Source organism: Arachis ipaensis, chromosome B8 (genome assembly GCF_059453495.1).
Source record: "Arachis ipaensis isolate K30076 ecotype BB chromosome B8, ASM5945349v1, whole genome shotgun sequence".
In the NCBI taxonomy this organism is placed as follows: domain Eukaryota; kingdom Viridiplantae; phylum Streptophyta; class Magnoliopsida; order Fabales; family Fabaceae; genus Arachis; species Arachis ipaensis.
Genome location: NC_142443.1, coordinates 112,977,138 through 113,049,226, shown reverse-complemented (window position 1 = coordinate 113,049,226; position 72,089 = coordinate 112,977,138). Strand labels below are relative to the sequence as shown.

The following is a 72,089-nucleotide window of genomic DNA, read 5'->3' as shown; positions in this document are numbered from 1 at the left end:
GTCACTGGTTCAATGGTTCACTGGTTCGACCGGGGTTCAACCGGGGTTCAACCGGTTTAATTAAATATTAAATAAAATTATTAAAAAAATCTAAAAATAATTTTAAATATATAAATTCAATAATTTCTAACTTAATAAAATTTAAAATTTCACATAATAAATTATCCATAACTTAATATTAGAGGTTCACAAACAACTTCAAACATCAAAGTTTATAACTAAACAAAAAAAAAGCACATAATGACAAACCCATAATGTTCTATATTCAAAAGAAACAATTACTAGCAAGTTTTCAACTAATCAAAAGTGCAACTCATCAAAAGAGAAAAAGAATTGAGCCTTTAATGTACTTATATGAATTGATGATGGATAAGAAAATCATAGATGCACCTCAAAGCACAAGTCATCACCAAGACCTAAACATAGCATAATGAATAATTTAGCTCAACTAACAAAAAATGCTAATTAACACAATGCTACTTCCCAATTAGCTCAGGCTTTTTTGTGTCACTTCAACAACCAAAATGGGCACTAAAACAAAGCTTGTTTTTATTAACTATGTTGATTACTTTGTCACTTTCTAGTGTTGGAATGGTTCAAGGCAGCAGCAGAAAACTTCTGGCACCAACATTTCCTGATTTTGGCAGCTATGATTTTCCTCCATTTCCACCGGTGACTGACTGGCCTGAGTACAAATTCATCATGAACAAATTCTATTATACCACAAAGCCAGCCAGCTAGGAAAACTTGAAAGGCAAAAGCACATGAATGATGAATCAAAGAAAAATATCCCCCAACCATAAAAATTGTAAACTCTTGAACAAAACCAAATTATTTTGAAAATTAATGCAAAAAAAAAAAAATCTGTTGCGGCAGAATCTGAAAAATTTTGAATGAGCTGCAATGCTGCATAATTTGTTACAGTAAAGCATCAGATCCAAATCAAACACCAAAGGCAAGAAGCAATAAGAACAAAATGGCAAAAAAATAGAAGCAAACAATGGATGAATCATGAATAAAAATTGAAGCAGAAACAAACAGATTCATGAAGCAACAAAACCCTATTTCTAAACAGATTCATGAAGCAGCAAAATTGAAGCAGCAAAAATTGAAGCAGCAAAAATTGAACTCAGATTCATGAAGCAGCAAAATTCATGAAACAGCAACTCAAAATTGAAGCAGAAAAATTGAAGCAGCATAAATTGAAGCAGCAAAAATTGAACTCAGATTCATGAAGCAGCAAAATTGAAGAAACAGCAACTCAAAATTGAAGCAGCAAAATTGAAGTAGCAAAAATTGAACTCAGATTCATGAAGCAGCAAAATTGAAGCAGCAAAAATAATCCCCAGCTGCCTTCAACGCATCATAATAGAAAGCCAAAAATAGATTCAAGATTCATCAAACAGAAACCAAAATCATGTAATCCAGATAAACATGAAGCAGCAACTCAAAATCATGTAATCCAGATAAACATCAAAGAGCATGTTTTCTGTGATAGAGAAGAACAGAAACATGAACAGAAATAGGAACATGAACAGAAATAGGAACATGAACTCAAATAGGAACAGAACCATGAACAGAAACATGCCCGCATACATGAACCGAGGTGGAAGGCAGAGTATTACCGGCGACGACGGTGGAGGTGGAGAGCTCGGCGACGACGGTGGAGGTGGAGAGCTGGACGACGGCAGTGGAGGTGGCGAGCTGGGCGACGGCGATGGAGGAGAGGTGCGACGGTGGAGGTGGCGAGCTGGGCGACAACGATGGAGGAGAGGAGCTCCGCGACGGCGATGGAGGAGAGGAGCTCCGCGACGGCGATGGAGGAGAGGTGCGATGGCGATGAGGGGCTGTGGGAGGGTGAGAGCTGAGAGATACTGAGATACTGAGGGTGGTGGCTTTAGGGTTCGTGCATAGCTGATAGCCCTTTTCTTTTTTTTTTTTTCTCTTCAAAACGATGCCGTTTTGAAGTTTAATATGCAAATCAATAAACCGTGGAAAAACCGGACAGTTCTCCCGATTCACCGGTTAACCACCGGTTCGACCGGTTTTTTCACCGGTTTTTTGCCAGCCGATTTCTGACCTTACCCGGATTAGTTAGGTGACCGGTTCCCGGTTTTTCCGATTGAACCGGCCGGTCCGGTTCAGTTTTCAGAACCATGGTTGTAACTTCAAACTTGTAATGGAAAGTCCTTCCAGTATTTTTGGTTATATATCTTCGATTCTTCTTTTTTCTTCTTAAATAGTTGATGTCTCACAATTCAGTAAGCAGAGGCAGAGCTTTTCTTAGATAATAGGGGCCATGGCCTTCTAAATATTTTATAAAAGTATTAGTAGAATGTAGACAAAAAATAAAATTTATTCAATTGGTTGACATTATATTTTTTTTTTGCTATAATTATTTATGTTCGATTCTTATATTTTACCATTTATTCAACATATATTTATTTCAAACATATGTTTGTGCTATTCTAGACTTTATTGATTTTTTAAATTTATTATTTTCACGTTAGACAAAATATAAAAATAAATTAATAAATATTAGTTTAATTGTATTCGTATAAACTAATAGAGAATTTACATGTCTTTAATAAATTGGATAACTTTTTATCTACTGAATTTAGTATTATTTTATGGCAATGAGCTATAATTCAAATAGTATAATCTTCTTATATTCATTTGGAGATCGCCGATTCGAGTCTCCTTATTTTTTAATAAAAAAATAGTATTATTTTATATTTTATTAGATTTTTAGTTGAATTTTCTCTAAAAAATATATTCAAATATTTAATAAATATTGTAATTTATAATATTTATTATTCTAACTATATATTTTTTTATATTTTACCGCTTATAATATTTTAATTTATTTTACAATTATAACTTTTTTACCTATTTTGTGTCATTCTAGTAATATATAAACTTAAAAATAAATAATATAAATAACATTGTATGATTTTATGTTAAAGGAAAGGCACACTCTTATCAAAAAAAGGAAAGGCACACTCAAACGTACGTCACTAATAACAGCCTCATTAACAAGAAAACTACCTAGTATTTAACTCAAAGATACACTTAACAATTTTCTAGTCTTCTTTGGACTGATTTTGACTTATCTTGTTTGATTTTATTTATAGATATATAATTGATATAAACACCTTTTTTTAAAGAAAAATTAACACAATAAAATGATGTATAATATAATATAAAAAAAAGACAGTATTCAAACTAATCGTACTTAAATTATTAATAGATTGGTTTGGTTTAAATTATTAATAGACTATAACGGTTTGGTCGTTTGAAATTTTTAACATATTATACATAAAAAAAATATTATTTATACACTAAAATTAGTTATTAAAATTAATTATTATGTAATTATATATAAAATTTTAATATATATATTTTATATTTTTATATATATTCTATACTAATAATTAATTTTAATTTTAGAATATACTTAACATGATCGATTATATATGCATGCCATTATATTGTGTGTTCTTAAATAAGCTAGCATTGAGATGTGTTGATCGCGTCTATGTGTTCTCATATATTGTGCTATAACAATAGCATTGCGTGTCTCCAGGCACTTAGAAGGGTGCTACAAAAATGAATGAGATATTTTTAGGTAATAGCTTTTAAATAACTCATTGCAAGAATGAGATTAAAAGACTTAAAAAAAATATATATCAATTTACTGTTGATACAATAGTCTGTAGTGATTTTAGATGAGATGATATGAAATAATGTGTAATAATAAAAAACAAAGATTTTATTTGTGTACATGAAGATTGGTTCACTAATTTGATTTTATTGAGTTAATTTTATTCTACTCGACAACCTATTTTGTTGTTTTTTGATAACCTTTCATTTATTTATTTATTTTTTAAGTCAAGTATAAAGATTGTATACTCTAAAAAAGTCTTTTTCTGTATCCACATTAAAAAAAACATATTTTGTTAATAAAGAGTAAATAGGGTTGCTACTATATTTGGTAATGACGTTGAAAAAGAATTGCAAAAAGATGGAGATGAAGAAATGGATGAAAAAGACATGAACATGTTTAACGTAAATCACGATTTCATTGAATCTCTATTCCAATAATGAATTCTATGACTTTATCGAAATAAAGAAAGAAGCTATCTTCATCTAAAGCAGCAAAGATACCAAGACGATTAAGGAGTTGATTGACGCTTTGAAATATTTGTGTTCTGGGCTTACAACCCGGCGGCCCAACAATGGATAAACCGCCGACCCAATCTATCGGGACCCACGTGACGATACGATCCTTCTCAGAAATCTTGCCTGCATCACCTATAGTACTTAATGTCATCGATATGCATTGCATCTTTCCTATTGTGGGAACTCCAGGGGTCTTATAAGAAGGGAACACTATCCCCCCCAAGGTACGCAACCTAATCCTAACCTTGGATCTTATAGACATCTCCCTAACTTTAGCATCGGAGTGTCATTGTAGGTCCACCCCCTTTTTCGGTATATACTCATCGTCTCGAAGGATTGCCAAGAGCAGTGTGCCCCTTGCCTAGGTCGCGGTCCTGTCGAGTTAGGTAACACTTGAATGTTGACGCCGTCTATAGGGACACAGCAACCAACGAGCTCCAGGGGCGTCTGAACCCATGGGAGAGCAAAATTCGAAAGAAGTCACTGGCAAGCACAGCATCCAGGAAGAAGTCACAGTGGCCAGGATTCAGATCCCAAGCGTAGTCCACACGGTGGTGACACCCAGTCACCAGCCACAGAGTCGCCAAAATTCGGGCCCGAAAGCCGGCTCCAGACCCTTTGGTGGGACAGGGTCAGATATTTTCCGAATCATTCAAGAACTTCGTTACCTGTTACAGAACTTAGAAAGGAAAATGGCACCACAAGACTGTTTTTAACCCTCGTTGGAAGGACATTAGAGGACCAGGCCTCGAGAGAAGCACTCGGTAGATCCCTAGAAACCTCAAGCAGGGAGGCGGCGGGACAGGGCCGCTCCCCAAGCCACTCGTGCTCCTCAAGCCAGGAACACCACGGATGGCCAGAATGGGGGCACGAAAGATTACCAACTGGAAAGAGGATGTGACACAACTACCCTGTAGTCATGGGACCAACCATCTCTGACAATTTTTATAGGTTTGCCTCCCAAGACACTTCGACAAGCCTAAGGTTATGCATTATGATGGAATAAAAGACCTACAGGAGCATCTGAGTATCTGACGGTGTTCAAGGCTCAGATAAACTTGGAAGGGGTGACCGACGCAGTACAATGCTGAGCCTTCCCGATGACACTTGTCGGGCCAGCAATCAAGTGGTTTAACTCCCTGCCTCAAAGATCTATTGAGGACTTCTTTGATATATCGCGGAGGTTCTTGGCCCAATTCACAACAGGGATACCGAATGCCAAGCACCCTATAAACCTCCTAGATGTAACTCAACTTGAAAACAAGTCCACCAGAAAGTACCTGGATTGTTTCAACGACGAGTGCTTAGAAATTGATGGCCTAATGGACTCGGTGGCCAGCCTATGCCTAACTAACGGGCTGACGAACTGGACTAGGGGTAATAAGTCCCTGTACTACGATTATCACCAGGGGTACGGGCTCAGGACTCAATATTGCTTTGTGGTGCGCAAAATTGAACTCGTACAACTTCATCAGCAAGTGCACCGGGTCGTCCAAGTAATACCTCAGGTGAGTGAGGATCGATCCCACGAGGATTGTTGGATTGAGCAAGAAATGATTATCCTGTAGATCTTAGTAAGGTGAATAGGAAGATAATGGTTGTTGTTGAATATGCATAAACAAGAAAATAAAGAAAACAGTGAAGAATTGATGTAGAAACAATAATGAGAAAACAGTTAAGGCTTTAGAGATGCTTTATCTTTCCAGATAAATACTTCTTACAGACTACTTTAACAACAAATGATTCATTCTATCGCAAAGTTGTAAGTGACTAACTCCTGTCCTTTCAGCAAGTTAATCTCCTCTAATCCACATCAAACGCCGTTGCCAGTGGTCATTCAATGTGAACGAGGGTGAAACTCACGCAATTCATTCTCCTTTGATCCTACTCAAAACGCCATAGACAATGTCAGATCTTCCGGATCGAAGAATGAAGCTCAATATTCTTGCCTTAGCCCCACGAAAATCTCATTACCCATAACTAACGAGATTATATGTCACATATCCCAATTAACCCAGATAAATTATCGGTTTATGTGATGTGTTCTCAAGCTTTAGCTCAATACTATCCGGGTTAGGAATCGCAAGAACTCATGTAGAATAAGGGGTCATACTCTCGTTCCACCCCAGATTCATTTAGATGAAGAACGACAATACATCATAGAATGGAATCAAGCATATATTAAAATAGAAAAGTAATATTATTAATCCGCAGAGCTCCTAGCCTTAACCTAGGAGGTTTAGTTGCTCATAATTTACAAAGAAAACTTAGATGTGTCTGATAGATGATGATAAACCCAAGTAATCTCCTCTTTAAATAGGAGATGCGAACCCTAAGAAAAGTCCATTTAAAATTAAAAAGTACAAAGATAAGACTGCATAAGCTAAAGAGTGCTAAAATCCACTTTGGGCCAACTTTGGTTGAGTGCTTCGTCCAAGCCTAGCGTTCAACTTGGAGAATGGGCATTGAACGCCAGTGGGGGGGTGAATGCGCTGCTCTCTTGGTCCCTTGGTGGCGTTGAACACCAGCTTTGGGCGTTCAACGCTGGGTTTGGTCCTTCTTGGGCATTGAACTCTAGATCTGGACGTTCAACGCCAGTTATGGGCAGTGATCTGGGAAAGAAGTATAGACTATTATATATTGATGGAAAGCTCTGAAAGTTAACTTTCCAACGTCGTTAAGAATGCATCAATTAGACCTCTATGACTCAAGATATGCTCGTTGGAATGCACAGAGGTCAAGATTTGACAGCATCTGCTATCCTTTCTTCATCTCTGAACAAGACTTTGCCAATCTTGATAATTTCGTCCAAAAATCCCCTAAGATCATAGGAAAAATATGAAAACTCAAAGTAGTATCCAAATATGAATTTTCGCATTAAAACCTACTAAAACATACTAAAACTTAATAAAATATAACTAAAAACACTATGAAAATGCTAGGAAAAAGCGTATAAGATATCCACTATCACTTTGACTTAAAAGATGCTCTGGAGCAAGCCATCCGTGATGGAAAACTCACAGAGTTCGCAAAAAATAATACGCAAACCTTGAAATCCTACAACAGAAAGATCCCTGGAAGCAGGAGAAGGTCGCAACCCACGCACGGCCAAGCCGCCATCAAGGGAGGAGGTAGATGGAGACCCCACCATCATAGTCAATGTGGTAGTGGGAAGGGTAAGATAAAAGTCAAGAGCATCCCAGAGAAAGGAGCTCAAAGTTCTCACAACAATTGCCTAGGAGCGTCGACCACCATCAACCTTTCCAGATTTCATGTTCTGAGCAGAGGATGGTCGTGCTCAGGACGTAGCCAACGATCCCGCCATGGTAATCACGACAAGGATAGGAACCAGGCTGGTCAAGAGGATACTGGTGGATACAGGCGTTGATTCAAATATCCTGTTTAGAAATGCCTTTGATGCGCTCAGACTTCGGGATTCCAACCTCCACACCCACCAAAACGGGGTGGTAGGCTTGGGAGATTTCTTCATCAAGTCAAACGGGGTGATGAAGCTCCTGATTAGTATAGGCAACGGGGCAAAGAGGCGAACCGTCATGGCCGACTTTATTGTCCTCAAGGACTCCACAATTTACAATGTCATTTTGGGAAGAAAGACACTCAATGACTTCTACGCTGTGGTATTCACGAGATACCTAACCATGAAGTTGAGCTAACGATGGCACCGTTGGAACCATTCTCGGTGATTTGGAAGCGCTCTTAGCCTGCGACCACACCAGCCTTAGTCTTTGAAAAAATCCCACGATGCCACAAGGGTGTCTTGGCAGATCTAGACGCAAGAGTAGAGGAGCGGCCTAGACCAAAACTGGAAAGAGACCTTGAAAAGGTTCAAATCGGGGAGACTGAGGATTAGTACACCTTCGTCAATTACAACCTCCCATACGAGCTAAAAGCCCCCTGGCATCCCTCCTGAGAGAAAACAGGAATTTCTTTGCGTGGACCCTGGCAGACATGCCCAACCTTAACCGGACTTTATGTTTCACCGTCTGGCCATAAAGGTAAATGTAAAACCAGTGGCGCAGAAGTAACGAAAGATGTCGGCAGATAGAGTAGCCGAAGTGAAAAGCCAAATGACTAGCCTCTTGTAGGCCGACTTCATTTGAGAACTTACCTACTCCACTTGGTTATCGAACATGGTTATGGTTCGAAAATCCAACGACAAGTGAAAGATGTGTGTCGAGTACTCAGACCTGAACAAGGCTTGTCCAAGGACTCCTTCCCACTACCCATCATCGATAGCCTCGTTGATTTCTTTTTCGGGTACAACCAGATACTGATACACCCATCAGACGAAGAAAATACAGCTTTTGTCATCCCAGATGGCATTTATTGCTACTCACTCGTGCCCTTTGGCCTAAAGAATGCTGGGGCCACGTACCAGTGGTTAATGACCAATATTTTCCACAATCAAATCAGTAAGACAATAAAAGGCCCTTTGGCCTTTCACGGTTTCTCGGGGCTTCGGCACAAAAGGCTCTCCCTTTTTTTAATTTGATGAAAAAAGGGATGGCTTTCCAATGGAGAGAGGAGTGTGAAGCTGCCTTTTAGCACTTCAAGAAGCTTTTATTAGAGCCGCTGGTGTTGTCAAAACCTTAAGCCGGGGAACCACTATGTCTGTACCTAAAGGTCTCAGATGAGGCGATGGCCGCCGCACTCGTAAGGGAAGTCAGAAGCCAACAACTCCCAGTGTACTTTAGTAAAGTTTTCCAAAACATGGAGAATTGATACTCACGCTTGAAAAAATTAGCTTTAGCCCTACTTGCCTCCTCACGACGGCTTAGGCAATACTTCTAAAGCCATCCAATCGTGGTATGAACCAACCAACCCATCAAGCAGGTGCGACAAAAACCCGACCTAGTGGGCAGAATGATGACATGGTCGATAGAACTATCTCAGTTGACATCACTTACTAGCCAAGGAGCGCCATTAAAGCCTAGGCGATGGTTAGCTTGTTGGCTGAGATGACCAGCTGATGAGCGGATAATTTATACGCTTTTTGGCATTGTTTTTAGTATGTTTTTAGTAGGATCTAGTTACTTTTAGGGATGTTTTCATTAGTTTTTATGTTAAATTCACATTTCTGGACTTTACTATGAGTTTGTGTGTTTTTCTGTGATTTCAGGTATTTTCTGGCTGAAATTGAGGGACTTGAGCAGAAATCAGATTCAGAGGTTGAAAAAGGACTGTTGATGCTGTTGGATTCTGACCTCCCTGCACTCAAAGTGGATTTTCTGGAGCTACAGAACTCGAAATGGCGCACTTCCAATTGCGTTGGAAAGTAGACATCCAGGGCTTTTCAGAAATATATAATAGTCTATACTTGGGCCAATAATTGACGACGTAAACTGGCATTCAACGCCAGCCTTCTGCCCAAATCTGGAGTCCAGCGCCAGAAAAGGATCCAAAACCAGAGTTGAACGCCCAAACTGGCATAGAAACTGGCGTTCAACTCCACAAATGGCCTCTGCACGTGCTACACTTAAGCTCAGCCCAAACACACACCAAGTGGGCCCCGGAAGTGGATTTATGCATCAATTACTTACTCATGTAAACCCTAGTGACTAGTTTATTATAAATAGGACCTTTTACTATTGTATTAGGCATCTTTGAATCTTTGAACGCATTGTTCATAGACCATAGGGGGCTGGCCACACGGCCATGCCTGGACCTTCACTTATGTATTTTCATACGGTAGAGTTTCTACACTCCATAGATTAAGGTGTGGAGCTCTGCTGTTCCTCAAAGATTAATGCAAAGTACTACTATTTTCTATTCAATTCTTCTTATTTCTCTTCTAAGATATCCATTCGCACCCAAGAACGTAATGAAGGTGATGATTATGTGTGACGCTCATCATCCTTCTCCCTTATGAACGCATGCCTGACAAAGACTTCTGTTCTACATGAATTAAGCTAGAATGAGTATCTCTTAGATCTCCTAACCAGAACCTTCGTGGCGTAAGCTAGAATGATGGCGGCATTCAAGAGAATCCGGAAGGTCTAAACCTTGTCTGTGGTATTCTGAGTAGGATTCAATGATTGAATGACTGTGACGAGCTTCAAACTCGCGAGTGCTGGGCGTTAGTGACAGACGCAAAAGGAGGGTGAATCCTATTCCAGCATGATCGGGAACCGACAGATGAATAGCCATGCCGTGACAGGGTGCGTGAGCATATTATTCACTGAGAGGAGGGGATGTAGCCACTGACAACGGTGATGCCCTTGCATAAAGCCAGCCATGGAAATGAGTAAGACTGATTGGATGAAGATAGCAGGAAAGCAGAGGTTCAGAGGAACGAAAAGCATCTCCATTCGCTTATCTGAAATTCCTACCAATGAATTACATAAGTATCTCTATCCCTATTTTATTATATAATATTCGAAAACACCATTATCACTTTATATCTGCCTGACTGAGATTTACAAGGTGACCATAGCTTGCTTCATACCAACAATCTCCGTGGGATTCGACCCTTACTCACGTAAGGTATTACTTGGACGACCCAGTGCACTTGCTGGTTAGTTGTATCGAAGTTGTGACAATTATGAATTAAGATCAAAGCACCAAGCTTTGGAGCCATTACCAGGGATTGTTCGAGCCTGGACATCACAATTTCGTGCACCAAGTTTTTGGCGCCGTTGCCGGGGATTGTTTGAGTTTGGACAACTGACGGTTCATCTTGTTGCTCAGATTGGGTAACTTTCTTTTCGTTTTCTTTTCAAAAATTTTTCAAAAATATTTTCAAAAATCTCTCATCTGTTTTCGAAAAAAATTATAAAAAAAAATGTTTTCAAAAATATATTTTTCTTCAGAATTTTTAAGAATGAATTCTAGTGTTTCATGAAGCATGTGAAGCCTGACTGGCTGTAAAGCCATGTCTAAATTTATTTGGACTGAGGCAGCAATTTGTTATCAAGAGCAAGCTAGTTGGAGTTAATCCACCTGCTACTGTTTCTGATTTACATGCTAAAGCTTGGCTGGCCATGGGCCATGTCTAGTGTTTTGGACTGGAGCTTTCTTTGAAAGCTTGGCTGGCTAGTGAGCCATGTCTAATTCCTGGACTGAAGCTTTAGACTAAGAATGCAAGATTCCTGGAATTCATATTAAAAATTTTGGATTCCTTATTTTCTTTTTCAAAAGAATTTTTCGAAAAATATAAAAAAAAAATCCAAAAAAAATAGAAAATCATAAAAATCAAAAATATTTTCTGTTTCTTGTTTGAGTCTTGAGTCACATTATAAGTTTGGTGTCACTTGCATATGCATCTTGCATTTTTTTTTCGAAAATATCATGCATTCATAGTGTTCTTCATGATCTTCAAGTTGTTCTTGGTAAGTCTTCTTGTTTGATCTTGATGATTTTTTGTTTTGTGTCTTTTCATGTTTTTCATGTGCATTCTTGAATTCTTAGTGTCTAAGCATTAAAGAATTCTAAGTTTGGTGTCTTGCATGTTTTCTTTGCATTAAAGATTTTTCAAAATTGTGTCTTGATGTTCATCATGACATTCAAAGTGTTCTTGGTGTTCATCTTGACATTCATAGCATTCTTGCATGCATTCATTGTTTTGATCTAAAAATTTCATGCATTGCATATTTTTCATGTTTTTCATAAAAATTTCAAAAATCAAAAAAATATCTTTCCCTTTTTCTCTCATCAAATTCGAAAATTTGGATTGACTTTTTCAAAAATTTTTAAAATCAAGTTGTTGCCAATGAGTCAAATCAAATTTTCAATTTGAAAATCTTATCTTTTTCAAAATCTTTTTCAAAAATCAAATCTTTTTCAAAATTATTAGTTATTTTCGAAAATTTCAAAAATATTTTTCAAAAATCTTTTTCTTATTTTTATACCAAATTTTCGAAAATAACATAATCAATTAATGTTTTGATTCAAAAATTTGAAGTTTGTTACTTGCTTGTTAAGAAAGATTCAAACTTTAAGTTCTAGAATCATATCTTGTGATTTCTTATGAATCAAGTCATTAATTGTGATTTTAAAAATCAAATCTTTTTCAAAAACTAATCTCTATCATATCTTTTCAAAATTATCTTCTTATCTTATCTTTTTCAAAAATATCTTTTCAAAATATCTTTTCTAACTTCCTAACTTCTTATCTTTTCAAAATTTGTTTCAACTAACTAACTATCTTTTTGTTTGTTTCTTAACTTTTTCAAACCCACCTAACTAACTCTCTCTCTCTCATTTTTCGAAAATGTCTCCTCCTTTTTCAAAAATTTCTTTTTAATTAACTAATTATTTTTATTTTTATTTTTATTTCAAAAAATTTTCGAAAAATACTAACAAATTTTCAAAAACCAATTTTCAAAAAATCACTAACCCTTTTTCAAAATAATTTTCGAAAATTATTCCTCCCCCATCTCATTCTATTTATTCATTCATATCCTAACATTTCATCTCACATCTCTTCCATTCGTACAGTTGCATTTCTTCTTTTACATCACGTGCTTTGTCTCCCCCTCTTTCCTTCCACTCACAAAGGGATCCCTATACTGTGGTATAAAGGATCTCTATTATTATTATTATTTTTCTGTCCATTCTTCCTTGTCATATGAGCAGGAGCAAGGATAAGAACATTCTTGTGGAAGCAGATCCAGAACCCGAAAGGACTCTGAAGAGAAAATTAAGAGAAGCTAAAATACAACAATCCAGAGATAACCTTTCAGAAATTTTCGAACAGGCAGAGGAGATGGCAGCCGAAAATAATAATAATGTAAGGAAGATGCTTGGTGACTTTACTGCACCTAATTCCAATTTACATGGAAGAAGCATCTCCATTCCTGCCATTGGAGCAAACAACTTTGAGCTGAAACCTCAATTAGTTTCTCTGATGCAGCAGAACTGCAAGTTTCATGGACTTCCATCTGAAGATCCTTTTCAGTTCTTAACTGAATTCTTGCAGATATGTGATACTGTTAAGACTAATGGAGTAGATCCTGAAGTCTACAAGCTCATGCTTTTCCCTTTTGCTGTAAGAGACAGAGCTAGATTATGGTTGGATTCTCAACCCAAAGACAGCCTGAACTCTTGGGATAAGCTGGTCACGGCTTTCTTAGCCAAGTACTTTCCTCCTCAAAAGCTGAGCAAGCTTAGAGCTGATGTTCAAACCTTCAGACAGAAAGAAGGTGAATCCCTCTATGAAGCTTGGGAAAGATACAAACAGTTGACCAAAAAGTGCCCTTCTGACATGCTTTCAGAATGGACCATCCTGGATATATTCTATGATGGTTTATCTGAGTTATCAAAGATGTCATTGGATACCTCTGCAGGTGGATCCATTCACCTAAAGAAAACGCCTGCAGAAGCTCAAGAACTCATTGACATGGTTGCTAATAACCAGTTCATGTACACTTCTGAAAGGAATCCTGTAAGCAATGGGACGCCTATGAAGAAGGGAGTTCTTGAAGTTGATACTCTGAATGCCATATTGGCTCAGAATAAAATATTGACTCAGTAAGTCAATATGATTTCTCAGAGTCTGCATGGAATGCAAGCTGCATCCAACAGTACTCAAGAGGCATCTTCTGAAGAAGAAGCCTATGATCCTGAGAACCCTGCAATAGCAGGGGTGAACTACTTAGGTGAACCTTATGGAAACACCTATAACTCAACATGGAGAAATCATCCAAATTTCTCATGGAAGGATCAAAAGCCCCAACAAGGCTTTAATAATGGTGGAAGAAACAGGTTTAGCAATAGCAAACCTTTTCCATCATCAACTCAGCAACAGACAGAGAACTCTGAACAAAATGCTTCTAATTTAGCAAATCTAGTCTCTGATCTATCTAAGGCCACTGTAAGTTTCATGAATGAAACAAGGTCTTCCATTAGAAATCTGGAAGCACAAGTGGGCCAGCTGAGTAAAAGGATCACTGAAATCCCTCCTAGTACTCTCCCAAGCAATACAGAAGAGAACCCAAAAGGAGAGTGCAAGGCCATTGACATAAGCGCCATGGCCGAACCTCTGACGAGAGGAGAGGACGTGAATCCCAAGGAGGAAGACCTCCTGGGACGTCCAGTGATCAATAAGGAGCGTCCCTCTGGGGAACCAAAGGACTCTGAGGCTCATCTAGAGACCATAGAGATTCCATTGAACCTCCTTATGCCCTTCATGAGCTCTGAGGAGTATTCCTCTTCTGAAGAGAATGAGGATGTCACTGAAGAGCAAACTGCCAAGTTTCTTGGTGCAATCATGAAGCTGAATGCCAAATTATTTGGCATTGATGCTTGGGAAGTTGAACCTCCCTTGTTCATCAATGAACTAAGTGATCTGGATCAACTGACATTGCCTCAGAAGAGACAGGATCCTGGAAAGTTCATAATACCCTGCACCATAGGCACCATGATCTTTAAAGCTCTGTGTGACCTTGGTTCAGGGATAAACCTCATGCCCCTCTCTGTAATAGAGAAACTGGGAATCTATGGGGTGCAAGCTGCTAAAATCTCACTAGAGATGGCAGACAACTCAAGAAGACAGGCTTATGGACAAGTAGAGGACGTTTTAGTAAAGGTTGAGGGCCTTTACATCCCTGCTGATTTCATAGTCCTGGATACTGAAAAGGAAGAGGATGAATCCATCATCCTAGGAAGACCTTTCCTGGCCACAGCAAGAGCTGTGATTGATGTTGACAGAGGTGAAATAGTCCTTCAATGGAATGAGAACTCCCTTGTATTCAAAACTCAAGGATCTCCCTCTGCAACCATGGAGAGGAAGCTTGAAAAGCTTCTCTCAAAGCAGAGTCAACCAGAGCCCCCACAGTCAAACTCTAAGTTTGGTGTTGGGAGGCCACAACCAAACTCTAAGTTTGGTGTTGGAAAGTCTCAACAAAGCTCTGCACATCTGTGAGGCTCCATGAGAGCCCACTGTCAAGCTATTGACATTAAAGAAGCGCTTGTTGGGAGGCAACCCAATGTGTATCTAATTCTTATTTTTATTGTTTTTCATGTTTTCTTAGGTTCATGATCATGTGGAGTCACAAAATAAATATAAAAATTGAAAACGGAATAAAAAAACAGCAGAAGAAAAATCACACCCTGGAGGAGCATCTGTCTGGCGTTCAGCGCCAGAACAGAGCATGGTTCTGGCGCTGAACGCCCAAAATGGGCAGCTTCTGGGCGCTGAACGCCAGAACAGGCATGGTTCTGGCGTTCAACGCCAGAAATGGCACACAGATGGGCGTTGAACGCCCAAAATGGCCACCAACCTGGCGCTGAACGCCCAGAGTTGGGTACAAAGGCATTTTTACATGCCTAATGGGTGCAGGGATGTAATTCCTTGAACACCTCAGGATCTGTGGACCCCACAGGATCCCCACCTACCTCCACTCACTTCTTCTCACCACTCTCTTTCACACAACCCCACAAACACTCTTCCCTAAAAACCCCTCACCAATCACCTCAATCTCTCTTCCCCACTAAACCTTCACCACTCACATCCATCTCCTCTTCCCCATAAACCTACCTCATAAACTTCACCTACCTTCAAAATTCAAAACCAATTTCCCACCCAAACCCACCCATATGGCCGAAACAATACCCCACCTCCCTTCCCTATATAAAGACCTCCATTCTTCATCAAATTCACACATCACACCCCTCTACACTCCTCTTGGCCGAAACCACATCTCCCTCTCCCTCTCCATATTTCTTCTTCTTCTTCTTCTATTCTTTTGTTTATTGCTCGAGGGCGAGCAATATTCTAAGTTTGGTGTGGTAAAAGCATAGCTTTTTTGTTTTTCCATTACCATTGATGGCATCTAAGACCGGAGAATCCTCTAGAAGAGGGAAAGGGAAGACAAAATCTTCCACATCCGAGTCATGGGAGATGGAAAGATTCATCTCCAAAGCCCATCAAGACCACTTCTATGATGTTGTGGCCAAGAAGAAGGTGATCCCTGAGGTCCCTTTTAAACTCAAAAGAAATGAGTATCCGGAGATCCGACATGAAATTCAAAGAAGAGGTTGGGAAGTTCTAACAAATCCCATCCAACAAGTCGGCATCCTAATGGTTCAAGAGTTCTATGCCAATGCATGGATCACCAAGAACCATGATCAAAGTAAGAACCCGGATCCAAAGAACTATGTTACAATGGTTCGGGGGAAATACTTAGATTTTAGTCCGGAGAATGTGAGGTTGGCGTTCAACTTGCCATACATGGAAGAGAACGCACGCCCCTACACAAGGAGAGTCAACTTTGATCAAAGGTTGGACCAAGTCCTTATGGACATATGTGTAGAAGGAGCTCAATGGAAGATTGACTCCAAAGGCAAGCCGGTTCAACTAAGAAGATTGGACCTCAAGCCTATAGCTAGAGGATGGTTGGAGTTTATTCAATGCTCAATCATTCCCACTAGCAACCGGTCTGAAGTTACTATAGACCTGGCCATCATGATCCACAGCATCATGATTGGAGAAGAGGTGGAAGTTCATGAGATTATACCTCAAGAACTCTACAAGGTGGCTGACAAGTCCTCCACCATGGCAAGGTTAGCCTTTCCTCACCTCATTTGCCACCTATGCAATTCAACTGGGATTGACATAGAGGGAGATATCCTCATTAAAGAGGAAAAGCCCATCACTAAGAAAAAGATGGAGCAAGCAAGAGAGCCCAGTCATGGAGCTCAAGAGGCGCAAGAAGCTCATCACCATGAGATTCCGGAAATGCCTCAAATGCACTTTCCTCCACAAAACTATTGGGAGCACATCAACACCTCCCTAGAAGAATTGAGTTCCAATATGGGACAACTAAGGGTGGAACATCAAGAGCACTCCATCATGCTTCATGAAATAAGAGAAGATCAAAAAGCAATGAGGGAGGAGCAACAAAGACAAGGAAGAGACATAGAAGAGCTCAAGGACATCATTGGTTCCTCAAGAAGGAAATGCCACCATCACTAAGGTGGATTCATTCCTTGTTCTTCTTTCTCTGTTTTTCGTTTTCTATATTATGTGCTTATCAATGTTTGTGCCTTCACTACATGATCATTAGTAGTTAGTAACTATGTCTAAAAGTTATGAATGTCCTATGAATCCATCACCTCTCTTAAATAAAAACTGTTTTAATTCAAAAGAACAAGAAGTACATGAGTTTCGAATTTATCCTTGAACTTAGTTTAATTATATTGATGTGGTGACAATGCTTCTTGTTTTCTGAATGTATGCTTGAACAGTGCATATGTCTTTTGAAGTTGTTGTTTAAGAATGTTAAATATGTTGGCTCTTGAAAGAATGATGACTAGGAAACATGTTATTCGATAATCTGAAAAATCATAAAAATGATTCTTGAAGCAAGAAAAAGCAGCAAAGAACAAAGCTTGCAGAAAAAAAAAAGGGGCGAAAAAAATAGAAAAAAAAATAGAAAGAAAAAGAAAAAGCAAGCAGAAAAAGCCAATAACCCTTAAAACCAAAAGGCAAGGGCAAATAAAAAGGATCCCAAGGCTGTTGAGCATCAGTGGATAGGAGGACCTAAAGGAATAAAATCCTGGTCTAAGCGGCTAACCCAAGCTGTCCCTAACCATGTGCTTGTGGCGTGTAGGTGTCAAGTGAAAACTTGAGACTGAGCGGTTAAAGTCAAGGTCCAAAGCAAAAAAAGAGTGTGCTTAAAAACCCTGGACACCTCTAATTGGGGACTCTAGCAAAGCTGAGTCACAATCTGAAAAGGTTCACCCAATTATGTGTCTGTGGCATTTATGTATCCGGTGGTAATACTGGAAAACAAAGTGCTTAGGGCCACGGCCAAGACTCATAAAATAGCTGTGTTCAAGAATCATCATACTGAACTAGGAGAATCAATAACATTATCTGAACTCTGAGTTCCTATAGATGCCAATCATTCTGAACCTCAATGGATAAAGTGAGATGCCAAAACTATTCAAGAGGCAAAAAGCTATAAGTCCCGCTCATATGATTGAAACTATGTTTCATTGATAGTTTGGAATTTATAGTATATTCTCTTCTTTTTATCCTATTTGATTTTCAGTTGCTTGGGGACAAGCAACAATTTAAGTTTGGTGTTGTGATGAGCGGATAATTTATACGCTTTTTGGCATTGTTTTTAGTATATTTTTAGTAGGATCTAGTTACTTTTAGGGATGTTTTCATTAGTTTTTATGTTAAATTCACATTTCTGGACTTTACTATGAGTTTGTGTGTTTTTCTGTGATTTCAGGTATTTTCTGGCTGAAATTGAGGGACTTGAGCAGAAATCAGATTCAGAGGTTGAAAAAGGACTGCTGATGCTGTTGGATTCTGACCTCCCTGCACTCATAGTGGATTTTATGGAGCTACAGAACTCGAAATGGCGCGCTTCCAATTGCGTTGGAAAGTAGACATCCAGGGCTTTCCAGCAATATATAATAGTCCATACTTTGGCCAAGAATTGACGACGTAAACTGGCGTTCAACGCCAGCCTTCTGCCCAAATCTGGAGTCCAGCGCCAGAAAAGGATCCAAAACCAGAGTTGAACGCCCAAACTGGCATAGAAACTGGCGTTCAACTCCACAAATGGCCTCTGCACGTGCTACACTTAAGCTCAGCCCAAACACACACCAAGTGGGCCCCGGAAGTGGATTTATGCATCAATTACTTACTCATGTAAACCCTAGTGACTAGTTTATTATAAATAGGACCTTTTACTATTGTATTAGGCATCTTTGAATCTTTGAACGCATTGTTCATAGACCATAGGGGGCTGGCCACACGGCCATGCCTAGACCTTCACTTATGTATTTTCATACGGTAGAGTTTCTACACTCCATAGATTAAGGTGTGGAGCTCTACTGTTCCTCAAAGATTAATGCAAAGTACTACTATTTTCTATTCAATTCTTCTTATTTCTCTTCTAAGATATCCATTCGCACCCAAGAACGTAATGAAGGTGATGATTATGTGTGACGCTCATCATCCTTCTCCCTTATGAACGCGTGCCTGACAAACACTTCTGTTCTACATGAATTAAGCTATAATGAGTATCTCTTAGATCTCCTAACCAGAATCTTCGTGGCGTAAGCTAGAATGATGGCGGCATTCAAGAGAATCCGGAAGGTCTAAACCTTGTCTGTGGTATTCTGAGTAGGATTCAATGATTGAATGACTGTGACGAGCTTCAAACTCGCGAGTGATGGGCGTTAGTGACAGACGCAAAAGGAGGGTGAATCATATTCCAGCATGATCGGGAACCGACAGATGAATAGCCGTGCCGTGACAGGGTGCGTGAACATATTATTCACTGAGAGGAGGGGATGTAGCCACTGACAACAGTGATGCCCTTGCATAAAGCCAGCCATGGAAAGGAGTAAGACTGATTGGATGAAGATAGCAGGAAAGCAGAGGTTCAGAGGAACGAAAAGCATCTCCATTCGCTTATCTGAAATTCCTACCAATGAATTACATAAGTATCTCTATCCCTATTTTATTATATAATATTCGAAAACACCATTATCACTTTATATCTGCCTAACTGAGATTTACAAGGTGACCATAGCTTGCTTCATACCAACAATCTCCGTGGGATTCGACCCTTACTCACGTAAGGTATTACTTGGACGACCCAGTGCACTTGCTGGTTAGTTGTATCGAAGTTGTGACAATTATGAATTAAGATCAAAGCACCAAGCTTTGGAGCCATTACCAGGGATTGTTCGAGCCTGGACATCACAATTTCGTGCACCACCAGCCCTGATACCGACCCACCTTCTCGACAGTGGGAGCTCCATGTAGACGGAGCCTTCAATAATATCTCGAGCAGGGCAAGAGTAATCCTGGAAAACCCAGACGGACTCTTGTACGAATGGTGCACGAAAATGTGATCTCAGGCAACGGCGCCAGAAACTCTGTACGCATGTCTTAATAAATCATTTTTCATTCACAACTTCGATACAACTAACCAGCAAGTGCACTGGGTCGTCCAAGTAATAAACCTTACGTGAGTAAGGGTCGATCCCACGGAGATTGTTGGTATGAAGCAAGCTATGGTCACCTTGTAAATCTCAGTCAGGCGGATATAAAATAGTTATGGAGTTTTCGAACATAAATAATAAAACAAAGATAGAGATACTTATGTAGATCATTGGTGAGAATTTCAGATAAGTGCATAGAGATGCTTTCGTTCCTCTGAACCTCTGCTTTCCTGCTGCCTTCATCCAATCAATCCTACTCCTTTCCATGGCTGGCTTTTTGTAAAGATGTCACTGTTGTCAATGGCTACTTTTAATCCTCTCGGGAAAATGGTCCAAATGCTCTGTCACAGCACGGCTAATCGTCTGGAGGCATCACCCTTGTCGATGGCTGCATCCTATTCCTCTCTGTGAAAATGGTCCGATGCGCTGTCACTGCATGGCTAATCATCTTGGAGGTTCTCGATCATACTGGAATAGAATTTACTATCCTTTTGCGTCTGTCACTACGCCCAGCACTCGCGAGTTTGAAGTTCGTCACAGTCATTCAATCTCAGAGTCCTACTCGGAATACCACAGACAAGGTTTAGACTTTTCGGACTCTCATGAATGCCGCCATCAATCTAGCTTACACCACGAAGATTCTGATTAGGAGATCCAAGAGATAATCATTCAATCGAAGGTAGAACGGAAGTGGTTGTCAGGCACGCGTTCATAGGGAATGATGATAATTGTCACGTTCATCACATTCAGGTTGAAGGGCGAATGAATATCTTAGAAGCGGAATAAGTTGAATTGAATAGAAAAATAGTAGTACTTTGCATTAATTCATGAGGAACAGCAGAGCTCCACACCTTAGTCTATGGAGTGTAGAAACTCTACCGTTGAAAATACATAAGTGAAAGGTCCAGGCATGGCCGAGAGGCCAGCCCCCATGATCTAAGAACTAGGCGTCCCAAGGTAATCCTAAGATACAATCTCGGATTCAAAGATGTCTAATACAATAGTAAAAAGTCCTATTTATAATAAACTAGCTACTAGGGTTTACAGAAGTAAGTAATTGATGCATAAATCCACTTCCGGGGCCCACTTGGTGTGTGCTTGGGCTGAGCTTGAGTGTTGCATGTGTAGAGGTCCTTCTTGGAGTTGAACGCCAGCTTTTGTGCTAGTTTGGGCGTTGAACTCCACTTTGCAACTTGTTTCTGGCGCTGAACGCTAGAATTGGGCAGAGAGCTGGCGTTGAACGCCAGTTTGCGTCATCTAAACTCGGGCAAAGTATGAACTATTATATATTGCTGGAAAGCCCTGGATGTCTACTTTCCAACTCAATTGGAAGCGCGCCATTTTGAGTTCTGTAGCTCCAGAAAATCTATTTTGAGTGCATGGAGGTCAGAATCCAACAGCATCAGCAGTCCTTCTTCAACCTCTGAATCTGATTTTTGCTCAAGTCCCTCAATTTCAGCCAGAAAATACCTGAAATCACAGAAAAACACACAAACTCATAGTAAAGTCCAGAAATGTGAATTTAACATAAAAACTAATGAAAACATCCCTAAAAGTAACTAGATTCTACTAAAAACATACTAAAAACAATGCCAAAAAGCGTATAAATTATCCGCTCATCACAACACCAAACTTAAATTGTTGCTTGTCCCCAAGCAACTGAAAATCAAATAGGATAAAAAGAAGAGAATATACTATAAATTCTAAACTATCAATGAAACATAGCTCCAATTAGATGAGCGGGACTTGTAGCTTTTTTGCCTCTTGAATAGTTTTGGCATCTCACTTTATCCATTGAAGTTCAGAATGATTGGCTTCTATAGGAACTCAGAGTTCAGATAGTGTTATTGATTCTCCTAGTTCAGTATGATGATTCTTGAACATAGCTTCTTTATGAGTCTTGGCCGTGGCCCTAAGCACTTTGTTTTCCAGTATTACCACCGGATACATAAATGCCACAGACACATAATTGGGTGAACCTTTTCAGATTGTGACTCAGCTTTGCTAGAGTCCCCAATTAGAGGTGTCCAGGGTTCTTAAGCACACTCTTTTTTTTTGCTTTGGACCGTGACTTTAACCGCTCAGTCTCAAGTTTTCACTTGACACCTTCACGCCACAAGCACATGGTTAGGGACAGCTTGATTTAGCCGCTTAGGCCAGGATTTTATTCCTTTAGGCCCTCCTATCCACTGATGCTCAAAGCCTTGGGATCCTTTTTATTTACCCTTGCCTTTTGGTTTTAAGGGTTATTGGCTTTTTGCTCTTGCCTCTTGGTTTTAAGAGCTTTTGGCTTTTTCTGCTTGCTTTTTCTTTTTCTTTCTATTTTTTTCGCCTATTTTTTTTTCTGCAAGCTTTGTTCTTTGCTGCTTTTTCTTGCTTCAAGAATCATTTTTATGATTTTTCAGATTATCAAATAACATGTCTCCTAGTCATCATTCTTTCAAGAGCCAACATATTTAACATTCTTAAAAAGCAACTTCAAAAGACAGATGCACTGTTCAAGCATTCATTCAGAAAACAAGAAGCATTGTCACCACATCAATATAATTAAGCTAAGTTCAAGGATAAATTCAAAACTCATGTACTTCTTGTTCTTTTGAATTAAAACATTTTTCATTTAAGAGAGGTGATGGATTCATCGGACATTCATAACTTTAAGACATAGTTACTAACTACTAATGATCATGTAATGAAGACACAAACATAGATAAGCACATAACATAGAAAACAAAAAACAGAAGAAATAAGAACAAGGAATGAATCCACCTTAGTGATGGTGGCGTTTCCTTCTTGAGGAACCAATGATGTCCTTGAGCTCTTCTATGTCTCTTCCTTGTCTTTGTTGCTCCTCCCTCATTGCTTTTTGATCTTCTCTAATTTCATGAAGGATGATGGAGTGCTCTTGATGTTCCACCCTTAATTGTCCCATGTTGGAACTTAATTCTCCTAGGGAGGTGTTGATTTGCTCCTAATAGTTTTGTGGAGGAAAATGCATTTGAGGCATCTCCGGGGTCTCATGGTGATGAGCTTCATACGCCTCTTGAGCTCCATGAATGGGCTCTCTTGCTTGCTCCATCTTTTTCTTAGTGATGGGCTTCTCTTCCTCAATGTGAATGTCTCCTTCTATGAAAGCTCCAGCTGAGTAACATAGATGGCAAATAAGATGAGGAAAAGCTAGCCTTGCCCCAGGAGAGGGCTTTTCGGCTATTTTGTAGAGTTCAAGGGAGATGACTTCATGAACTTCTACTTCTTCTCCAATCATGATGCTATGGATCATGATGGCCCGATCCACAGTAACTTCAGATCGGTTGCTAGTGGGGATGATGGAGCGTTGGATGAACTCCAACCATCCTCTAGCCACAGGCTTGAGGTCCAATCTTCTTAGTTGAACCGGCTTGCCTTTGGAGTCAATCTTCCATTGAGCTCCTTCCACACATATGTCCATAAGGACTTGGTCCAACCTTTGATTAAAGTTGACCCTTCTAGTGTAGGGGCGTTCATCTCCTTGCATCATGGGCAAGTTAAACGCCAACCTCACATTTTCCAGACTAAAATCTAAGTAATTTCCTCGAACCATTGTAATATAATTCTTTGGATTTGGGTTCTTACTTTGATCATGGTTCTTAGTGATCCATACATTGGCATAGAACTCTTGAACCATTAAGATGCCGACTTGTTGGATGGGGTTTGTTAGAACTTCCCAACCTCTTCTTTGGATTTCATGTCGGATCTCCGGATACTTATTTCTCTTGAGCTTGAAAGGGACCTCGGGGATCACCTTCTTCTTGGCCACAACATCATAGAAGTGGTCTTGATGGGCTTTGGAGATGAACCTTTCCATCTCCCATGACTCGGAGGTGGAAGCTTTTGTCTTCCCTTTCCCTTTTCTAGATGATTCTCCGGTCTTAGGTGCCATCAATGGAAATGGAAACACAAAAAGCTTATGCTTTTACCACACCAAACTTAGAATATTGCTCGCCCTCGAGCAAGAAAAGAAAGAATTAGATGAAGAAGAAGAAGAAAATATGGAGAAGAGGGGGGAGGTGTGTTTCGGCCAAGAAGGGAAAGAGAGGGTTGTGTTGTGTGAAAATGAAGAAGAATGGAAGGCTTTATATAGGGAAGGGAGGGGGGTTAAGGTTCGGCCATATGGGTGGGTTTGGGTGGAAAATTGATTTTAAATTTTGAAGGTAGGTGGAGTTTATTGGGTAGGTTTATGGGGAAGAGAGGGTGGATGTGAGTGGTGAAGGGTTAATAGGGAAGAGGGATGGAGGTGATAGGTGAAGGGTTTTGGGGAAGAGTGTTTATTGGGAATAGAGGATGATTGAGAAGAGAGAAGAGAGTGAGTGGAGGTAGGTGGGGATCCTGTGGGGTCCACAGATCCTGAGATGATCCTGTGGGGTCCACAGATCCTGAGGTGTTCAAGGATTTACAACCTTGCACCAAATTAGGCATGTAAAATGCCCTTGCACACAACTCTGGGCGTTCAGCGCTAGGTTGGTGCCCATTTTGGACATTCAACGCCCATTTGTTGCCCATTTCTGGCGTTGAACGCCAGAACCATGCTTGTTTTGGGCGTTCAGCGCCAGCTCTTCTCCAGGGTTCAATTCTGGCGTTCAGCACCCAGATGCTGCCCATTTTGGGCGTTCAGTGCCCAGATACTGCCCATTTTGGGCGTTCAGCGCCAGAACCATGCTCTGTTCTGGCGTTGAACGCCAGACAGGTGCTTCCTCCAGGGTGTGATTTTTCTTCCGCTGTTTTTGATTCTGTTTCTAAATTTTTCGTTTATTTTGTGACTCCACATGATCATGAACCTAAGAAAACATGAAAAACAAAAATAAAATTAGATAAATAAACATTGGGTTGCCTTCCAACAAGCACTTCTTTAATGTCAATAGCTTGACAGTGGGCTCTCATGGAGCCTCACAGATGTGCAGAGCTTTGTTAAGACCTCCCAACACCAAACTTAGAGTTTGGATATGGGGGTTTGACACCAAACTTAGAGTTTGGTTGTGGCCTCCCAACATCAAACTTAGAGTTTGACTGTGGGGGCTTTGGTTGACTCTGCTTTGAGAGAAGCTTTTTCTGCTTCCTCTCCATGGATGCAGAGAGAGATCCTTGAGTTGTAAACACAAGGTTGTCCTTATTTAATTGAAGGATCAATTCTCCTCTGTCCACATCAATCACAGCTCTTGCTGTGGCTAGGAAAGGCCTTCCTAGGATGATGGATTCATCCTTTTCCTTTCCAGTGTCTAGGACTATGAAATCAGCAGGGATGTAAAGGCCTTCAACCTTTACTAACACGTCCTCTACTTGTCCATAAGCCTATTTTCTTGAATTGTCTGCCATCTCTAATGAGATTTTAGCAGCTTGCACCCCATAAATTCCCAGTTTCTCTATTACAGAGAGGGGCATGAGGTTTATCCCTGAACCAAGGTCACACAGATCCTTTTCAAAGAGCATGGTGCCTATGGTACAAGGTATTATGAACTTTCCAGGATCTTGTTTCTTCTGAGGCAATGTCAGTTGATCCAGATCACTTAGTTCATTGGTGAACAAGGGAGGTTCATCTTCCCAAGTCTCAATACCAAATAATTTGGCATTCAGCTTCATGATTGCACCAAGAAACTTGGCAGCTTGCTCTTTAGTGACATCCTCATTCTCTTCAGAAGAGGAATACTTATCAGAGCTCATGAAGGGCATAAGGAGGTTCAATGGAATCTCTATGGTCTCTAGATGAGCCTCAGATTCCTTTGGTTCCTCAGAGGGAAACTCCTTATTGATCACTGGACGTCCCAGGAGGTCTTCCTCACTGGGATTCACGTCCTCCTCTCCCTCTTTGGGTTCGGCCATTTTGGTAATATCAATGGCCTTGCACTCTCTCTTTGGATTTTCTTCTGTATTGCTTGGGAGAGTACTGGGAGGGATTTCAATGATCTTCTTACTCAAATGGCCCACTTGTGCCTCCAAATTTCTAATGGAGGACCTTGTTTCATTCATGAAACTCACAGTGGCCTTAGATAGATCAGAGACTAAGTTTGCTAAGCTAGATGGATTCTGCTCAGAATTCTCTGTCTGTTGCTGAGTGGATGATGGAAAAGGTTTACTATTGTTAAACCTATTTCTTCCACCATTATTAAAGCCTTGTTGAGGCTTTTAATCCTTCCATGAGAAATTTGGATGATTTCTCTATGATGAGTTATAGGTGTTTCCATAAGGTTCACCTAAGTAATTCACCTCTGCTATTGCAGGGTTCTCAGGATCATAAGCTTCTTCTTTAGAAGATGCCTCTTGAGTACTGTTGGATGCAGCTTGCATTCCATTCAGACTCTGAGAAATCATATTGACTTGCTGAGTCAATATTTTGTTCTGAGCCAATATGGCATTCAGAGTATCAATTTCAAGAACTCCCTTCTTCATAGGCGTCCCATTATTCACAGGATTCCTCTCAGAAGTGTACATGAACTGGTTATTAGCAACCATGTCAATGAGTTCTTAAGCTTCTGCAGGCGTTTTCTTTAGGTGAATGGATCCACCTGCAGAAGTATCCAATGACATCTTTGATAGCTCAGATAAACCATCATAGAATATATCCAGGATGGTCCATTCTGAAAGCATGTCAGAAGGACACTTTTTGGTCAGCTGCTTGTATCTTTCCCAAGCTTTATAGAGGGATTCACCTTCTTTCTGTCTGAATGTTTGAACATCCACTCTAAGCTTGCTCAGCTTTTGAGGAGGAAAGAACTTGGCTAAGAAAGCCGTGACTAGCTTATCCCAAGAGTTCAGGCTATCTTTAGGTTGAGAGTCCAACCACACTCTAGCTCTGTCTCTTACAGCAAAAGGGAAAAGCATGGGCCTGTAGACTTCAGGATCTACTCCATTAGTCTTAACAGTATCACAGATCTGCAAGAATTCAGTTAAGAACTGAAAAGGATCTTCAGATGGAAGTCCATGAAACTTGCAGTTCTGTTGCATCAGAGAAACTACCTGAGGTTTCAGCTCAAAATTGTTTGCTCCAATGGTAGGGATGGAGATGCTTCTTCCATGTAAATTGGAATTTGGTGCAGTAAAGTCACCAAGCATTCTCCTTGCATTATTGTTGTTGGGTTCGGCTGCCATCTCCTTTACTTGTTCGAAATTTTCAATAAGGTTGTCTCTGGATTGTTGTAATTTAGCTTCTCTTAGTTTCCTCTTCAGAGTCCTTTCAGGTTCTGGATCAGCTTCAACAAGAATGCCTTTTTCTTTGTTCCTACTCATAAGAAAGAGAAGAGAACAAGAAAAGAAGAGGAATCCTCTATGTCACAGTAAAGAGGTTCCTTATTGTTAGTAGAAAAAGAAAAGGGATATGGGTGAAGAAGAATGAAAAATCCAAACACAAGGGTAAGGATAAGAGCAGTGAATTGAGATGAGGAGATGTTAGTAGATAAATAAATAAATAGAATAAGATGGGAGAGGGAGAATTTTCGAAAATAATTTTTGAAAAAGAGTTAGTGGTTTTTGAAAATAGTTTTTGAAAAAGGTTAGTAATTTTCGAAAATTAAAATCCAAAATTAAAAAGAAGTTTTGAAAAAGAGAGGGAGATATTTTCAAAAATTAGAGAGAGAGAGTTAGTTAGGTAGTTTTGAAAAAGGTAAGAAACAAACAAAAAGTTAGTTAGTTAGTTGAAACAAATTTTGAAAATCAATTTTGAAAAGATAAGAAGATAAGAAGTTAGAAAAGATATTTTGAAATTAAATTTTTGAAAAAGGTAAGATAAGAAGATATTTTTTTGAAAAGATATGATTGAAATTAGTTTTGAAAATGATTTAATTTTTTTAAAATCACAATTAATGACTTGATTCACAAGAAATCACAAGATATGATTCTAGAACTTAAAGTTTGAATCTTTCTTAGCAAGTAAGTAACAAACTTGAAATTTTTGAATCAAAACATTAATTGGTGATGTTATTTTCGAAAATTATGTGATAAAGATAAGAAAAAGATTTTTGAAAAATATTTTTATAATTTTCGAAAATAACTAAGAAAAATGAAAAAGATTTGATTTTTGAAAAAGATGAGATTTTTAAATTGAAAATTTGATTTGACTCATAAAAACAACTAGATTTTTAAAAATTTTTGAAAAAGTCAAATCTAATTTTCGAAATTTTAAGAGAGAAAAAGGGAAAGATATTTTTTTTTTATTTTTGAATTTTTAATGATGAGAGAGAGAAACATGAAAATGATGCAATGCATGAGAATTTTAGATCAAAACATGTGATGCATGCAAGAATGCTATGAATGTCAAGATGAACACCAAGAACACTATGAAGATCATGATGAACATCAAGAACATATTTTTGAAAAATTTTTAATGCAAAGAAAACATGCAAGACACCAAACTTAGAAATCTTTAATGCTTAGGCACTAAGAATTCAAGAATGCATATGAAAAACACCATACAACACAAAACAAGAAAACATCAAGATCAAACAAGAAGACTTACCAAGAACAACTTGAAGATCATGAAGAACACTATGAATGCATGAATTTTTGAAAAATGCAAGATGAATATGCAATTATCACCAAACTTATAACATGACTCAAGACTCAAACAAGAACACAAAAATATTTTTGGTTTTTATGATTTTATAATTTTTTGTATTTTTTCGAAAATTATTATGAAAAATAAAAATAAGGATTCCAAAATTTTTAATATGAATTCCAGGAATCTTATGCTTTTTAGTCTAAAGCTCCAATCAAAGGGTTAGGCATGGCTTAATAGCCAGCCAAGCTTTAGTATGTAACTCAGACATGACACGCCTGACATTCCCTACAGGCATGGCTTTACAGCCAGCCAGGCTTCAACATGCTTCATGAAACACTAGAATTCATTCTTAAAAATTCTGAAGAAAAATATATTTTTGAAAATATTTTTTTTTAAAAAAATTTTTTCGAAAACAAAGGAGAAATTTTTGAAAGATTTTTGAAAAATTTTTTTGAAAAGAAAACAAAAAGAAAATTACCTAATCTGAGCAACAAGATGAACCGTCAGTTGTCCAAACTCAAATAATCCCCGGCAACGGCGCCAAAAACTTGGTGCACGAAATTGTGATCTCAGGAAACGGCACCAGAAACTCTATACGCATGTCTTAATAAATCATTTTTCATTCACAACTTCGATACAACTAACCAGCAAGTGCACTGGGTCGTCCAAGTAATAAACCTTACGTGAGTAAGGGTCGATCCCACGGAGATTGTTGGTATGAGGCAAGCTATGGTCACCTTGTAAATCTCAGTCAGGCGGATATAAAATAGTTATGGAGTTTTCAAACATAAATAATAAAACAAGGATAAAGATACTTATGTAGATCATTGGTGAGAATTTCAGATAAGTGCATAGAGATGCTTTCGTTCCTCTGAACCTCTGCTTTCTTGCTGCCTTCATCCAATCAATCCTACTCCTTTTCATGGCTGGCTTTTTGTAAGGATGTCACCGTTGTCAATGGCTACTTTTAATCCTCTCGGGAAAATGGTCCAAATGCTCTGTCACAGCACGGCTAATCGTCTAGAGGCATCACCCTTGTCGATGGCTGCATCCTATTCCTCTCTGTGAAAATGGTCCGATGCGCTGTCACTGCATGGCTAATCATCTTGGAGGTTCTCGATCATACTGGAATAGAATTTACTATCCTTTTGCGTCTGTCACTACGCCCAGCACTCGCGAGTTTGAAGTTCGTCACAGTCATTCAATCCCAGAGTCCTACTCGGAATACCACAGACAAGGTTTAGACTTTCCGGACTCTCATGAATGCCGCCATCAATCTAGCTTACACCACGAAGATTCTGATTAGGAGATCCAAGAGATAATCATTCAATCGAAGGTAGAACGGAAGTGGTTGTCAGGCACGCGTTCATAGGGAATGATGATGATTGTCACGTTCATCACATTCAGGTTGAAGGGCGAATGAATATCTTAGAAGCAGAATAAGTTGAATTGAATAGAAAAATAGTAGTACTTTGCATTAATTCATGAGGAACAGCAGAGCTCCACACCTTAATCTATGGAGTGTAGAAACTCTACCGTTGAAAATACATAAGTGAAAGGTCCAGGCATGGCCGAGAGGCCAGCCCTCATGATCTAAGAACTAGGCGTCCCAAGGTAATCCTAAGATACAATCCCGGATTCAAAGATGTCTAATACAATAGTAAAAAGTCCTATTTATAATAAACTAGCTACTAGGGTTTACAGAAGTAAGTAATTGATGCATAAATCCACTTCCGGGGCCCACTTGGTGTGTGCTTGGGCTGAGCTTGAGTGTTGCACGTGTAGAGGTCCTTCTTGGAGTTGAACGCCAGCTTTTGTGCTAGTTTGGGCGTTGAACTCCACTTTGCAACTTGTTTCTGGCGCTGAACGCCAGAATTGGGTAGAGATCTGGCTTTGAACGCCAGTTTGCGTCATCTAAACTCGGGCAAAGTATGGACTATTATATATTGCTGGAAAGCCCTGGATGTCTACTTTCTAACGCAATTAGAAGCGTGCCATTTTGAGTTCTGTAGCTCCAGAAAATCCATTTTGAGGGCATGGAGGTCAGAATCCAACAGCATCACCCTCCTTCTTCAACCTCTGAATCTGATTTTTGCTCAAGTCCCTCAATTTCAGCCAGAAAATACCTGAAATCACAGAAAAATACACAAACTCATAGTAAAGTCCAGAAATGTGAATTTAACATAAAAACTAATGAAAACATCCCTAAAAGTAACTAGATTCTACTGAAAACATACTAAAAACAATGCCAAAAAGCGTATAAATTATCCGCTCATCAACGAACAATCTATAAAGTATGAGTTTTCAATTTCAAACAACCAAGTCGAGTACGAGGCCATCTTAGCTGGCCTCACGCTAGCTAGGGAACTCGGAGTCGAAAGGCTGCTAGTCAAGAGCGATTTTTAGATGGTCACTTCACAGATTAATAGCACTTACCAAGCTCGGGATCCGCTCCTATAGAAGTATCTGGAGAAGGCCAAACATCTGTGTACCGGCTTTGAAAGCGTGATAGTCCAGCATGTCCCTTAGGAAAGAAACACTAGAGTGGATCTTTTATCGAATCTATCTAGCACCAATACCTCAGAAAGAAATCACTCCCTCATCCACGAGGCGGTCGGAGAATCATCGGTAACCTTGCTGGTGGACGCAGTGGAAGGCCCCGATTGGACCACACCCATCCGATGGTACTTGGAAGGGGGAAAACTACCTGACGACATGTCGGAAGGAAAGTGGGTAAAAAGAGAGGTCGTCAAGTACATGATAATCATAGGGACTATGTACTAGAGAGGAGTTTCCCAATCCCACTTGAAATGCCTACACCCTGATCAGACAGATTATGTGCTAAGGAAAATTCATGAAGGATGTTACAGCCATCACATGGGGGGAGCGATTGTTCAAAAGGTTATAAGAGTTGGATACTATTGGCCTACAATAACCCTAGAGGCCATGAAACTCGTAAGATCGTGTGTGAAGTGCCAAGAGAACGGCGATTTTCACAAGGTCTCAGCGGAGGAGTTATTGCCTAACACATCCTCCTGACCTTTTGCAACCTACGGGATTGACCTCATGGGCCCCTTTCTGACCTCACCAGACCAGCTTAGATATCTCATAGTCGCCATCGACTACTTCACCAAGTGGATCGAGGCAAAAGCCTTGGCCACGATAATGGCATCCTGGTGCGAAAAGTTCTTTTGGAGGCAGGTGATCAACTACTTCGGGATACCAAAAGTCGTTATCTTCGACAACGGTACCCAATTCTCCGACAAAAAGTTTCGAGGTCTCCTCAAGGGACTAGAGATCCAGCACCGATTCTTCTCTATCGAACACCCTCATACCAATGGCCAGGTAAAAATCACCAACAAGGTCATCCTAAAAGGTATGAAAAAGAGGTTGGAACAAAAGAAGGGAGACTGGGCAGAAGAGCTTGGTTCCATCCTCTGGTCTTACCGCACCTCTAAGCAGTCGACAACCAGGGGACCCCCTTTCGACTGACTTATGGCACAGAACCTGTGATCCCGGTTGAAATTAGAGAACCAAGCCCCAGAATCTTCCTCGGAGCCATTGACCGAGAAGCAGAGCTAGACCTACTGGACGAGGTCTGAGCCTTAGCCCACCTAAGAGAAACAGCCCTCAAGCAACGGCTAGCCCTCAGGTATGATCGGGGCGTCAACAAAAGGGCTTTCGAAGTGGGAGTTTTGGTCCTATGGCGAAACGACATAGGAATCCGGAATCCCGGAGAAGGCAAGTTAGCAGAACAGTGGAAAGGACCTTATCGAATCCATGAGATGTACAGATCGGGAGCCTATCAATTGGAATGACTCGACGGCTTGACCATTCCTAAAACTTGGAACGTCGTCAATCTCAAGAGATTTTACTCATAAGAATATGAATTGTGAAGGGTTGATTCTCTATTATTTATGCCGTTTCAATTAATTGTTTCGCAATGGGTACTCTTTCCTCACTCCTCGGCCCGAAAGAGACCCAAGAGAAGGTTTTGACGAGGCCCAATCAATAAAATACTTTAAATAAATTCCCCTTTTATTTCACAAATATTTAAACCTGCAACGATAGACCCTAATATTTTATAAGCGCTTTTCAATAAGTTATAAAAACGGCACCACGGGCTTGATCAACCTGGAGGTCCCGAAAATCACCCAAATGGATATCCAAATTACAGCAGTAACAAAGAGTACCAAAAATGGTCTCAACACAAGTTGGCCCTTCTGGCATAATTATAAAAGACAGAAAGTTCCATACATAGCAGAAATAAACAAGAGATACAAAAGTTGCTACGCTCCTTACTCATTGCTGAGGTCTACGATCTGACAGTCACAAATCGTCTTGAAAGCACCGATCTATAAGACGCTGAAATCAAGGGCCAAGAGAGAGACCTGAGCCTTCAGCGACTCCTTTGTAGCAAAGACAGCCTCCTTCGCATTCTGGATAACCTCTTTGTTTCTCTTTCTCAGGGTATCCGCCAAACCTTCGACATCCTTCATATTCTTCTTGGCCTCCCTCGCTCTACTTTCCGCTTTCACGACCTCCGAACTTAGCAAAGCCTCCTGATACTTGAGGCGCTGAACCTCGCTAGCAGCTTGCTGACCTAGCTTTTCCGCCTTCACACTGGCCTCCTCGCCGACTCCTTCTCCTGATGAACCTTTGCCAAGTCGGGCTTAATGCAGTTTACTGTCCAAAACAGGAGATTGCCCAAGAACAGCCTCCGTCTTGCGCACCCCGCGGCCGAGCAAAGCAGGGAGAGATAGACCCACTTTGGTTGTGCCGCCAGATCGCAATCAGTGAAGAACTCCTCGGTACCCGGCAGCAACTGCTCGTTGATGAAACCGAGAGCATCAAAAGATTTCTCCATCATGGATGGAGCCATGATCTCTTTTCCCTTCTCTCCAGGAGCGCCCTTCCTCTTCTTCCGAGACGAGGGGGCACGATCTCATGCATGTCATCCTCAAGCCGAGCCTCTGCCGCCTCATAGGAACCTCCGGCATTGGCCCCCGAGGCTACAGCCGAGTCGTCGGCCTCCTGATGAGGTTGTTCTTCATCCTCTTCCTCGGTGAGGAAAACCGCCATTAATTCTCCATGGTAGTGAGGCCGCTGGCCATGTCAACTGCAAAAAAAAAAAATCGTAAGACTTACAAGTGCACAGTAAGAAAACAAAAGCACAAGAAGATGAAAGTGTTAAGGCACCTACCCACATACTGACGACCGGCAACTTGGTCACTCATCATGTAAGACCCGGTTAATTAACGGCTAATTAACCCATAAATGAAAATTTATTCTAGAAAGCCAAAAATGTTATTTTTATGGCTTAATATGATAGAGGAGATTGAGACGAGAATTTCGGTACCAATTTTATAGAAATCGGACCAAGATTGGACCGAACGGGCCAAACCGGTCCAACCGGACCCAAAATGGGCCCTTGGCCCAACTAAACTAAACCAAAACCCTAGTTTTCAGTACTCTCTCTCCTCACTTATCACTCAAACACGCTGAAATGGAGTAGGAGAGGGGAAGAACACTCTCTCAAACTTCTATCTCTCACTTGATCTTCAAACCACCATAACTTTTGATCTAGAGCTCCGATTGCCGCACCGTTTGTGGCCACGCGTTCACCGCGGAGTGCTCTACAAAACCTATACAATCAATCTTGAGGTAAGCCACGTTTTGCTCTTCGAAATTCCAGCCCTTGTTTTCGAGTTTCATGGATGAAATATTGAGATTTTTGGGCTCTTTGATGTTATAGGACCCAACTCTCTTGAAGGAGAAGGTTAATCTTGTCTCCTTGGACCTTGGGTGTGGTAAGATTCTCAACTCTAGTGTAATTTGTTGTTCTATGATGTTGGGTATTGAGATGTTGTGTATGGGTATGATGATTGTGGCTTAGGTTGTGTATATGTGAATATTGGAGCTTGATTGGTGATTTTGAAAAGCTTGGGAGAGGGTTTTGTGTGATAAAATCTGTTCTTGGAGGTGTTGAGACCTTGAGAGCTTGTGAACAAGTGGTTTGGAAGTGCTCCGGTTGAGCTTGAGAAATCGGCTAAGGTATGGTCTCGGTTTCCCGTATCTAATATGTAATGTGGTAGAAAATACTTAGGCTAGAGGCCCTAAGATAGGCATTGAATGGTTGATGTTGTTAAATGGTTGAGATATATAATGTGATCATATATGTGATTATGAATATTGATGCCTTGATTATGTGATATATGAGAAAATGCATGTTGTGATATATGCTTGATGAATGATTAAGGTTGAATTGGTGGGTGGTACCATGTTGATGGTAAGTATGATGTTGATTATGTATAATGATGGTTGATTGGAAATGGTATTATTGGAAATTGGGATGAGAGAGGATGTATGACATGATATTGTGTTTGTCCTTTAGCCATTTGATTGAGAAGTGTTAAAAGGGTTGGATGGTGATTTTGGGAAATTTGGTAAAGTGTCAATGTGTGAGTTGAGGATGGCTTGAGGTTGATTTTGGTGCATTTTAATTGATTTCAAAGAAAAGGGATGAAATTGGCATGTTTTGATTGATTTTGAAAAGAGTTGAAAGTGGCTTGTTTTGAAAATGGCACTTTGTGGTTTTGTATGAAAACATGGTTCTTGGGCATACTTTGATGGGACATAACTTGGACCACGGATCTTTGTTTTGTGCCAAATTTGTTTAAAAATGAAATTGGATCCGGGATGTCCATGCCGTTCGAAGAACGGGTGAAAAACGATTTAAAATGAGGAAGTTATGACCGTCGGAAGATTGGGGGTTGAATCTGTAAATTCTGCAGCTTTTAACTTAGAAAATTTTTAGCAGAATGACCCTCCGCGCGTAGGCGCAATTGGCGCGTACGCGCCGTTCTTCAAGAAAGCACCATCCACGCGTGCGCGTGGTGTGCGCGAATGCGTCGATGCGCTGCACCAAATGCCCAGCTATTTTCCCGAGAGTTGTGCCAGTTTTGTGCCTGGGGCGCAAGAGCACCCACGCGTGCGCGTGGCTGACGCTCGCGCGTCGTTTGGTTATTTTTTTAATCCGCGCGTTCGCGCGTATGACGCTTGCGTGTCAATGAGTTTTATGGCCATCCACGCGTGCGCGTGGAGTGCGCATACGCGTGGCCCTGTTTTCATCCCAAAGTTGATTTTTGAGTTTTAAAAGCCAAATTTCATACTTCTAAGCCTCCGATCTCACCACTTATGTCTTAAATCATTATAACATGCCTAGCAATGGGGCAAGAGGCTAGTAAATGTGGTAACTTGCGAGTGAAGCAAGGGAAAAATGAATGATCAATGAGGATCAAAGATGATTATGTGAGATGCGGAGGATGGCGGTGGAAGTGCTTGTTATGCCATAGGCCGAAGGGCCGTAATTGTTAATGAATTGGCTGGTTATGGATTTAACCGCGAGCCGGGTGGCTAGATTATTGCCGTGTTACGGTGGAGCCATGATTATGGCTAAGTATAAATGCATATATGCTGTTGAATGAATTGTGAATGTTTGCACTTCCACCATCGGAGATGAGGTTTCCCTAGGAGGAAGCAGTGGCTAGCCACCACGTGCTCCAGGTTGAGACTCGAAGCTCTTTTGACCCTATGTCGTAAGTGTGGCCGGGCACTGTGAAAGGCCCGGATGAGCTCACCCCCGTAATTATTCACCAGTGAGGGTGATAGATATGGATCATGATTATGATCAAGTTTATGATGAGTATAACTCGAGTTGGGGATGCGCGACAGAGGGACAGTCCAATGGTTAGCTACCAGGACTTGTCGGGTTGGCTCTATAACCGACAAATGATATCATCAGCCACTAGGGACAGGCATTCATCATATGCATACTATATGAATTGTTTGAGATTGCCTATTTGACTGCATATTACTTGCTAATTGTCTAAATGCCTTATCTGTTCCTATTTGTAAATCTCTTGTCTGATATAACTGTGTTTGCTATATTATACTCCTGCTGGTGGTTGGGAGGTCTGAAGGAATTGGAAAGGGAAGTATTAGTTAGACTAAAGGATCTTTAGTCAGTTGCCACTTACGGTTTAGTTTGTTTATAAGCTTTGATATTATCTGGAGGAAGTTCTAGGATTGCCTTCGGCTTTCCTCTATTATTATGTATTATATATGTGGAAGTTGTTACCATGCTGGGGACCTCTGGTTCTCACCCATGCGGATTTTGTGGTTTTCAGATGCAGGACGTGAGGTTTCTCGCTAAGGCATGCTGGAGACTTCTGGATTAGCGAAGATTCTTTGTTCTCGGGACTCTGTTTTGGTTTATATATCTTGTTTAGATATTTTTTATCTCCATTAAATAATACAAACTGTGATGACTCCTCTTATAGGAGATTTTTGGAGAATAGGGTTCTGTATTTGTGTCCCTTTGAGTTTCCTTTGGGGTTTCCTTATTCCATTATATGTATATATATATTGCTATGCTCGGATCGGTTATCTTCTCATCCGGATTTGAGTTTTAATATTCCTGTTTTTGACACTCTTTATATATATATATGATCTCGCGTTAGCTTATCCCTGTTCGTTACGTTATCGATCGGAGTGTTGCGCTTTCGAGTTACGATTTTTGTTTACCCCCTTTTTCTACAAAGGCTCCTAGTTATAATCAATTATTCATACTACTATACGTACTAAATTTTTGTTTTAGAGGTCGTAATACCTTGCCATCTCTGAATTATGACTTAAGCATAAGACTCTGTATGGTAGGGTGTTACACATCACGTGCCTGGGGTTTAACGGCCTATTCCCGAATATGGCCAGCACCACATCAATAATTTTCTTGCTATCCCGACTCAATCCCTCGTAAGTTGACTTAACGAGGTAGTCGGCAGTAGCCTCGTACTTCTAGTAGGTGGGGAACCAATGCTCCCTCTCCAGGGTCAACCAGAAAGGATAGTGTCCCTCAACTGGACGTACTTTGAAGTACTCCTTGAACCCATGAACGAGTCCTTAAAGTGGCCAACAATTTTTTGTCCCTAGACAGCTCAAAAGGACATGTAGCCCTTCTTTAACTTCTCCTCCCGATAGGGCACGGTCAGGAGAAAGAAAAATAGGAAAACCTCCACCACGGCAAGGATCTCCAAAAATATTCACACGCAAGCCTATTAAGGTGGAGCTGCAACGGGGCGATGTTGCATCCGTTTAGGAGCCTAATGACGAAGTCAGAGAACGGAAAATGAACCCGAATAACATCGAACATGGGTTCGTAGATCTACATCCAATCGGGGATTTGAGGAGCATCCGGGTTGATGTAGCAAATCCGTTCATGGGGATCGAGAAGGGAGAGCACATATTGTCCCTCCGTCGCACCACCGCCACTAATCGCTCTGACATCCATAAGCTCCTGAAGGTCTCCTTCGGTAAGGCACAACAGTTTCCCTACCACCTCAGTGTTGTACCAAAAATATGTCCGAGGTACACCTCAATTATGAAGATTTAACTACTAATCTCTTGCTCAACACAACTGAATTACTAACCTTTTTTTTAATTACAATTTAACCCCAAATCCTGAAAATAATTCCAAAAGTAACCAACTTCCTTCAAATTCATCAACAATTCACACTTCTTTTAATGATCATTCAAGCACCATCAATTTCACAATAAAATAATCAATTTAATCCATTAGGATTTTATCACTTTTATGACATAATTTGAGAAAATAACTCTATCTAAACCTTTATCTTAATTCCAAACTCTTGAATAAATTCTTTTGTATTCAAAATCACCAACAAAACCTATTTTACAATCAATAATAATTTCCAATCATATTATACTTTCTTGGATTATTCCAATGTAGAAAAAGGTAAAGATTCGCTCACCTTTGATGCTTGAAAGTTTATGATACTAACCTTTTTAAAGTACGATTTTTAAACCCAAAATATCAAGTGATTTAGCACCCTTGTGCCTGTATGGTTGAAATTTTTAGAGATGAAGAAAAGAGATTTTTCAACTCACCTTGACGAAATTAGTATAGTTAGAAAAATGGTTAGATGGAGAGGTGAATTGGTAGGAATTTCGATCAAAACTTTGGATTTTACCCATCAAATCAGGCTTGATGATTACGATGAATAATGTTCAAAATTTTATATTCTCTCTTCAATATGATACAAATTTGAATGAAATGGATGAACATGAGGAAGAAACAGTATTGGATTAAACAGTATTGGATTTTTACCCAATACTGTTTCTTCCTCATGTTCATCCATTTCATTCAAATTTGTATCATATTGAAGAGAGAATATAAAATTTTGAACATTGCAGCCGAGGCTTGGTGCTAGTGGCAGGATCTGCTGCCTCGCAAGTAGCTGCACCCGGGTTCAAGTCCTATGAGAAAAAAAATGAACCCTTAAATGAACTCATGTAGTGTATGTGAGTGTGTTGTGTGGGTGTGTAATACATGAGTAATGCCTAGAATTAGGAGTTGTCTAATCCATCTAACAAAAAAAAAAAAAAAAAAGTTGAATACCAGATCCAAATTAGGAGTTAAATGAACCCTTAGGCTTTTCATAATGAATTATCACTTCCTGTATGAAAATTACGTTTGATGTATATTTACTTTGTTATCTCAATCTACTTTAATTAACAATAATAAGATTGACATAATTATTTCAGATCCAAATTATATTGAAATATTTCGACACAAATTAAAATAATTTTTAATTTAATTACACCAATGAATTTTTCATTAAATTTTAACTCAGTAATTATGTGATTCCCAAAACACACTTCCTATCCACTAAATAAGTATTATTTTTGAAAACAAGCTTAAATATCAAGTACACAAATTTATTCAATTTAGTTTTTTTTTTTTTTTTAAAAAAAACGAAAATCGGCGAGTCGCGTCATTGGAATCTTAGAAACCTCTAGTTCAAATGAAACTGTAAATGTACTAGTATAAATTTCAATTAAATCTTGAACATACTATTATGTACATTCGACTTCACATTTCTTATAATTAAGAACAATTCAATAAATAACTAATACATATAACTTGCTAAAACAATGTGAATATTTCGAAGAATACTTCTTGTGTTGAATTTTCAAATGCTATCTTTGTATATTAGTTAGAGATGAAGTAGAACGATCATGTTGATGAACACACGGCTAAACTAGCAGCGGTGCTGTCAAAGATTTTGAAGGGTTGTTGAAATCCATAGTGCAAGTTACTGCCACACCAACCAGTGCACATAATGCAGGAACAAGACCCAAACCTAACCTTGTAACTGAAAGGACCATTTGTGTTCCTTGGAGCTGTGGAGACACATCTGCATTGTGGTCAATTAACACTGTCAAAATACAAAAAATGTATTTGTTTCGGCTGGCTTCAGCAGCTGCTTTTTTTTTTTCTTCTAGATATAAAGAACTAAAAGAATAGCCTCTAAGAAAAGAAAATTCAATTTAATTTCTAATCTAACCACCCCGGAAAAAAAAGCCTGCATGGCACCCATGTAAGGACCTAAATTTCCGTTTGGTTCAGTTTCCACTCTATGCAGCCAGGCTATTTCACATGGAGGACTTCCCATGTTAAACAACATGGGTTAGATAGGGAGGGTGATAGGAGGCTACCACAAGGTGTCCAAAGTCCTAGGTTAAGGTCCCATTTAGAAAGTTTCAAAAGCTATTTTTTGGACTTTTGATAAAATCAAGTCACATTAACGGTATTTGATACAATTTTTTAAAGGTAAATGCTATGGTGCCTTTGAGATTGTGCCTAACTTATTAAAAATGGCAAATAGATAATATTTAATAAATTTTAAATATTTTACTTTTTATTTAAACATTTTATTTTTTACTTTTAAAAGCAAGTTAGGCAATTTAGGCACCATAGTAAAAGGCACTATAGTAAAAGGCACCATAAAACTCACCTTTTTTAAATATGCTTTCAAGTTTTAACTTTTTCAAAAGTTGTTTAAGAGCTTTTGAAGAAGGCTCTTCTTCTCAAAAGCTATTTTATCACTCTTATTTATTACACAACTTTAAAACAAGTACTTCTATAATAACTTACTAAACATAAAATAACTTATTTATAAATTGTTTTTAATATAAGTCCTTATGTTTTAAAATCTTTTTTCAAAAGAACTTAATTAAGTAGTTTACCTAAAGTGGCTAAAAGTATTGATGATTGCTAAGGTATCTAAAGTTTGATGCTAATTTAACAAAAATGGTTAAAAGTCAATATTTAATTTAAAAAGTATAAAAATAAATAATTTCTAAATATTTGATATTTATTTTAAAAAGTAAGTTTGGCAATTTTGGCAACAAAACAAAAGGCGTCATAGAATTGGCCTTAAGTGTTATAGGATGCTTGTATTTAAGAAGAATAGTTCTTTTGTCTTAACAACTACTCCCCCTTTTCAAAATAAATATCGCTTCCACTTTTTGAGTTTATTAAAAAGTTAACATATTTAGATAAGCCTTTTGTCGAGATACATTAACTTTTCAATGAACCCAAAAAAGTGAAAGCTACACTTATTTTGAAATGGAGGGAGTAACTTTTGAAGTGTGGTTCCCCACCTTCCATATGTACTTGATAGGTTCAATTTCTACTGGAGTTGGGACAAAACCCCTTTGAGGAAAAAATGCCCTGTATGTTTTAACAAAAATCATATGTTGGACTGTAATTGGAAGATTTCGTGCACTCTAAGTTTGAGCTTGGACATGCTAACTCTATGAAGAAGAATATAACAAGAGCATAGAAAAGTTTAAGCCAGATATGTCGTATCCTGCTATTGTAGGTAGCAAGAATCTACTTAAATTTCATTATTGCTTCCCATCGTCCAGTCTAATGTATACCTTTAGGGACGGAGAGAATTATCATAGGATAAAATAAAATTAACAAACTTACTTTGATATGACTGAAGAACATATAAAGCAAGCCCGCATGAAATTTTGTCCACAAAGCTCAATGATCCACAAACAAATGCACAGCCATTAAGGTCCTCACCAATGAGAAAATTTTGCATGCTTACTGCAGTCACCTATTAAAAGAACACCACTCAATAATTCAACATATTTATATCTGATAAACAAATCCTTATTAATTTGAAGTTTGAACCAACATAGAAGGAATTTATGACAGGGTGCTATTAGTGTTAAACTTCAGCATTTGATTTTTCCTCTTATTGACCAAAGTTGTTATGTCTAAACTCTAAACTCTAAACCTTACATTTTTTAAGAATAGAAACTGGTAAATTTACCTTACATAAAAGTAATAAAGAAAAATAAGGCTTCAAAATTGCATACATAAAATAAAATGGACATTTCTTTTTCTTTTGACAATTCGAATAAGTAGAAGATCTTGCCATACCGTCATCAGAGCATTTGCTATGCCAATAAATACTGATACTATGTACATCACATAACTCATATTTCTTGTTAAAAGAAGGATCACGGCACCGCAAAAAATCCAAAGAATGCACCCAGCAGAGTAGTAGGCCTTCAGCCTTCGACCGGTCCATGCAATCTCCTAACAAAATAATAATAATTTTAACTATGGAAATGTAATATGGTACAATATAATCAATAGAACTTATTTAGTATGCAAACCTGTAATGCAATAGATACAGCGAAACTGCATATGTATATAATAGCAGGAACCTAATTCAATTATCATCAAACAATTGTTATTTACTACAACTTCAAATATATAAAGATCAACAGACTGAAATGAATTAAAAATGGGCTAAATTTCTCATGTACCAAAGCTTTGGCTGATTGGGCCATATGTAGGTCATTGATGACAAAGAATGCAAGGTATGCCTGAAATAGAAGCCATTTTGGTGTCATAAGTATTCATGTTATGTTTCATAGGAAATCTAAATGCCAGTATTAAATTTCAGTTTCCTTTTAAATGTTTCCTGACTATGCGTTCTCTTCATACCCAAACTTGCAGCAAAGTCTATACATTTCAAGCCTCTTCTCTTCCGATGAGTAAATAAGCGAAAAATTGTTAGTTGTTGTGCTAACCTGTGAAACGTTGAGAACTAATCTCGTGAGAACATAAACAAGAGCAACCTGATAATACAAAACTCTCTTGAACCAATAGACCCATGAAATCCTAGCATGAACTGATCCATGTACACCAACCTTCAATCTAGGAAAATAACAAAAGAGAATTTCTCAGTTTTTCAACAAATAATGGCCTAAATTGATCAAACAACAATGAACAACTACAAGACCTTAACTCTGTATAAGTTTGATTATTGCACAATTTCCAGTGATAATATTAATATACTACTAGAAACAACAGAAAGCTTTGATTATAAATTGTAGTTAAGCCTACAAGCACACCTGGGTTCTTTGGTTGCAAGATGAAATATGCCAACGAAGCAGCAGCCAATAAGAATTGACAGATATGCAATCCAACGGTACTGCTCATTTGGAATAATAACAAAGTGATTATGCTTGATGTCAGCTACTAATAGATGGATATAAACAATTACTAATACACATACCTGATTTTCAACACCAGCATATGTTTTCCCACTAATGACACTGAATAATATCAACGCAACTCCATAAAGACTTAGGTTGGCAACCTTGAATAGATACAATTTATATAAATTAATAATTTATAAGGATATCAATCTTGATGATTTAATATAAATCCCTCCCCCAACCAAAAAAAGAGGGATATGTAGCATAAGGAACATTATGAGAATATTACCATGGTAAAAGCATTGCGACAGCTAGCTAGTGCCACTCTGCTGGTAGAGTTCAATGTGATGCAAGTAACCATGGACCTTCAAGAAAGCAATTGAAGAATTTATAAAATAATGATAATCTTGGTATCCCACTTAGGGAAAGATTTACATAACCATTAACCCTGTTAAGAATTGCATTAGTGATTGCTTCAACCAAGAAACTTATGAAATTGGAGTGTTCATTTAGATTAATGTGTTTAGAAATACACATTTCATGTCATTCTTAGACTTATTTAATGAAGTAATAGCCACAACAAACAATTAAGCTGCTTAACAGACATCAGAGAATCAGTATCAGTTGTTTTGTCCCCATGAAAATTTTCATGTGTGAATAGTATGTATTTAGTTTAACAAGAAAAATCAGCTAATCTAAATATTTTGACAAATGAATTTCCAAAAATATAAATAATTCAAGGACGCAAGGATATCCAAATCTCTAGTCTATATTGCCAAGAACAGAGCTAAGAACACTTTAAAGACAAAAGCACCAGCCGACTGCTTTTATTTTGATGTTTGTAACTGAAGGACTATATTCAACTAGAAATTAAAAAGTAACTGAAAAGAAGGTAAACATGTGGAAATTATTACATGTGTGAAACCTGAGTAGCAGCCCAGCCTACATTGAAGATTGCTGCAAATGCACTGTAACTGGCAGTTTCAAATGTTTTAGAGTTGGAACCGAAGATTTTACATGGTAGACAACCTCCAAAAACAGAAGAAAAAGAAACAGCCACCAATATGGATCCGGCAGCATGCCAAATCTTGAAATGCCCAAATCTGTCTATCTATAAAGCAAGACAACAGAAACAAGCATTTCTATCAATACAAGATCTCGAAAGCATATAAACCTTGGTAAAAATGCAGATATTAAATAAGCAACAGGCAGATAAAAATTACTCAGATTACTTCCACAAAAAATCCACATTATCATGAAGATTAAGACAAGGAATTTGGATGAAAAGGAATCGAGAAATAATGAATTTAACTATTTTATGAAATAGTGATGGTTTACAAGGATGATTTTAGGCATACGTAGAAACCAACAGCAGCATACGATATATTTCCTAACAATGAAGGAAAATATGTGTCCAAGACATTACCAGTTCACCAGCAAATATGGTGGCAAAACCATCAGCCACTTGACCTGAAAGCATCACAACCGCTGCATCCCTATGAAATGGGGAAAAAGAAATATCAAGTACACAAAATAAGAAACTATGACAGATTCTGTCAAAGATATTAGAATAGAAAGCTTTCTCAAGTTATTGAAAATTAAAAATGTTATACAACTTTGAAAATCATTTGTCGTAACATTGACATTCCAACATAATGTGCCTCTTGCAAAAATATTTCTTGTAAATGTGTATCTGTAGTATGTTCACAGGTTCATGTCCCACCTCAACTCGAACATTCATGCCTGAAGCAGGCGAAATGCATTAAGTTATTATCTATTATCAATTTACAGTATTGGAACATTTGCTGCTAAAGTTTACAAAAAATGTAATTGTGCATCAATTATTTGTGTTCTACAATCCACTAAATCAATTTGATTTTGCAAATCAGTTCAAATCCATGTAATTATTAGGCTAGATCCTGACAATTGGACTAGTGAAATTCTAATGGCAACCATTTATATCATACTTAAATAAAATATCAATTAATACAATTTTGCACAAAAGATAACTATACTCTTTGACATGTCCAAGAAACTAAATAAGAATAACAAAAGGTTATTGCACCTTGGTGAAAGTCCAATATCCGTCAAGAACAATAATAGATAGGTGAACCAACAAGCAGCCGTAATGTCATTAAGCATGTGTCCCATGCCATAATAGAAGACAGGCCATCTTCCTAAGGGCTTAGTAAATGAGTCATCTTCAATGATAGTACCCATGATGAGGGCTTTGGTAACTGCAACCCCAAACCTGAAAGGTATAAAATGAAAATTTTCATTTGCAGACTTGCAAAATTGCTTTTTCTTTTTCATTTTTTTGGATTTGCGCCAATTTTGAATAGGTTTTTCCTCTTCTTTTTTATTTGCCTTACGCTAAACCTTTTCTTTTGAGATCAACAAAGGTCGACCTCTAGATCTTTAGATCATAAAAACTCCACTACCTTGTCATGAAACCACTTGTCCCAGAAGCTTAAAGGTACATAAATGGTTATATTTCTATCAATGTATAACATCATATTGTTTGTTAAGGAACCTTCCTACTCAAATGAATGAAGAAAAGAACCCTAACACAGTAACAGTTGAGTCTCTATCACATTGAAGACTTAGTAAAGAAAATCAATGAACTGTAACAAAGCTATAATGTTCCAAATGCAGTCGAATAAATCCAAGCTATAATCTGGCAACATAATAAGCATCCAACAAAAAGAAGGTAGGGCTTGTAAGCACAAGAACAAAACAGATGTACAAAACTGCCAAATGCCATACAAAACTAGAGTCTATAGAAGCTGCTTATATTCAGACAGATGTACAATTATGACAATAAACACAGCATATTTGAATATTAACAAGAAGATAACAAATTTGTATCAGGGGTCCCAATCATACCCCTCTCCCTCTGCCCCACCAAAAGAAACAGAAGGAAGTTTCTTGTAATAGAGCCAAATCACAGCATTTTTGTACCAAGTTTCTCAGTTTCTCTTTCCAAACTCAAATTCCTTATACCACACTTTCCCCAAACTTACTCCATCAATTAAATATACCACCTTGCAGATTAAGTAAAAAAGCATCATATCTACCAGGGTTAGAAACAGATCATATCACATATTACCCAAAAAAAAAAAAAAAAAGAAAATTGCTTTACCTAGAAAGCAATTCCAACAACCGCCACTGAAAATGAAATCATACTTTCGAATTTCAAAATATAGTCACAACTCATAAAGCACTGAAAGAAAACCAAGTTGCAGGAAATTCAAATTTTGCAAAACATCAATCACATGAAACACAAAATCCGAAACATGCAGAGAAGAAACAAAAGGTGGGAGAGATATTCCTAAATCAGAAAACTAAATTGATGATGAGATGATGGAGTTTATGATTTGATAACTACTTACCGAAAGAGAGAAAACGTGAAGGTCAAGCAAAGCAAAGCGCCACATCAAAGACGCGCTTCCATAGTGATAAAACTCACCGTCAGAAAACCAAGTTGGATATAAAGGCTCAGAGAAAAAACAAAACACAAGAAACCAAAGATAATAACAAATATATCACTTTTTTTTCTAAATCACATGGTCACAATTTTCAAGGGGATATCTTTGTATGACATATCCGACATCATCCACCACAGCAAATCTATCCTCACAGGCTCACAGCACGTAACTGGAATTTAAAAAAATATTAAATATCTTTTTTTCTGTTTTTGGAAGATAAAAACTATATAATATGGCTGTCACTATTGAAAATTCAAGTTTGTCGTTGGCTCTCTTCTTCTTTCTGATTGCGTTATTCAGTCGTTTGGGCGGTTGAGTGCAGAAGTAGTGTGCTTTTCTGATCAGTGATCAGTTGGTGGGAACCAAATTGTGTTCCAAATATTGTGGAATGACAAAAATGTCCCTTAGTGGGAAGTGGCTGCTATGGCGTCATCAGCATCAATGGCCACGTTGTGGCGTCAAGGGACAGCTGCCCTTTTACATGATAAGGTACTTCTCGCCCAATTGGAAATTAGAAATTAGAAATGAGAAATGAGAACTTGGGATGCATTTAAGAAGCAATATCTTTATGAGATTGATAGGAGATATTTTTGTATGAAATGCTATTAATTGATTTGCGATAATTTTACGGGATTTGTTAATTTACTTTTAAGAATACTATGATATAAATTATAAATACATATAATCAACTTTGATTGGATTGGTCAGCTATCTCATTTATATGTTTAAATAAATGTCAAAACTTTGACTTTAGTCTATATATATATAATAATTTATTAATCAATAATAAATTATCAAATAAAATTTTAATTTACGATAAATTAATTTTTAATTTCTCAAATTTAAAGTTTCATAGACAAACAAAAAGTCATAACAGTATAATTAAACTTATAATATAATACAATAATAACTAAAGTAAGACTGAACTTATAATTTTCACTATCTTATTAAAATTAATGTATTATTTGTAAGAATGGTAACTTAAAGGTAAAAAATAATATATATATATATATATATATATATATATATAGATATATATATATATATATTAAATTAATAAACAACACAATATGTATTATTGTTTTTTATAAAACAAATATTAAAATATTAATTCAAATATCATAATTAATTTTTTATTAATCTATTTTATTCAATACACTAGACATAATATATACAATGTCAAATTAAATCATTAAACAACACTTTAACATTATTTAATTCAAATATTTAAATGTTATCTTATTTATAAAACAAAAAGAATAAAGTTAGCTAAAAAACAAACAGCTATAAAAATAGTCTGAATGTTGTCGAAACAATACTTTTGGTTTGTTGTCATCAAATACTAATGATATGAAATATGATTAGTGTTCTGAACAAAGATGACATAATGAGAATACAATTAAATGAGAAAAATGACGTTATTAGCTAAACGGCTAAGTTATTAAAATTAATAAAGTTATTAACTCACGAAATTATCAAATCATAACATTAAACACGAACATTATTAAAGATAGTAAATGTCTAATAACAATTATGTTCATATTTTTTGTTGTGACTACGAGTTTATGAGATCTGGAGATTGAAGATCTTAACTTGAGCAACATTAGAACCAGATTGGGAGAGCTACCTGTAAGATACATCAATACTTAAGTTAGTAGTATTTAAAAGAGTTAGTGTATGTTAGAGTTTATCTGATCGACACTCATCCCTTCCTCGTCTTTCAAACTCGCGACGTTCGTTATCACATCGTGGTGACCTCCTCTATCTTTGAGGTGAGTGCAAACGTCATCGATTGTTATCTTGTTGTTGATCAGGGATCTTTTTTGGGATTTTCCTTTCATGACTATGATCTTCATGGCCCATGGCCGTACGACTTTGAGACCGAGATTGCCTCGATTGTCATCACTCTACCAAGTGACATTTCAACTCTACTTGGCAGTGTTATAGTTCTTGCACTTTATGGCGCATTTTTTACATGGCATAAATGTTATCGTTCCCTAATCCAGCAAAGTGACGAGTCCTCGTGTTCTGAGTTTTGACATTATGGGCTTCAGCATTCTGCACCTCATGTTTTTCAAACCCTAGGGGAACTTGATATTCTTCATTGGTAGGAGGTGTGACATTTGTGCCCATCATCATAGAATCGCTCCTTAAAAGGAGTGATTGGGTTGATTACTGAATGAATTTTCTTATTAGCCATGGTTTAGACAATATAGGATCCCCACAGACGGTGTCAAATGTCCGTACCTTTTGTTGTGGTTACGAGTTTATGAGATTAGGAGATCGGAGATCCTAACTTGAGCGACGTCAGAACCTGGGCGAGAGGGCTACTTGCAAGACACTCCGATGCTTAAATCAGTAGTATTCATAGGAGTTAGTGTTGGTTAGAATTTACCTGTTGAGTTCCCTTTCCCTTTATTCCCTTTTCCAACGTAACGGTTTTCTTAGGCATTTATTGCCTTTAATATCTATTTTAAAGCCATATTTTGATAGTTTTGTGAGATTTCGACTTTATTAGTCTTAATGATATACATGTTAATTAGTAAAGTAGTATTCTCATTTAACCATGATTATGAATTCTTCGATCTTGTCTAGGAAAGGTTACATCGGAGAGATGTAATAAAAGAAAAAAGGAGAACTCAACAGGTAACAAATTGTTTACTGTATCACCTGAAATACTATTGATATAAGCATCAGAGTATCTGGTGCGCAGAAATCGTGACACTTCATTCCTTGGTAACGGAGCTAAAAACTTAATACGCACGTTCATAATCTTAGTTCTTTGTCACAACTTCGCACAACTAACCAGCAAGTGCACTGGGTCGTCTAAGTAATAAACCTTACGTGAGTAAGGGTCGATCTCACGGAGATTGTCGGCTTGAAGCAAGCTATGGTCATCTTGCAAATCTCAGTCAGGCAGATTCAATTGATTATGGAGATTTTATTATTAAAAGATAAATAAAACATAAATTAAAAATAGAGATACTTATGTAATTCATTGGTGAGAGTTTCAGATAAGCGTATGAAGATGCTTGTTCCTCCTGAACCTCTGCTTTCCTATTGTCTTCATCCAATCATTCATACTCCTTTCTATGGCAAGCTATATGTTAGGCGTCATCGTTGTCAATGGCTACATCCTGTCCTCTCAGTGAAAATGGTCCAATGCGCTGTCACTGCATGGCTAATCATCTGTCGGTCCTCGATCATACTGGAATAGGATCCATTGATCCTTTTGCGTCTGTCACTACGCCCAGCACTCGTGAGTTTGAAGCTCGTCGCAGCCATCCCTTCCTAGATCCTACTCGGAATACCACAGACAAGGTTTAGACTTTCCGGATCTCAAGAATGGCTGTCCATGGATTCTAATTTATACCACGAAGACTCTGATTAAGGAATCCCAGAGATACTCATTCAATCTAAGGTAGAACGGAAGTGGTTGTCAGGCACGCGCTCATAGGTTGGGAATGATGATGACTATCACGATCATCACATTCATATTGAAGTGCGAATGAATATCTTAGAATCGGAATAAGCTTGAATTGAATAGGAAAACGATAGTACTTTGTATTAATTCATGAGGAACAACAGAGCTCCACACCTTAATCTATGGTGTGTAGAAACTCTACCGTTGAAAATACATAAGAGCAAGGTCCAGGCATGGCCGAGTGGCCAGCCCCCATAAAGGTCTAAGATAGCATAAAACTGATCAAAGATGTCTAATACAATAGTAAAAGGTCCTATTTATATCAGACTAGTTACTAGGGTTTACAGAAATGAGTAAATGATGCAGAAATCCACTTCTGGGGACCACTTGGTGTGTGCTTGGGCTGAGCATTGAGCTTTACACGTGTAGAGGCTTCTCTTGGAGTTGAACGCTAGTTTGTAACCTGTTTCTGGCGTTTAACTCCACTTTGCAACCTGTTTCTGGCGTTTAACTCCAGAATGCAACATGGAACTGGCGTTGAACGCCAGTTTGCGAAGTTTAAACTCGGGCAAAGTATGGACTATTATATATTTCTGGAAAGCCCTGGATGTCTACTTTCCAACGCAATTGAGAGCGCGCCATTTGAAGTTCTGTAACTCCAGAAAATCCACTTTGAGTACAGGGAGGTCAGAATCCATCAGCATCTGCAGTCCTTCTTCAATCTTTGAATATGATTTTTGCTCAAGTCCCTCAATTTCAGCCAGAAAATACCTGAAATCACAGAAAAATACACAAACTCATAGTAAAGTCCAGAAATGTAATTTTTATTTAAAAACTAATAAAAATATACTAAAAACCAACTAAATCATACTAAAAACTATGTAAAAATAATGCCAAAAAGCATATAAATTATCCGCTCATCACAACACCAAACTTAAATTGTTGCTTGTCCCCAAGCAACTGAAAATCAAATAGGATAAAAAGAAGAGAATATACTATAAATTTCAAAATATCAATGAAACTTAGCTCCAATCAGATGAGCGGGACTTGTAGCTTTTTGCCTCTTGAATAGTTTTGGCATCTCACTTTATCCATTGAAGTTCAGAATGATTGGCATCTATAGGAACTTAGAATTCAGATAGTGTTATTGATTCTCCTAGTTCAGTATGTTGATTCTTGAACACAGCTACTTTAAGTCTTGGCCATGGCCCTAAGCACTTTGTTTTCCAGTATTACCACCGGATACATAAATGCCACAGACACATAACTGGGTGAACCTTTTCAGATTGTGACTCAGCTTTGCTAAAGTCCCCAATTAGAGGTGTCCAGGGTTCTTAAGCACACTCTTTTTTTGCTTTGGACCTTGACTTTAACCGCTCAGTCTCAAGTTTTCACTTGACACCTTCACGCCACAAGCACATGGTTAGGGACAGCTTGGTTTAGCCGCTTAGGCCAGGATTTTATTCCTTTAGACCCTCCTATACACTGATACTCAAAGCCTTGGATCCTTTTTACCCTTGCCTTTTGGTTTTAAGGGCTATTGGCTTTTTGCTCTTGCCTTTTGGTTTAAAGAGCTTTTGGCTTTTTCTGCTTGCTTTTTCTTTTTCTTTCTCTTTTTTTTTGCCATTTTTCTTTTCTCTTTTTTTTGCAAGCTTTTGTATTCATTGCTTTTTCTTGCTTCAAGAATCAATTTTATGATTTTTCAGATTATCAATAACATTTCTCCTTTTTCATCATTCTTTCAAGAGCCAACATATTTAACATTCATAAACAACAAATTCAAAAGACATATGCACTATTCAAGCATTCATTTAGAAAACAAAAAGTATTGTCACTACATCAAAATAATTAAACTAGTTTCAAGGATGAATTCGAAACCATGTACTTCTTGTTCTTTTGTAATTAAAACATTTTTCATTTAAGAGAGGTGATGGATTCATAGGACATTCATAACTTTAAGGCATAGACACTTAAATACTAATGATCATGTAATAAAGACACAAACATAAAGCATAGTAAACGAAAAATAGAAAAATAAGAACAAGGAGATTAAGGAACGGGTCCACCTTAGTGAGGGTGGCGCCTTCCTCTTCTTGAAGAACCAATGGTGCTCTTGAGCTCCTCTATGTCTCTTCCTTGTCTTTGTTGCTCCTCCCTCATAGCTCTTTGATCTTCTCTAATCTCATGAAGGATGATGGAGTGCTCTTGATGCTCCACCCTTAGTTGTCCCATGTTGGAACTTAATTCTCCTAAGGAGGTGTTGATTTGCTCCCAATAGTTTTGTGGAGGAAGGTGCATCCCTTGAGGCATTGACGTTAGGATTTTTGTCAGTAAAGAATTTCATAAAAACAGTCACGTTGTAGATATAGTCTCTAAACCGACAGAAATCCCTTCGTACAAACGTTTTGATTGTCACAAGTAACAAACCCCTTTAAAATTGATAATCGAGTATTTAAACCTCGGGTCGTCTTCTCAAGGAATTGCAGGGAGGTGTTCTTATTATTGATTATGAAAAAGTGTGTTTTTGGGGAATGTTGAGTTTGGGCAATGCGCACAGGTATATTTTCAAGCAATAAAAATAAATAAATAACTGTAAAGTAAACTCTTGGCAAGGTATGAGAACCGAAAGTCCTATCCTGGTTATCCTTATCAATTGTGATGAGAATTGGATTTTTCTCCCACTTTGTTAACCTCTAACTATGAAGGTAAGTTAAGTGGATGAATTAATTCTGATTCCTCAAGTCCTAGTCTTTCCTTAGGAAAAGTTAGAGTTAGTGGAACTCGAATTAATTCTTGAAGAATTCCAATTTTCAATCAACAATGAGTTTGATAACTCAAGAGTCTCCAATTATTTAACCAAAGCCAAAAGGGAAGAAAGTCTACTTAAATAAAAATAATTTGGATAAACACAGAGCATTAATAAATTAAAGAGAGCAATCATAAGTCTGAAATACCTCAAATTATATTAAATAAAATATTCAAATCATAACATGGAAAAGTTCATAAATTAAATTGGAAAAACAAATAAAAATAAAGAACCTGGGATTGAGAGTCACTCCTAAAACTAAGAGAAGTCCTAAATCCTAATCCTAAGAGAGAGGAGAGAACCTCTCTCTCTAAAAACTACATCTACTCCTAAAATTGTGAATATGAAAGCTTGATGATGAATGGATGCATTCCCCCACTTTATAGCCTCTAATCTGTGTTTTCTGGGCCGAGAACTGGGTCGAAAACAGCCCAGAAATCGCTGGAGAAGAATTCAAACACGCTGATTTCTGTCACTGCGATGCGGCCGCATGGAGCACGCGGTCGCATCGCCTAGCGTCAGGGCAACTATTGGCATATTATATATCAAATCGAAGCTCCAGACGTTAGCTTTCCAACGCAACTGGAACCGCGTCGTTTGGACCTCTGTAGCTAAAGTTATAGCCGTTTGAGGACGGCTAGACAGCTTAGCAATTTCTCCAACTTCTTGTATTCCTTCCACTTTTGCATGCTTCCTTTCCATCCTCTAAGCCATTCCTGCCCTGTAATCTCTGAAATCACTTAACACACATATCAAGGCATCTAATGGTAATAAGAGAGGATTAATAATAAGCAAATATAAGATCAAAGAAGCATGTTTTCAATCATAGCACAAAATCAAGAAGGAAATATAAAACCATGCAAATATTATGAATAAATGGGTAAAGGGTTGATAAAATCCACTCAATTGAGCACAAGATAAACCATAAAATAGTGGTTTATCAGGCATCTCAGGGATTTCATGGTGGGGGATTTCCTCATGCTCTTGTTGAGGTCCATGATCTCTTATTTGCTCCATCCTTTTCTTAGTGATGGGCTTGTCCTCTTCAATGAGGATGTCTCCTTCTATGTCAATTCCAGCCGAATTACAGAGGTGGCATATGAGGTGAGGAAAGGCTAACCTTGCCCAAGTGGAGGACTTGTCAGCCACCTTGTAAAGTTCTTGAGGTATAATCTCATGAACTTCCACCTCCTCTCCAATCATGATACTATGGATCATGATGGCCCGGTCTATAGTAACTTCAGACCGGTTACTAGTAGGAATGATTGAGCGTTGAATGAACTCTAGCCATCCCCTAGCCACTGGTTTGAGGTCATGCCTTCTTAATTGAACCAGCTTGCCTCTTGAGTCAATTTTCCATTGAGCTCCTTCCTCACATATGTCTATGAGGACTTGGTCCAACCTTTGATCAAAGTTGACCCTTCTTGTGTAGGGGCGTGCGTTCTCTTCCATCATTGGCAAGTTGAACGCCAGCCTTACATTTTCCGGACTGAAGTCTAAGTATTTCCCTCAAACCATGGTGAGCCAATGCTTTGGATTCGGGTTCACACTTTGATCATGGTTCCTAGTGATCCATGCGTTTGCATAGAACTCTTGGACCATTAAGATCCCGACTTGTTGAATGGGGTTGGTGAGAACTTTCCAACCTCTTCTTCGGATCTCATGTCGGATCTCCGGATACTCATTCTTTTTGAGCTTGAAAGGAACCTCAGGGATCACTTTCTTCTTAGCCACAACTTCATAGAAGTGGTCTTGATGGACCTTTGAGATGAATCTCTCCATCTTCCATGACTGAGAGGTGGAAGCAATTGCCTTCTTTTCCTCTTTCTAGAGATTTCTCTGGCCTTAGGTGCCATAAATGGTTATAGAAAAACAAAAAGCTATGCTTTTACCACACCAAACTTAAAATGTTTGCTCGTTCTCGAGCAAAAGAAGAAAGAAAGAATGAGAAGAAGAAAAAGAATGGAGGAGATAGAGGGAGAAGGTGTATTCGGCCAAGGGTAAGAAGAGAGGGTTATGTTGTGTGAAAATGAAGAAGGAAAGAGGGGTTTATATAGGGGTAGGATGGGGTTTAGGGTTCGGCCATTAGGGTTGGGGTTGGGAGGGAAAAGAGTTTGAATTTTGGAGGTAGGTGGGGTTTATGGGGAAGAGAGGATGGATGTGAGTGGTGAAGAGGTGATGGGAAAGAGTGATTGAGGTGATTGGTGAAGGGTATTTGGGGAAGAGAGTTATAAAAAGGTGTGAAGAGGAGAGAAAAAGATGTGGGGATCCTGTGGGTTAAGGACTTAACATCCCTGCTCCAATTAGGCATGTAAAACGCCCTTGCTGTGCAATCCTGGCGTTTAACGCCAGATTGCTGCTTATTTCTGGCGTTAAACGCCCAAATATAGCCTGTTTCTGGCGTTTAACGCCAGGCAGATGCTTGTTTCTGGCGTTAAACGCCAGCTTGGTGCCTGTTTCTGGCGTTAAACGCCAGACAGATGCTTGTTTCTGGCGTTTAACGCCAGACTGCTCTCCTCCAGGGTGTGCTATTTTTAATGCTATTTTTCATTCTGTTTTTGATTTTTCAGTAGTTTTTGTGACTCCACATGATCATCAACCTACTAAAACACGAAATAACAAAAGGAAAATAAAATAGATATAATTAAATAACATTGGGTTGCCTCCCAATAAGCGCTTCTTTAATGTCAATAGCTTGACAATGAGCTCTCCTGGAGCCTCACAGATGTTCAGAGCATTGTTGGAACCTCCCAACACCAAACTTAGAGTTTGAATGTGGGGGTTCAACACCAAACTTAGAGTTTGATTGTGGGGACTTTGGTTGACTCTGCAGTGAGAGAAGCTTTTCATGCTTCCTCTCCATAGTTACAGAATGAGATCCTTGAGTCTTAAACACAAGGTTGTCCTCATTCAGTTGAAGGACCAATTCTCCTCTGTCCATATCAATCACAGCTCTTTCTGTGACTAGGAAGGGTCTTTCAAGGATGATGGATTCATCCTCTTCCTTCCCAGTGTCTAGGATTATGAAATCAGCAGGGATGTAAAGGCCTTCAACCTTTACTAACACGTCCTCTACTTGTCCATAAGCCTGTTTTCTTGAGTTGTCTGCCATCTCTAATGAGATTCTGGTAGCTTGCACCTCAAAGATCCCAACTATTGGTTCTGCTGTGCCGATTGGATGAGTGAAGGTTTCAACTAAAATTATTGGCTTTGATAGTGGGACTCACTATGTTGCTGCCCCAACTGTAAGTGATAGGAGTGGTGAAGTCCCAAAGGGTTCTTCTTGCATTGTTTTGTCCTTTGGCCATCTTCTTTTCTTCTTCTTTTCTAGCTCTTGCTTTCTTTCTTAATCGGAATAGAGTTAGTTCGATCTCAGAATCGTACTAAAGAGGTTCAGGATTATCACTCCCTTGCATACATAAAGAAATAAATCAAAGGTACGTGTGGTAAAAAAGAAAACTGAAAGAATAAAATAGAATAATACAATAAAAGAGTAAAAACAAACATAAAACAATATCTAATTTAGAGATTCAACCCAACATATGTTGTCAATCTCAGTTATATAGCCAACCCGACATGTCCTGGTAGCTAACCATTGGACAGTCCCTCGTCCTTGTTATTATAATTTTGTAAAAGGGATATGAGTTGTATGTTTTATATGTATATTACATTATAAGCTATTTATGTAAGATACCATAATGTATGTAATGGTAAGCTAACAGCGTTAATCAACAAACAACCACGCCTATAAAACTCAAACTCTTGTTATCTGAACAAGTCACAAAGCATGACAGATACTCAGAGTATGCAATGAAGCATAGTCAGTCCATTCCCAAAGCTCTAATAGGAATGAACTGCTCTGATACATTAGTGCACCAGATCGTTCAAATAATACCATGGTGAGTGAATATTGTTCCCACGAGGATTAAAAAATTGAGCATGCAAATATCGAGTTAAATTTCTAATTAGATAAAATAAATCTGGATTAATGAGGAGTCGTATCTTTGCTGAAACATAAAAGTGCTTGAATGTTGAATGCTAAAGAGCAGTGAACGTGAACTTGAATAGGAGAGAAAATAATTATGGAGAGTGTCAAGGGTTTTAGATGTAGGAACCGTGATTAATTAACCGTTTAATTAAATAATTAAATTGCCCAAAATAGGATCCAAAAATTTAGAATGTGAATTAGAAAATTTAAATATGATTTTTGGACTCAGTAGATTTTTCTGAGTTGGAAAATATAATTATCTGCGAAAAACCACATAAAAACATGAACCGGTAAATGAACCGACAGTACCGGCTTAAATCGGTCCGGTACTATACGAAAATAATAAAAACAGTAGGAAACCTTAGGAAAATAGTTAGAATTGAAAATCAGGCACTAATTTTAAAGGTCTGGCCCGAAATTTGGCCAAACGGGCCAAAAACGCTAACAGGTTGAACCGGGCGCAAGCCCAACATATATAAGTTCATTAAATGAGCCCCATTTAGCTCATTTAACACCAAACACAACACACACACCAGCTGAAAAGAAGAGGGGAAGAAGAGAGAAAGTTACTATTCACTCTCTTCTTCAATCCATCATATCTCGAGCTACGGTGTTCCGATTTGCGTGTCGTCAGCGGCTACGTGAAGCTCTCGCTGAGCCTGTTACTTTCATCTAACCTTTGTTAGTAAGATTTCTAATTTTTATCTCCTTTCCTCTGCCCTAAGAATTTCGAGTTTGTGGATTTTTGTTTAGAGTGAAATTTGTGTTTTGGTTGTTTAGGTACTAATCATTAGTGAGGGATTGTTGGGTTCTATCCCAAATTTTAGTGGATAAGGTAAAGTTTCTCAAGAACCCTTGTAAATTGATATATTATGGGTATTATGTTTTGATTTATATGAAATATATGTTGTTAGTTTGAATATTGGAGCTTGTTGGAATTGCCTTGGATACTTGGGAGCAATTGGAGTTGGATTGGTGACTTGGTTGTGTTTGGAAGCTTAATTTGTACTCAATCTTGGGGTTTTAGTGCATATTGGGAATCGGCCAAGGTATGATTTCAGTTTCCTTTGTGTAATATATAATATTTCTAGACACTTAGACTAGTGACCGATAGGATAGGTTTGGATTGTATTGGTTGTTGAACTTGTTGAATGATGATGTATGATGATTTGATGATTTTGGCTATTTTTATGAATTGTGATGTTGATGTTGATAAGAATGATTTTAAGGATTGAGATTGAGGTTGAATGAGGTTAATCATGATGAATTGTGGTGATATAATGATGATGGATGATTGTGTTGGTTGAGAAATGGTTTTAGTGTGATATATTTGATATTTGAGGTTGAGGATTATGTAATGTGAGTGGAAATTTGTATGAATGGTGAATTGTGACATAAGGGGTAAGTTATGAGGTAAATTGGAGTTTGGTATGGTTTTGAATTGGTTTTGGTTATGAATTTTAAGAATTTGAGAAATTAGTGAATTTTGGTAAAAATGAATTTTAGTAAACTTTGACAGATTATATCTTGAGTTACAAGTTTTGAAATTGAATGAATTTTATATCAAATTAACGACAATTCAAAGAGCTTTAAAACGATATAGATTTTGTAGAAATCTGAATTTTGAAGAGAAAGATAAGATTGTTGGAAGTTTGGGTCAGAAATCTGAAATTCTGTGAAGTTGCAGAATTTGTGATTTCTGGTTTGTGTGCGCACGTACACTATTGTGTACGTGCTCTGATCAGTAGCAATTTTTTACTTGTGTGTGGCCTTGTGCGTACGCACAGCCTTGTGCGCATGCAGACCCTGTGAAAATTTGAACACATGCATACGCACACTCTTGTGCGCGCGCACAAACAGGGAGGTGCCTACTGTTGGGAGTGCTAGCACACTCTGGTGCGCACACAATCCTTCGAAATTTGCAACTTGTGCTTACGCACAGTCTCATGCGCACGCACATACTGGGAATGGCAGTCCGTTTAGGGCGATTGCACGCATCAATGCGCACATTTAAAATGAAAACTTTTACCTTCTGTGCATACGCACACTTCTATGCGTACGCACACTTCTTGAAAATCCTTCTGGGCGTGCGCACGCACAACCCTATGTGTACGCACAACCCTATGCGTACGCACAACCCTATGCGTACGCACAACCCTATGCGTACGCACAACCCTATGCGTACGCACACTATCCTGCTTTTCAATAAACATATTATTTTTAACTGTTTTACCTTACTGGCAAGCTTGAAAACTTCCGTAACACTTATCTAAGATTCCTTGGCTTGTTTTTAGGTGTCAAAACTTGGGGGATGCTTTTGGTAAGTTTAATTAGATATTTTTCTTGTAAAAATTTTAGAAAATGGAGACTTAGGTTTCTGAAGTACTGAGGATGGATTAGTTGAGAGAGATGATGGAGTACTGTAATAATGATTGACAAAATGAGTTGTGGAAATTATGAATTTATAGTGGTTGAGATGGGTCTGGGATTCGGAATGAAATGGTGGATTACTGATATACTGAAAAATGATTTCTGAAAACCACTACATTACTGTTTTGTACTGACATTGTTGAGACGCTATGCGCCTGGCAGGGACGGTAAGTTAATCCCGCCTGTCGAGGTCACGGCAGCGGTGTAAGGACGGTAGGTTTATCCTACTTACGTTGAGATGTAAGGTCTATGGCAAGAGTATTCCGCTCGCATCCCTTCGTAATCACTAAAGTGTGTAGGCACTGGACCGTGATCCGGGCACGATATCTCGGGGGTTCCCATTATGAGACCGAAGGGTAACATCTCCATGGAGATGTGTCGGGTTGGCAGTTGAACTGACAATGTGATATCACAGCCAATAGGACAGGCATTCATCATGTGCATCTTCTATCTGTTTGTTTGCTTTGCCGACTTGAAATTGCTTGCCTAATTGTATAACATGATTCATTTCTACTTGAATTTCTTGATATACATGCGATACTTGTGTTTTACTTGCATTGTTATTTATCTGTGTATTCTACTGGGATTGAGGAGGTTCGGAAGGTGGTAGCGATAGGATCGCATATCGGTTAGGCTGGCGAAGGCTATGGGACAACGGAGAATTGTTAGATTAGAAATCCACTAAGTTAGATTATCCTTTTTCATTGGGGTTTTAAAGTTAATGTTTTAATTTATGTATGTTTTAAGCTTGAATCTCATGATGGATATGAAACTCTAGGATTGCCTCTGGCATCCAGGAGTCTTATATCTTACATCACTGGGCAATGTTACCATACTGAGAACCTCCGGTTCTTATTCCATACTTTGTTGTTATTTTTCAGATGCAGGTCGTAACCCACCTCGGTGAGTTGCTTTGATAGTGACAGAGCGGAAGATCTTCACTTTGTTTTGAAATCTTTTGATTATTTTGTTTAGCTTCTCTCACTTTTTTATTTATTTTGCCTAGAGGCTTACTTTGAGAGGAAGTTTGTATAAGCTGTTTTACTTTCAAAACTCTGTATGTCTGCATATACTAGTCGGCTTAAACTCCGCGAGCTGCGGCTAGTATCCTTTGACTATTATACTCTTATATTTTGTTATATTATATTTACATCTTATGCATTAGGTTTGTAGCATCATGTTGCACTTTTTGAACACTATTTTTGCGCTTATTTCTTCATCGGGCTTCTAGAATTATTAATTTTCCATATATAAATATGTACAAGCTTTAGAATTGTCGTAACCTTTGATTAACCTTTGCTTTATGACGCGAGGTAAGGCTTAGGATAATTAGGGTGTTACATTTAGTGGTATCAGAGCAGTTCATCCTCGTGAGCCTGAGGGATGGACCGATTGTGCTTCAGTGCATACCCTATGTCTTTTCTTTGATGCTATTTAGGTTATCTAATTGATATTGCATAGCATGCTTGTTTGTGAGTGCCTTTTTGGGAAAATTGAAGTACTAGGCTTTTGATATTGAGACTGATCACCTAGATATCGACTATTTGGTGTAGACAGAAACCCTAATGGCTACTCACAGAAGAGGTCGTACGTGTTCATGAGGAGAGACTGAAAATGAACAACCGGCCGATAACCATGCCGAGTTTATGGCAGCAATGGCTAATCTTTTGAATACCTTGGAGGTGAATGCTGCTACAACTCTGCAAGCTATGCAGAGGTTAGGTCAACTAGCGGGAAACAGAAACGGTAATGGAAATAGAAATGGAAATGGGGATGGAAATGGGAATGGAGACGAAAATGGTAATGACTTGGGAGGTGCTCCAATGACCTTGGCTACATTTCTCAAGGTTCATCCACCAACTTTCAGAGGTTCGACCAACCCTATGGAAGCGGATAATTGGTTCCAGGCTATGGAGTGTGCATTACAAGCTTGATGAAGGGAAAATTGTCGGTGTAGAATTTCTCAATGAAATCTCGTTGCAAGTATAGTTTCTAAACCAACAAACAATCCTCAATAAAAATTTTGTTTGTCACAAGTACAAACCCCAATAAAAATAACTGAAGTATTTAAACCTCGGGTCGTCTCTCAAGGAATTGTAGGGAAGTGTTCATGTTATTTGTTATGGGACAAGTATTTTTGGGGTTTTGAATAAAGGACAAGAAACATAAATGACAAGAAAGTAAATGAAACTCAAATGATAAAAAGGCCTTGGCAAGGGTTGATGGTTAAGGATCTTTATCCTTGTTACTAACCACAACATGATAATTGCAAGGATCAATCCCATTAAGTCATCCTCTAACAAGTAAAGGAAAGTCAAATGAGCTATATTAATCCTAATCCATAAGCCCTAGCTACCTCACTAATTAACTTTGTGAAAGCTAGAGTCAATGGATACCAATTATCAATCACTTGGACATTAGCAACTCAATTTCACCTAAGTTACCATCCCAAGCCAAGAACACAAAAATCTACTCTAACATCTTTCCAAGCATTTTGTCAAACACTTGGAAGGCATAAAAGGAAGGTAAAATAGGATTGCAAGAAATATAAATCTACAACTACCAATTGCAAGAAATTAACAACAACAAAACAATTAAACAATAGAAGAAATCAAACATAAATGGCATTAAAGAAAAATAGAAGAAACAAGAGTGCATCAACAACAAGGTAAACAAATACAAAAAGTAAAATATTAAACTAGGAAAGCAAAGGTAAAGGAACAAGAAATTAGAAAGGAAAAGTAAATCAAAGCATGAATTAAACCTAGATCTAAAGAAATCCTAATCTACATCTAATCTAATTCTAGAGAGAAGAGAGAGCTTCTCTCTCTAGAAACTAACTAAAGCATGATGAAAACTAGACTATCTTTGCTCCCCCTTGCTCCTCCTTTGAATTTTGTATGTAATAGGCTCAGAAATGAGTTGGATCTGGGCTTGGAAAGCTCAGAAATTGCCTCCAGTATTTTCACTTTAATGAGGTCACGTGCGAGCTGCTACGCGTACGCGTCAGTCACGCGTACGCATCGTCTGTCATTTTTCTTCTCACGTATTTTCACGCACGTGCGTCGCTCACGCGTGCGCGTCGATGTGTGCACTCCAAATCCTTGATTTTCCATGATTTCTCCACTTTGCATGCTTTTCTCCTCACTCCTTTGATCCATTCCTAGCCTTTTCAACCTGAATTCACTAATGAACACATCAAGGCATCTAATGGAATCAAAGGTGAATTAAAATTAGCAAATTAAAGGCCTAAAAAGCATGGTTTCACTCTTAAGCATAAATTAGGAGAAAGTCATGAAACCATGCCATTTTAGTGAATAAGTGTGAGAAAAGTTGATAAAATTCCCTAAATTAAGTACAAGATAAACCACAAAATTGGAGTTTATCAAAGCTCAGCATGTCCCGGCTAATCAGTATGTAGAGTTTGCTGCCTATAAACTCTTAGGAGAGGCTCAGCACTGGTGGCAAGGAGAATGCCACTTACTACAGCTTCAGAATGCTAACATCCCTTGGGACGTATTCCCAATGGCTTTCTACAAGAAATAATTTCCTGAGTCTGTAAGGGATAATTGAGTATTGAACTATTCTTATTTGACTTTCAAAAGCAAATGACACCACATCAAGATAATTGAACTATTCTTATTTTAAACTTGAAATTCATGCATCTCTCAATTTTTTTCAATAAAAAATTTTCTTTTAAGCAAGGTGAGAGATATATGGAACATTTTACAACTTTTTAAGACATCAATGCAAATGATCATGAAACTAGAACAAGAGAACAAATAAAACATAACAGAAAATAGACAAATAAGATAGGAAATGAGGTAAAAGAGAACGAGACCATCTTTAATGGTGACGGCTAGTGCTCCTCCTTGAGGATCCAATGTGATGCTTGATCTCTTCAATGTCACTCCTTCGTCTTTGTTGAGGCGGCTGCACAAGCTTATGTACATGCTTTTTAGTTTGCTCCATCCTCTTCTTGTGTGGGTAAATTCCTTTTCCTTCCTCTTCCTTGAGGTTTCACCATTCTTTGGTGGCATACTTAGGAGTGGTAGAAGTCAAAAAGTAAAGCTTTTGCAACACCAAACTTAAGAGTTTTGCTCGTCCTCGAGCAAATGGAAAAGAGTATGGTAGAAGAAGGTGGGGTAGGTGGAGCTTCGTGGGACCTACTGGTCCTGTAAGGTTAGGAATTCCAGATTCCCTGCTCTCTTGCACTGGCGTTTGAACACCCAGGAGCTACTCTCTGGCTGGCGTTCAACTTTAACACTCCATCCAGAGTGTTCTGTTTTCACTACTATGAATTCTGTCTCTATTCTGACTGCTGCACATGATTATGAACCTAAAAACAAAACTTTAAAAAAAATAAAATTAAGAAATAGAAATAATTAATTAAGGTTCGGTTGCCTCCCAACAAGCTCTTCTTTAATGTCATTAGCTTGACGGACAACCCCTTTCAAGGAGGAAAATAGTCATAGAGGAATAAATCCTTACTCCTTACTGGGGCTTCCGTCTTGTGCTCTCATGGAACAGCGTAATACGCTCAAGAGACAGGATTTTGTTCACTGCCTGAGGTAGGGTTGGGATTGCAGCAATATGCTGGTGTCCCCTTTTGTCACTTCCTTCTTCCATGGTGAATACCATGGTGAGATAAGTGAACATTACCATTTTTCATGGTAAAAACCCTTCAGTATGGATATTTTTGTTTTTCCAGCCCCTAAGTATCTTCTTTTTGGGGCCTTCCTCCTTTGTGGATAGTGTACATCCCACACCAAACTTACGTTTGGTCTTAGGAGGGATTGAATGAGTTCCATTCAAGGGAGGAGGCTTGGATGCTGAATCCTTTATGCAAGTGCCTCCCTTGTTAGGTGGTAATGGAGGGTCAAGAACCTTGAATACCACCCAGTCCTCATACAAGGTAATCCTTTTTTCCTCTTGGATTCCCATCTTCTCCATTACTATACTTGACCCTAAGTCACACAAAGCCTTCTCAAAGGTCATGGTGCCTATGGTGTAAGGAATCAAAAAGCGTCTAGGATCTGGAAGCTTCTGAGGTAGCTTCTGCTGAACCAAAGCATTGAGTTCTTTGGAAAGCAATAGAGGTTCTTCCTCCATAAGCTTTGTACTAAATAGCTTGACATTCAGCTTCATGAGAGTTCCTAGGTACCGAGTAACTTGCTCTTTCCTAGTGTCCTCATCCTCGTCACAAGATGAGTGTTCATAAGAACTTATGCACTGCAGGAGTGCATTCAAAGGAACCTCATTGGTCTTTATAGTTTCTTTGGCTCTGAGATAGAGGGTTCTTGAGTGGGATTTAGGCACTCAAAGGGTGTGCTTTGACTAGCATTTAACGCCAGCTCTGTTAGCTCTTTGGGCATTGAACGCCCTTGCTGTGCACCCTTACTAGCGTTAAATGCCAGTCCCTCTGTCTTTTTGGGCGTTGAACGCCCAGTAGGGATGTCCTTGTTGGCGTTCAATGCCAGCTTCCCTGGGTGTGTGGGCATTGAATACCCAGTGAGGGGTTCCTCACTAGCGTTCAGCGCCAGAATGGCTGCATGGTTGGGCGTTGAACGCCCAGTGAGGTGTTCCTCACTGGCATTCAGCGCTAGAAAGCCTACCTGGTTGGGCGATGAATGCCCAGTGAGGGGTTCCTCACTGGCGTTCAACGCCAGAAAGCCTGTATGTTTGGGCATCGAACGCCCATCCAGTGCTCACTGGATGGCATTCAACGCTAGCTCTTCTGCCAGGATGGGCTTTGAATGCCCAGTGAGGACTTCCTCACTGGCGTTCAGTGCCAGGCTTGCTGCCATTATGGGCATTGAACGCCCAGTGAGGAATTCCTCACTAGCGTTCAATGCCTTCCCAGTCTCTCTAGACTCGGTCTCTGCCTCAGTATAAGGTATCAGATTTAAACTTAAGCCAAGATCATACAGGGCTTTGTCAAAAATATTCTTTTCAGTAGTCCATAGGATCTAAAAGCTCCATAGATCTGGCATCTTCCTTGGCAGCTCATGTTGAATTAGGATACTGTAGTTCTTATTAAGTATCTCTATTTCATCTCCCCTTAGGTCTTTCTTTTCAAAAGGAATGTCTTTTAGACAAGCCATATAGGGGATCCTTTTTCCCAATACCTTTGCAACAGAGATATTGACTTGCAGCTCTTTAAGGGTTGCTGGGAAATGAGCCAACTACTCATCTGCCAGTTCTTTCTGCACACCTAGGAAAGATGGCCCTTGTGGCTCTTTCACCTCTGCAAGGGCGAGCTCTATGATAATCACAGGCTCTTCTTGCACGCCCAGAGAAGAATGAACTTGAGGTTCCTTCTCTTCTGTAGAGATATGCTCAATGGCATTCTCAGGATCTTTCTGGTTCGTGATTGCCATATGTCCCTCAGTAGCATGCTCCTGAGGTTCGGCCTCCTTAGTACTAATGAGGGCCAGACACTTTTCTCTTGAATTTACTTCTGGGGCTCTGAGAAGAGTGTTAGGGTGTCTCTGCAGCTTCTGAGGAAGGTTCCTCTGAATGACTGCATTGTACTCCTTAGTAAGAGCTACTATATCTACTTCCCTCCGATCTTTCTTATGACTCAAAATGTCCTTCATGAACTTAGCATAAGAAGGTATCTATTCAAGAGCCTCTGCAAAAGAGATCTTGATCTTTAATGTTCTGAGATAATCCACAAAGCGGGCAAACTGTTTATTTTTTTCTCTTGACAAAGTCTTTGAGGAAATGACATTTTAGCCTTATATTCATCAATCTTGGTTGAGGAAGGCCGAGTGCCATGTGTGTTGGAAGGGGGGTTACTAGCTTGCTTAGGAGGGTTGTTATCAGTCTGTGATTGGCCTCCCTTATATGGGCGTTCAACGCCCATGTTGCTGCCCCCTTCCTGGCGTTCAATGCCAGGGACACTGCCCCCTTGTGGGCGTTCAACGCCCAGGGTGCTGCCTCCTTGGGTGTTTGAATGCCCAGTCTCTGCCCTATCCTGGCGTTCAATGCCAAGAGTGATACCTCCCTGGGCGTTTGAACGCCTAGAATTATCCTGTGCAGAGACCTGGGTTCCATTCTTATTATACTGAGGTTGGGTGTTTAAGGATTTTCCACTCCTCAGTTGGATAGCTTGGCATTCTTCTGTTATCTGCTTAGATAACTGCTGCCTTGTTTGACTCAGCTGGGCTTCTACCTTCCTGTTAGAAGCCTGAGTTTCTCACAAAGCCTCTTGTAGTTCCAGTAGTTGCTGGGCAAGTGCGTGCAGTTACTGAGTCAATGGGCCATCCTGTTCTAGAGGGTTAGGTTCAGCAGACACTGCCTTAACCTCTCCTTGTATAGAAGTCTCAACAGATGAGTACAGATGCTGATTAGTGGCAACTGTCTCAATAAGCTCTTGAGCTTCTCTTATGGTCTTTCTCATGTGTGTAGAACCACCAGCAGAGTGGTCCAAAGACATTCTAGTCATGTCTGAAAGTCTATAGTAGAAGATGTCTAATTGTACCCATTCTGAAAATATTTCAGTGGGACATTTTCTTAACATCCTTCTATACCTTTCCCAGGCATCATAAAGAGATTCACTATCTCCTTGTCTGAAGCTTTGGATATCCAGCCTTAGGTGGGTCATCTTTCTTGGGGGAAAGTATTGATTTAAAAACTTGTCTACTAACTGTTTCCAAGTTTTTAAACTAGCTTTAGGGTAATTATCCAACCACCTTTTTGCTTGGTCCTTTACAGCAAAAGAAAAAAGCAGTAATCTGTAGACATCTTCGTCTACTCTCTCACTGTGTACTGTGTCATCAATCTTTAAAAAATCTGCCAGAAATTCTGTAGGCTCCTCCTGAGGAAGTCCAGAATACTGGCAGTTATGCTGCACTAGAGTAATGAGTTGATGGTTCACTTCAAAGCTACTTGCTCTGATGTGAGGTGTGGTAATACTTCTTCCATAGAAATCAGCAGAGGGATTTGTATAAGATCCCAGAGTTGTTCTGAACTCTTCATTCCCACTTGGGTTCATAATGAAGAAAGGTAGAAGAAAAAGAAGAAGAAATAAGGATAGGAGAGATGAATAAGAATTAAAATATTTTTGTTTTTATTTTATTTATTTATTTAAACCAAAATTAAAATTAATTAATTAAAAATAATTAAAAATTAATTATTGAAATTCAAAAAAGAAGAGAGAAAAAGAAGAAGTATTTTCGAAAATAGAAGAGAGAGGAGTTAGTTAGGGAGTTTGAAAAAGAAGAGAGAGAAGATGAGCAATTTATTAAAAAGAGATTTGAATTTAAGATTTGAAAATTGAAAATCAAAATTTAAATTTTGAAATTTGAAAAGATTTAATTTTGAAAATTGAGATTTAAAATTTAAATTTTTGGATTTTGTAATTGAATTTTGAAATTTTAAATTTAAATTTTTGAATTTTGAAAGTTGAAATTTTAAATTTGAAATAAGATAAGATAAAAATTTTGAAAAAGATATGATTTTTGAAAAAGATAAGATTTTTAATTTTGAAAAGATTTGATTTTTGAAAATTAAAAACTAAGATAAGATAAGATAAAAATTTAAAAATTAAAATATGAATTTTTAACTTAAAAATTTCGAAAATATGGTTAGGATAAAAATAAAAAAGATATTTTTTTATTTTTGAATTTAATGATGAAAGAGAAAAACAAGTAAAAGGCTCAAGACTTAAAATTTATAGATCTAATGCTCCTTATTTTCGAAAATTTTTGGAGGGAAACACAAAGGAACACCAAACTTAAAAATTTTAAGATCAAAACACATAAAAGACTCAAGAACACTTTGAAGACCCACAAGAACACAAAGAATGAAACTCAAAGACTCAAAGAACACAAGAACATATGAAGAACACCAAACTTAAAATTTTTAGAAAATCAAACATAAATTTTCGAAAATTAGAAGAAAAATAACAAGAAAACACGAAACTTAAAGATTTGACCCAAGATTTAACCAAAGAAAATATTTTTGAAAATTTTTAGAAAGAAAGACTCCAAGAGAACGAAATTTTTTACCAAGAACATAACAAAAAGACTTAAACAAAGAACAAAGGTTAAAAAAGAAAAGAAAAATATTTTTGAAAAACTTTTTAATTTTTTCAAAAAAATAGAGAAAAAGAAAAATACAAATAGAAGATTCAACAAGAACAAAAACAAAGTATATCAAACAGAAAGCTAAGGATGCTTGAAAATAAACTGCATGAAAAAGGTTTTTGAAAATTTTTTCGAAAAATTATGAAGAAGAAAATAAAAAATAAAGACTCAATTAAAAATGATAAAGAAAAGAAAAAAAAATACCTGATCTAGGGAGCAAGACAATCCGTCAGTTTGTCCAAACTCGAACAATCCCCGGCAACGGCGCCAAAAATTTGGTGCGTACGATCCCCATACTTTCGTACAGCTATACCAGCAAGTGCACTGGGTCGTCCAAGTAATACCTGAGTGAGTCAGGGTCGATCCCACGAGGATTGTTGGCTTGAAGCAAGCTATGGTTATCTTGCAAGTCTTACTCAGGCAAAATCAGAAGTTGTTGGATTGATAGAGTGAAAAAGGTCTAATATATAAACAGAGATTTAAACTAAGTTGGCATGTAAATAAAAAAAGGTAATCAGTAATAGGAATAGGGTTAAGGATTGGAGTTGCTTAGACTTTCTGAATTAACTCTGATATTACTACTCTCTTTGCTTGTGAGTGATTTCTTCAATGACAGGCTGTATGTGATTGACACTGGTTTGAGTAGCTACCAATACTCCTCTAGATCTGAACCCCAGGTTTAGTGCGGATCCATTCTAATTGAGGGTGAAGCTCGTACAGTTCATTCTCCTTAATGATCCTACTCAAAATGCCACAGACAAGGTCAAATCTTCTGGATCAGAGAATGCTGCACCTTAGGTTCTAGCCTCTACCACAGAGACCCTAATCTCCCCCAAAATCGGCTGAACTGATGCCTCGAGAAGTCCCTGGTGCGTGCGTACGCAATCCCCCACATTGTCCGCACAACAGCAGTACCAGCAAGTGCACTGGGTCGTCCAAGTAATACCTGAGCGAGTTAGGGTCGATCCCACGAGGATTGTAGCTTGAAGCAATCTTTTGGTTGTCTTGCAGGTCGTAGTCAGACGGTTTAGGAGTTATTGGATTAAGTATATGGAGTTGGATGAAGTATCATGTAATAATAGGAATTACATGATGAGAATTGAGTTGAGAGAGAGTTGCTTTGTCTTTCTGAAGTAACTTTGGCACTACTATCTTCTTTGCTTGTGACTAATCTTCTTCTATGGCAGACTGTAAGTGATCAAAGTCATTGCCCGTGGTCATCGATCTCCTCTGCTACAGAATGAACGTCAGGTACCGTGATCATTCAATTCAATGGAGGGTGAAGCGCTTAGCAAGTCATTCTCTTGGCGATCCTACTCAAAACTCCACAAACAAGGTAGAATCTTTTAGATTAGAGAACGCTGCTTCTTGGATCTAGCCTATACCACGGAGAGCTTAATCTCCCCAGAGATCGGCTGAACTGGTGTCTCGAGAAGTTTCCAATGAAATCGTGGATTAACCGTCTAAGAGATGTAAATCCATAGCTGTTGGTTCATGCTTTCCGGCCAAGTATTCACATTGTAACACCCTACTACACAGAGTTTTACGCTTAAGCCGTAGAACAGAGGTAGTGTGGTGTTACGAACCTCTAATCATAAAATATTTACTTATAGTAGTGGAAAAACATAATATACTAGGAGCCGTGAAAAACGGGTAAAACAAAATCGCAAAATAAAAAGTGCAACACTCAGAGGGCGGAATTTCTTGCGTGCTAAGAAACCTAAAGGTTAAAGGTATGAAGAAGCGAAAAAGTGAAAAGAGAGCCAAAAATACAGCATAACTAGCTCCTGACTCAACCTGCGAAGCCAAGGCTGGCCGGAGAATATATATATACATACATATACAAGTGTCCCAAAAACCAAAAGTACATAAATAAAACCCTAACTCTCCTGTAACCTCTATGAGGAACAAAATAATTGAGTTTCTTGGAGAGAAAGCTAAGTAACTAAGTACATATATACATAAGCTGATAAACCAAAATATCCCAAGGACTACTCCGCTTCAGGAAAATCCAGACGCCTAGCGAGGAGCCTCTCGACCTGCATCTGAAAACAATAACACAGTATGGGGTGAGAACCGGAGGTTCTCAGCATGGTAAAGGTGCCACGCATATAATAAATAAGGTCCTGGAATGCCAGAGGTAATCTTAGAACTCCATCATATAATTATAAAACTTAATTTCTAAGCAGAAGCCATAAAAAGGGGTAGGTGATCTAAGTACCCTAAACTTACTCACTTTTAAACCTAACATAAACACCAAACCAGTCCACCCTTCCTCCGATCCTCCATCATCCATGAATCAGCAGAGACAAACAAACAAATAGTTTCACGCACAAGTAGGAAACAACTAGTGCAAATAGCAAATATAGCAGTTAGCAGGGTATATATTCAGTTAGGCAATCCCAAATAATGCATAGCAAACAAAACAAACAAATGCACATGATGCATGCCTGTTCTATGGCTGTTGATATCAACTGTCGGTTACGTAGCCATCCCGACATGTTCCCAAGCTCAAAAATACACCATGGGGAGAATTCCCAAGCTGACATGGGGAAGAGAACGCCCCCAAGCTCAATAATATCCATGGGACAAATCCCAAGCTGACATGGAGAGAAGAGACAACACCCCAAGCTGACATGGGAAAAACAATATCCCAAGCTTAATAATAACCATGGGAAAAATCTCGGCTGACATGGGGACTACGCCCCAAGCTCAAGTTATTCAATCATTTCTTACAATTTATCATTTTCATTCTCAATACTAATTCATGTCGCATCTCATCATTCTCAATTTCACTTAACTCATTGAGCATACATATTATCCTTGATTAATTAATATCCTCAATTCTGAAATTCTTACATTACTCTCTTACTTGCCTCATACATTTTGTAATACTTGTAGAAAATCACTCATTTAAGCCTTAGCAGCAGAACTCGTTCATACATGCACCTCCTTCTTATACAGTTCGTCATTTTTAATCTTTACTTCATTCCCAAGTTATCTCTATTTCCTAGCTTCAACTAATTACTAAGATTACTAATAAGATCCAAGGTTAACAGGGCAAAAATAGAAATTTAGAAGTCTAAAATCTGGCTTAAAACATAAAATCTAATTTTGTAGGAAACAGGGGCCACGCGTGCGCGTGGTAGTATAAAAAGGTAGCACGCGCGCACGTTCCCTTACCATGCGTACGCATAGGAGAGAACATCATGCCACGCGTACGCGTGGGTCATGCGTACGTGTGGGTCATGCGTACGCGTGGTCATGCATGTTGGCTCATCATGCGCACGCATGGGCTACTCGCGCATGCGTAGTTCAAAATCCCACGTTCGTGGATGTGCGTTTTTCCAAAAAAATAACAGATTGCCCAGAAAGCTGCAAAACCAGAATATTGTTACCTGCATAACACATTCTTCACACCAAACTTCCGTTGTCCATAGCTTTCTCTACGAAACTCCATTTTTCACAAAATTTATATCGTTCAAAAGCTTGTGAAACCATCTTTCATTTGAAATAAACCACATTTCCATCCAAAATTTGAGGAGCAAGTTATGGACTACCAAAGTTCATCAAAAACCACTTTTTAACAAATTACACCAAAACTCATTTTTACCAAAACCATATTTTCCTTTCAAAGATCATTTCCACTCAACTCAACATACCATAACCATCAATCTAACTAGTCTTTAACCATAGCACAATAATTCTTACAACTTAGCTCAATTACACCACATTTCACCCAGCTTTACCAACTTTAGCCACAAACCAACATATTACTCTATATACATATACTATCATCATCTTGAAATTCCTTCACCATCATTACAACATTATTTA

At 38.5% G+C, this 72,089-nt stretch overlaps 1 protein-coding gene and 1 non-coding gene across 5 annotated transcripts; both read right to left on the bottom strand.

Moving 5' to 3' along the window:
* Nucleotides 1-13,303: 13,303 nt before the first annotated feature.
* LOC148549294 (small nucleolar RNA R71) lies at nt 13,304-13,411 on the bottom strand. The gene has a single exon (XR_015897172.1). It is a non-coding gene; the product is annotated as a small nucleolar RNA R71 (small nucleolar RNA).
* A 26,103-nt stretch (nt 13,412-39,514) lies between these two features.
* On the bottom strand, nt 39,515-47,133 carry LOC107613505 (uncharacterized). 4 transcript variants are annotated; one of them, XM_088496386.1, is made up of 14 exons: nt 46,417-46,843; nt 45,090-45,275; nt 44,748-44,767; nt 44,451-44,520; nt 43,939-44,135; nt 43,314-43,389; nt 43,102-43,185; nt 42,938-43,017; nt 42,614-42,740; nt 42,347-42,406; nt 42,194-42,244; nt 41,955-42,113; nt 41,493-41,625; nt 39,515-39,912 (listed from the first exon to the last, which is right to left on the bottom strand). In XM_088496386.1, the coding sequence occupies exons 3-14, from the start codon at nt 44,759-44,761 to the stop codon at nt 39,752-39,754; spliced, it is 1,212 nt and encodes a 403-aa protein (XP_088352512.1). In that variant the 5' UTR covers nt 44,762-44,767; nt 45,090-45,275; nt 46,417-46,843; the 3' UTR covers nt 39,515-39,751. The 4 variants fall into 4 exon arrangements, with proteins under 4 accessions (XP_088352512.1, XP_016171022.1, XP_088352511.1 ...); XM_016315536.3 differs by lacking the exon at nt 44,748-44,767 and having other exon boundaries at nt 46,417-47,133; XM_088496385.1 differs by lacking the exons at nt 44,748-44,767; nt 46,417-46,843 and adding an exon at nt 46,167-46,410.
* Between the last annotated feature and the right edge of the window lie 24,956 nt (nt 47,134-72,089).

Coding starts and splice junctions, on each gene's coding strand:
- LOC107613505 (XM_021109638.2), bottom strand. CDS start 45,337: ATGAAAAAGAAAAAGCAATTTTGCAAGTCTGCAAATGAAAATTTTCAT. Junction 43,390..43,938: donor GCTACTCAGGTTTCACACAT/GTAATAATTTCC, acceptor GCTTTCTTGAAG/GTCCATGGTTACTTGCATCA. Junction 41,626..41,954: donor TAGCAAATGCTCTGATGACG/GTATGGCAAGAT, acceptor TTCTTTTAATAG/GTGACTGCAGTAAGCATGCA.